The sequence below is a fragment of the Galeopterus variegatus genome, unplaced genomic scaffold (assembly GCF_000696425.1).
Source record: "Galeopterus variegatus unplaced genomic scaffold, G_variegatus-3.0.2 Scaffold137, whole genome shotgun sequence".
In the NCBI taxonomy this organism is placed as follows: Eukaryota; Metazoa; Chordata; class Mammalia; order Dermoptera; family Cynocephalidae; genus Galeopterus; species Galeopterus variegatus.
In genome coordinates, this window is record NW_007726248.1 from 786,102 (window position 1) to 854,173 (window position 68,072).

Consider the following 68,072-nt stretch of genomic DNA (forward strand, 5'->3'; position numbering starts at 1 on the left):
TATTGTCACAATTAAAGGCATCCAAGATCCTATCTTAATCAAATGTCCAAATCTTTCCTGACAACTTTTCTGATATTTTGCCTTTTCAAATCAGATCCTAAATATAAAAATAAAATAGAATAAAACTTGCAAGATATTTTCCATACCTAAAACTACCTTTGAGATTTTCCAGAGGACTTCTGGAAAATCACAAAGATTTGTTCTTTCACTGTATATATAGAGATGCTAGAAATAATTGGGTTTGGTTGAAGAGCTGGATGGGAAGAGTTGTCAAGTCCGAAGAGATGCTCTGACTTCTGTAGGTTAAATTTCCATAGGTAAAATGTTATTCTTATAAATATTTTTAAATTGTTTGCTTTATGGGAAGTCCCCGAGACAATGCCCTTGCGGTCCATTGTGTTTTTGACCTCAAGGAAAACATTCTTTTTTTTTTTTTTTTCCTTTTTTTGGTCTTTTTTCCGTGTCCGGCAACGGATCGCAACCCTCAGTGTCGCACCCGCACCAGACCGGGGACCGGCAACGGGATCGCAACCCTTGGTGTTGCGCCCGCACCTCGCTCAGCCAGTGAGCGGGAACCGGTCTGTATGTGGGATCCAAACCCTCGGCAGGAGTGCCGCCGCGCTGTCAAGCGGCGCACTGTAGCAGTGCGCCACCGGGCCGGCTCACAAGGAAAACATTCTTATGAGCTAGTTCTCTTATGATCTAGAACTCCTATGAAATAGTTCTGTCATGTTTTCCTACTTCTGTCAGAGTCCTGGCAATGCTTTGCCTGATGATATCTGCAACAACATTATAGTGTTATCAGCCATGCGTTCAGTTACTATTTAGAATGTTTACTTGCTGCAACCTTCCTTCTTTAATTTGGATCAAGCATTAAGGCCAGTGGGTCTTGGGTGGGGTGCACATCAGACCCATCGTGAAGGAACACTTGTAGACATCTGTGAGACATCTCCACACTTACTGAATCTTGGCACACACAAAAAATTGTCTCAGGATTATCATATGTTCTATCTCAAGATCTTTTCCTGTGTATAAATGATGTTCATCTATTTTTGTGAATCAGATGTAACATTTATCGACTTCTTTACAGAGAGATTTAATCATGATCTTTAGAGATACTTTGTCTAAATTCTATTCTTTTTGGAATGCTTTATTTTCTTTGTTTTGCATGCCACAGAAACAACCAAATTTCCTTTTCAGTTTCGTGATTTTTATTATGAACACTCATCAGATCTTTCGCATTTTAAAGTGATCAGTAATGAATTAACTACAACCATATTAAGTCTCTGTCAGCTACAGTGTCTCTGAGGCTCACTGCTACAAGCCACAGGCCAGAGTTGGTGTTTGCAAGGACAATCCCAGAGCTTCATGGAGAAGGCCTGTACCAGGTACTTCAAACTATTGACACTTCCAAGCTGAACTGACATCGCTTAGCTAGCTTTCAGACTGTACCAGTGGAATGAGTCAGGATTTCCAGGACTCTTTTAGGTTAGAAGCAGATGGTTTCATAAGACTCTAAGTCAGAAGCCAACAGAACAAGAATTAATTACATAGGACTGACTGAACTGATGAGGGAAATTTTATTATAGCTATTGTTTGGAATCCTGTTGATATTGTTTTAACGTTCTATTTTCTAAATTTATAAGAAAATCCTTTTTCTCACTTGGAGATTCGGCTCTTATAAACTGAAATAAACTATTTTAAAATTATATCTGATTCACACTGACCTTCTAGAATTCAGAAACTCTTATGAAGTCTTTTTACTTTTCATGGTAATATTATTTGCACAGGTTCAGTATGATTAAGTCTTCCTTCTTACCAGGGCAAATTAACTGTAGCCAATGCCTCACCTGGAGTGTCATACTTGAGAATGATGCTCATTAAATCAGGTGCGAAGTGACATTTTAAGGAATAAAATTTGTTTTTATAGAACTAAGGCCTACAAACTTCTCTAAGAAAACTGGTTTGGTAGTTGGCTTACAAGTGCTAAGAAAATTCACTTCCTGGCAGGCCAGGAAATTTAGGATATTTGGGGGATCTCTAAAAGAGAGGAATGCACTCAAATTTCTAGGTAGGACAGGTAAAAGAAATTCTGTAGAAAAATTTCTTGAGCTGGGTTTCTTAACCTTGGAATAACAAATAACAGAGCCTTTTAAAATTCCAATAGGAGATTCTTCATGAAAACTTTCAGACAAAAGTTAATTTTGTAATTATTTAAAACAATTTATCAGTGGGTGTCCTGACTAGCTCAAATGACAGACAGGGTTATTTTCTGCCTTTCATTGTCTTTGAGCTACTTTATAGCTTTGCAAATTATAGAAAACTGAAAGTAATACAAATGATTCTTGTCCATAGACATGCAGATTGTGTTCAGTAGAATGCAATTGATTGCTGCCTTGTGGATATTGAGCGACTTTGCCAGCTTTGTACCTGTTTGTAAGCTCATTTCATTGCTCCTTCTCTGACTATAATTGTGTGATATTTTGATTTTCTCTTTGAACTAGTCATAACATCTTACTGGTTCTCTCATCACACTTAATAGGTTCCATAAAATCTTTGATACAGGTCCATTTAATATCTGTATGCAAGTCATAATTTTATCTTTTTTGAAAATTACCCCTTGAAATAATATTTATATAAGATGCTTAGAACAATGCCTGGCACCCAGTATGGGCTCAATAAATATTAGCTTTCATAAGTAAAGGGTTAATATTCTTCCCTATTTTACAGATGAAGAGAATGAGGTGCAGAGAAGGTAATCAACCTTCAGACTTGCACAGCTTGTCAGAGATGGGGCAAGAAGTGGAAGTCAAGTCTGTTTGCCTTCAAAGCCCCTGTTTTCTTGTCCTCACCCCTCTCCTACCCTACAGTCCTCTCTGGCTGTGCTCTGCTAATTACCACTCACTCTTCTGGTTTCATAGATAAGAGTCTTTCTGGATTCTTCTAGGCTAGGTTAGAAGCCCCAACCCCAACCTTTGCATCTTCCCCTACCAAGTGCATATTGTAAATATGTTGCAACAATAAATTTCTTCATCTAAACCGTAAGCCCCACACACCCAGGGACTGAGGCTGTCTTGATCCCCATCCAGCACAGAGCTCAGCACGCGGTAAGTGCAAGTGCCGGTCGGGAGGGCTCATAAAGGCGTGGCATTTTCTCCCCTGGGATTGGGATCAGGGATGCTTTCTGGAACTGACTCGTAACCCTCTGCTTCTCCGTTCCTTGCTGGCCCAACACTGTCTGGGCTCTCAGAAGCTCTAGGGAGTACCACGCCTCCTAAAGAGGATGCCCGGAGCCACTAGCCTCTCATGACTTGAGTTTCTGTTTTGTCTTGTTTTTTTCCAAATCAAATTCCAGAAATCCAGGTTTAAAAATAACCAAGAAATGCAATCTTCTCCACCAAGCTGCTTGGCAAAAACAAACCCTCAACAAAGACCAGTGTGCAGTCTCACTTCACACCTACTCGTTTTCAGCTGCCAACTCGGCTCTGTTTTGGGTGGGGAGGTAAAGGGGAAGCAGGACTCCTTGGGGCTGAAGGACAAGGACACAGGAGCCAGGCACAAGCTGGGCTGGACGGTAGGGCCAACCTGGCTGTGCAGGCACACACCCTTGTGGAAAGACAGCTGCTGAGACTGCTGTGAAGTCCGGTTTTCCTTGGAGTCCTGGCTTGCTGGGCTCCAGCCCTGGATCGGGCAGGAGATCAAAGCAGCCTTGGAAAATGGTCTCCATTAGTAATCCAGAATTCATTCTTCATCCCTGGGGAGACATCAGCTTCTGCTCAAGCCTGCCTTTCCCCATCAGTACTTAGGGAACTGGCTGGTTGTAACAGGGAGCAGCACTTCTACCCTTGCTCAACAACGACCTCAAGCTCCCCCCTCTTTTCTACATGATCTATTTTTTAACCTGTCATCTTTTTTTTATGCCCATGTTGTGGGTGAGAAAAATGTGTGATGGAAGAGAGGAAATTCAGGACCAGGGAAAACCTGGAAAACTGTCAAATTTTATATTTCCTCCTCCTTTGAATCAGCATTTATGGCCCTCAATGGGGTTTTCCTGCATATGCTTGTATAACTCCCTTTTAAAACAATTTTTGCTGTTTTTTCCTTTCCCTGCCCCTGGGTAAGTTATTCCAACTGACTACTTTCCACCTCAAAAGAAAGTAGTGGACAGGAAAAAAGTGGTCGTGTGGTCTGTTGGCTACAGTTCCAAGTGGAGCCAGGAGATTTCGGTTCTATTCTGAGCCTTCTTTGAGAACAGGATGAGGGACACAAGCCCTGCCCTTTTACAGGAGTTCTATGACCCCATGCCAACAGGAGGAAGTTACTTACTCCAGATCACAAGGGGACCAGGAACTAGTGTTGATTAAACACCTGCAAAGTGCCAGGCCCTTTACCAACTAGCTCACTTAATCCCTGCAACTTTGTGAGATAAGTTTCGTGACTTCCATGTTTTAGACAAAGAACCCAAAGCTCAGAGAGACACAGTGAGTTGCCCCAGATAGCACAGCTTGTTGGTGGCAAAGCTGGGAACAGAGTCCAGTTCTGGTTCTTGGGTCTGACCTGTTTCACTACACATGCAACCCACCAACCATGCATTGTTCATTGACCTACTACTTTAATGAGTACCTATTATGTGCAACCTCCTGTTCTAGGTGTTAGAAGTATAGTAGTGAGCAAAAAAAAGATCCCTTTCTTTATGGAGCTTATATTTTAGTTAGAGCAGAGCAAGGGTGTTGGGAGGGCTGGAAACAGCAATTGCACATTTAAGTAGGGTGATCAGAGTAGGCCTCAGGGAGGAGGTGACATTTACATGAAGACTTCAAAGAGATGTGAGAGTAGGAATGCTGATGTTGGAGGGAAAATTATTACTGTCAAAAGGAACAGTCACATCAATACAAAGGCCCTAAGGGGGAGCTTGCCTAGCACATTTGAGGCCAACCACAAGAGGCCAGAAGGGCCACTCTGCCTGCTGTGCTAAGAATGAACTGCAGGGGGCAAGGGAGAGCAGAGAGGGGCTCTTGCAGTTCCCCAGTGATGCGCCACAGTGGCTCAGACCAGGTTGGGAGCAATGGAAGGGTGAGTGGTGGTCAGATTCCAGGTTTATTTTGAAAGCAGAGTCAATAGGATTTCCTGATGGATTAGAAAGGGGTATGAAAGGGAGAGGCATCAGCGTAACTCCAAGGTTTTTGCTGGGAGCTACCATCTGCTGAGCTAAGGAAGGCTTTGGGTGGGGCAGGTCTGGGGGGTCAGGGAAGACCAGGAGTTCAGTTTGGGGCATAGGGGATTTGAGATATGTAATTTCTCTCCATACAGGGCCAAATAAATAAAACCCAAAAGCATGACTGAAGAGGCTCATGATGAGGAGTCTCCAAACAAACCACCCAATCCCAGAGTTTCCTCTACCCCACATTCCTCTGAACCAGCTGTCCTTAACCCAGACATCTGTGAACACGGATAGAAAACAAATTACTCTTTCCACCCCTCCACCTTCATTAACCTCTCACTGAAATTTAGCATTTCCTTCAGCTATGAATGTAGACAACAAACCCCAGTAGACCTAGCAGGACCAGCTACTGTCGCTATTTTCATTTCACGAAACAGCTGCTGTAGATTATCCCCATGTGCCTTTTACCCCCATCAGTTCTTCGAATTTATGGTAGTCATTGGACCTGCCATTAGGTCTCATTATTTAATGCATTGCCGTGCACATATATTACTATATCATAAATTTGAATTTAAAGCATTTCACTATGTTGGGCTTCCCTTGTAATCCTGTGCATTTTATTGTTTGTATCTAAAATCATTATTCTGAGAAAGGCCTTATCAGCATTGGTAGAATGCTGAAGGGGTCCATGGCATAAGAGTGTTAAAACCCCTGATCTAAACTAAATATCTTTAACAAGATGCCAGCAAAAAAAAAAGTCACCAAAATTTCTCAATTCATGCCAGGAACTATTTTAATCCTTACAATGGCAAAGTGGATATCACTATTATCCCCATTTTACAACTGAGGAAATTGGGCTCAGAGGAGTGAAAGTCACCTAGCTAGTCAGTGGAAAATTGGGTGTTCTAAATCAGGGCTATCTATTTCTAAAATTTGTGTTTATTTCACCAAATCAAAGTGGATATGTTGTAGACTGATGCTACCAATCAGCTTTGCCCCTCTAAATCAGCACAGTTTCGTAGCCAGGTGGCAGGGTGGTATTAAAGAGCCCAGAGGCTGAAACTAGACTGACTGCCTGGGCTCAAATCCAACCTTGCTGTTTATTTGCATGTGAATTTGGGCAAATTACTTAATCTCTCTGTGCCTTTGTTTCCTTGTCCTTAACATAGGCATGATGGTGATAATAATATTGCCAGCATAGACTTGCTGTGGGGCAGCAAGTGTGTGATGCTTAGAACAGTGACTGGAGTATAGAAGGTGCTTGCTTTATAAGTATTTATTTTTTTCGAGACTTCTAGCTTTAGAGAGAAACAGATTGGGTTTGAATGTCAGTATAACTTCTTACTGTGTGACCTGGGGCAACTTGCTCAACCTCTCTGAGCTCCACTTTCCTAATCTGTAAGTGGGGACTCTAATACCTGCCTCATAGGGTACTTGTAAGGATCAAATGAAATAATGAATACAAGATATTTAGATATTGACTGACTAGTACAGTAGTCCCTAAAAAATACATGCTCAATATGTGAGCATTTATTATTATTACCTATTTCTATCTCTTTTCAACCCCATCATCTTCCCTAGTTCTTACCCTTCTCTCCGTTAAGCCTTCCCAACCCTATTCTCTTACTTTTGGGATTTTGTAGAATGTCTAATCAATTATTAAGGTAAAATGCAGACATTTATTACCCAAATATTTATTAGCTCTTACCACACGCCAGACACTGTTCTGGGCATCTGCATGCATCAATGAACAAGAGTCAAAAATCTCTGCCCACAGGCCGGCCTGGTGGCACACTGCTACAGTGTGCCACTTGGGAAGTGCAGCGGCGCTCCCGCCGAGGGTTCAGATCCCACATACAGACTGGCCACTCACTGGCTGAGCGAGGTGCAGGGGCAACACCGAGGGTTGCGATCCCGTTGCCGGTCCCGGTCCGGTATGGGCACGACACTGAGGGTTGCGATCCGTTGCCGGTCACAAAAAAAGAGACAAAAAGGGGAAAAAAAAAAAATCTCTGCCCACGAGAAGTTGATATTTTATTTTATTTTATTTTTTTCCTTTTTGTCTTTTTTCATGTCCGGCAATGGACCACAACCCTCAGTGTCGCGCCCGTACCGGACCGGGACCGGGAACGGGATCGCAACCCTCGGTGCTGCGCCCACCCCTCGCTCAGCCAGTGAGCGGGAACCGGTCTGCATGTGGGATCCGAACCCTCGGCAGGAGTGCCGCCGTGCCCCCAAGCGGCGCACTGTAGCAGTGCGCCACTGGGCCGGCCCGAGAAGTTGATATTTTAAATCTTAGATAGTCTGCCTCACATAAAGTTTCTTTGCTGATCTAGAGAGAAACAAATTAATATTTGACAACAATAACTTCATATCTGTATCAGTCCATTCCTGTTGCTTACAACAAAATACTTGAAACTGGATGATTTATAAAGAAAACAAAATTTATTGCTTACAGTTTCTGAGGCTGGGGAGTCCAAAGTCCATCTGATGGTGTTGAAAGTGACCCAGGGGTCTCACATTGCAAGATGGTGGAAGCAGAGACAGCAGAGAGAGAGACATACTCTCCGCTCTCTTCTTTTTAAAAGCCCTCAGAACCACACCCCTGACCACCATTTTTAATCCATTCACTGTTGCAAGGCATTAAATCTCAAAGCTGGCGAATCATGTACCTTGACTCCATGTTTGATGTCCAGTTCATGCTGGTGTTGGAGTTGGGTCCCCGTGTCCTTGGGCAGCTCCGTTCCTATGGCTTTCCTGTTCTCAGGTGATGCTTTAGCTCTCACAGGCTAGGGTTCTACTCTGGTAGCTCCACAATTCTGGCAGTCATTGTCTCATGGCTCCTCTAGGCATGGTGCTAATGGGGTTTCTCTGCTGCAACTCTGACCCCACATTTCCGCTCGGCATTGCTCTAGTGAAAGAGGTCTACGGTGACTCTGCCCCTGTGAGAGACCTCTTTCTGGGCCCTCAGCCTTTTCCATACATCCTCTGAAATTGGGGTGGAGGCTTCCAAGCCTCCACAGCTCTGGCATTCTGCCAGCCTGAAGACAATACCACATGGATGCCACCAAGGCTTCCAGCTTGTATTTTCCAAAGCTGAAGGTCCAGCCATACCTGGGACCAATTTAGCCATGGCTGGAGCAGCCAAAGCAGCTGGGGTGCTGGTGCGGGGAGCAACTCCTGGAGGTGGCCCTGGACAGTGAGCCTATGGAGGGTGCCTCAGGCCTGTTCCTCAAGACTATCCTGTCTCTCTAGGCCTGTGGGCCTTTAATGGAAGATGCAGCCTCCAAGATCTTTGAGATGCCTTCACAGTCTTTTTTCTCTTCTCTTGATAATCCCTTTCTTCTGTACTCATCTCCTTAGCAAAGGGTCCCTGGGATATACCCTTGTTTTTGTGGCCAGGCTGAAAGTTTTCCAATTTTTTGCCCTCTGCTTTCTTTTGAATTATAAATTCTGGCTTTACGTCATGCCTTTTCTGCCATAACTGAGCATAGTACGTTGCAAGTAGCCATGCAGCTTCCTGAATGCTTTGCTGCATAGAAATTTCTTCCACCAAGTACTCTGGTTCAGCATCTTTAAGTTCCGCATTCCATAAAATTTTGGGCCATGAACAGAATGCAGCCAAGTTTTTTGCCAGTTCATAGCAAGGGTGATCTTTGCCCCAGTTTCCAATGAGTTCCTTCTCATTTACATCTGAGATCTTTTCAGAATGGCCTTTACTGTCCATAGTTCTGTCAGCATTCTGCTCACCACCATTTAACCAATGTCTAAGAAGTTTCAAACCTTCCCTGGTTTTCTTGTCTTCTAAACTCTCACCAGCAGCTAGGCTTTTTCTAGCTTGCTCCTCCAAATTCTTCCACCCTCTCCTCAACACCCAGTTCCAAAGCTGCTTTCACATTTTCAAGTATTTGTTATAAGCAACACCCCACTCCTGGTACCACTTTTCTGTATTAGTCCATTTCTGTTGCTTATAATAAAATACTTGGAACTGGGTACTTTGTAAAAAAGCAAAATTTATTGCTTACACTTTCAGAGGCTGTGAAGTCCAGAGTCTAGGGAACATGTATGGTGAGGGTCTTCCTGGGTGATGGCTTTACAGCCATACAGGGGTCTCACATGGCAGAAAATAGCAGAGCAGAGAGAGAGAGAGAGAGAGAGAGAGAGAGAGAGAGAGTCTCATGAGCTCTCCTTTTAGAGCCCTCAGAACCATGCCTCTGACCACTATTATTAATCCATTCATTAAGGGATGGTCCTACAATCTAATCACCTCTTCAAGGCCCCACTTTTCAATCATCACAATAGAATTTCCCACTCTCTCAACACTGTCACAGTGTGGGCAAAGTTTCTAATACCTGGAACTTTGTGGGACACAATTTAACCTTCAATGAGTTTGGGAGGACATTCAATCCACAGCAACGTGTCCCTCCAAAATTCACATTGAAAATTAAACCCCAATGCAACAGTATTAAGAGGTGGGGCCTTTAGGAAGTGCTTAGGTCATCGAATGGTATTACTGCCCTTTAAAGGGCTTGAAGGAGACTTTTTGGCCCCTCCTCCCTTCTGCCATGTGAGGACACAGCATTTGTCCCTTCTGCCATGTGAGGACACAGCAAGAAGGCACCACCTTGGAAACAGAGAACAGCCCTCACCAGACACTGAATCTGCTGATGCCTTGATCTTGAACTACCCAGCCTCCAGAACTGTGAGAAATAAATGTCTATTATTTGTAAATTACCAAGTCTAAGGTATTCTGTTACAGAAGCCTGAAGAGATTGAGACACCATCTGATTCCAAAGTCTTTCAAACTCTCAAACACCTGGTATATTTTACCCATCACTTCATTTCTCTCATATCCCATTCCAGCTCACCATCAGTGAAAATTTTAACAATTGCACCACAATTGCATGCTAGAGGCTATTGGTACTCCATAAACGACCAGTGATAGGGTCTTCATTGCCAATCGAATAGCAGGTGATCCAGCTCCGAAATCCCATTTTAGTTTGCTTCCTGAGACCACATTCAATATCAACTGACATAGATTGGGTTCTGTGTAACTATGGTGTGAATGTTTGTGTCCCCACAAAAATTTATGTGTTGATACTTAATCCCCAGTATGGTGGTATTAAGAGGTGGGGCCTTTGGGAGGTGATTACGTATGAGGTTAGTGCCTTTATAAAAGATGTCCGAGGGAGCTTATTTGCTCCCTTCACCATGTACCACACAGCTAGAAGCTGCCATCTGTGGGGAGTGGGCCCTCACCAGACACTGAATCTGCTAGTGCCTTGATCTTGGACTCCCAACCTCCAGAACTAAGAGCAGTGGTTTTCTGCTGTAAATTGCCCAGTCTAAGGTATTTATTATAGCAGTCCAAATGGACTAACACATCTGTGATACAGATGCTGAATGTGAAATTTTCAGGTAAGAAGTTTATCGGGGAGGTGGTATTCCAGAGAACGATGCCTGTGAGTGAATGAAAGAAGCAGAATTGGGCAGAGGGAGAAGTTGAATTGTGATTGAAGTTGCTCTGAAGGCTTCAGACAGAATCATGGGGAGCTCTGGAACTGTTGTGCCTCGAGGTAAGGAAGCTAGGCATTTACCCTCCCTCCTGGACTGGTCGTTGGATACAGGAGGCCTTCAGTGAGGGTCTTGATCTTGGACAAGGCAGCATCCTGTGGCTGAGCTGGGGCAGAATGTGCTCAGTCCTCAAGCAGGGGATGGGAGAACACCACAGCATCCTCTATGCAGTCTGTATTTTTCATATCGATATGCAGGCATTCCCTGTATGTTTTAAATATTAGCGTCTTATCAGTTTTAGATATTGTGAATATTTTCTTTCAATCTGTCAACTGTCTATTAACTTTATCTCCATGTCATTTATTGCGCCAAATTCCTTTTTTTTTTTTTTTTTGCAGCTGGCCAGTGTGGGGATTCAAACTCTTGAAATTCCTTAATTTTGATGCTAACCAAATTAATAAATTTCCTTCCTTTAGGATTTGTGCTTTGAGAGTTTTGTTTGAGAGATCCATCCCTAGGTCACAAGATATCCTCCTACACTATGTTCTTTCATTGGATATATTTCACCTCTCACATTTAGATCATTAATCCTCTGGAGCCCACTTTGAATGTGGGTATTATGTGGGTGTCCGGTTTTCTTCCCTTTTCTTCTGTGTAATGAGCCAGTTTTCTCTATGGGTCTTGAACTCTCTGGTTTCGGCTTTCACGACTGTCTTGAAATGCTGCATTTGCAGAGAATCATTGACCTCCTAGGATTCTTTCTCCATGACTTTGAAAAAAATTCTCATTCTTCTTGCCCCCCCTGCAGCCTTGAGCACTTTTTGATCACCTCTGCTTGAAACTCTGTGTGCGTGCCCTCTCTGAACTTATTATCCTGTCTGCCTTTTCTTCCTTTGTCTCTCCCTCTTCTTTCGTCCCTAGAGCTTTGCTGACTTAACTCTCTCTTGTGTCTCCTAACAATTGGTGTAACTTAAGACTCCATGCTTGTATTTCTTATCCCTCATAATTCCATCTTCTTTGAGAAATTCTCAATATCTCAGTAGCTCTAGCTCGGTGACCTCCCTGTTAGCAAATCCAGCCCCGACCTCTTTGGTAAATGCCAGTGATCAATTTTTTTTAAAAAGTGATTTTTTTTAGAGCAGTTTTAGGTTCACAGAAAAACTGAGAGGAAGGTACAGAGATATCCCATATACCCCTGACTCCACACATGCACAGCCTCCCCCATTATCAATACCCCTCACCAGAGTGGTACATTTGCTACACCTGATGAACCTACACGGACACGTCATATCACCCAAAGTCCATAGTTTACATTACAGTTCACTCTTGGTGTTGTACATGCCATGGGTTTGGACAAACGTATAATGACATGTATCCACCATTGTAGTATCATACAGAGTATTTTCACTGCCTAAAAATCCTCTGTGCCCCACCGACTCATCCCTCCCTCCCCTGACCCCTGCAACCACCGATCTTTTCACTGTCTCCTTTGTTTTGTCTTTTCCAGAATGTCGTATAGTTGCAATAATACACTATGCCACCTTTTTCAGATTGGCTTCTTTCATTTAATAATATGCACTTAAGGTTCCTGCATTCAGCCTCAATCTGAAGACAGAAGTGTCTGAGCTCTCAGGACAAGCAGTCCCTGTCATGCGCATCCTGCACAGCCAAAGGGAAAGTCAGACTGAATGTCTCACTAATCCACACAGCATTCCTTTGCATCTGTAAAATAGGTTGAGGGAACCATAATTGTCTTCTCTTTACACGTTAGGAATTCGAATTACCGAGCACCATCCCAAGAACGTCAAATGAACACTTCCTATAAATTTACAGTTTATGAAGGCTCAGATCGCAGACTGTCATGAAGCAGGCTTACTCTTAACTTTTGAGAGGGACAGTGGAGGAGATAACGTCAGGCTGTCCATCCACCACAATTTCTTTAAATAATCTAGGCAGCATATTCAAGCCGGTGCAGGGATAAGATTTAAAGTCACCACAAGCATCCCCAGTTTGTCGCTGGAATACTTGCAGACTACCTCCCTGCTTTTCCACCCTGCTACTCTTTGTTCGCATATTTCCTGGTTCTCAGCTCTCTTTGCTTTGGCTGCATCCTGTGGTTTCTGTCTTCCACCACCTCTTTGCTGATGGTCTGCTGGGCTTGACTCCTTCTTCTGGCTCTATGCCATTGCGTTTGGTCTTTGTCCTCCAATCCCCCACATTGCTCCCAACGGGAAGGAGCAGCACTTCTGTGTGATCCCCGCACGTGTCCTACCTCATCAGGACCACGAGGGACATTGCAGTGGTCTGACAGTCTCAAAATGGCAGAAAAAAGGCATTTCTGCCTCCATCTTTAAAAGTCATCCCAAAATAAGCCATACAAGAAATGCAAACAAAAGTATTATTTGGGAAACCAGAAGACAACAGCAGCCCCTCCTCACACTAGTTGAGGTGGAGAGAACAAGGACAAAGAACCCAGGTGGTTCTGATAATGGTGGGTGTTAGGGGACTCTCTAGAGACACCAGGCTAGGCCTTGAAGTCACAGAGTTCATCCTGTGTGTTTCTTTATCCCCAGAGCTTAGCACAGAACCTGGGCAAATCAAGTCCTCATGAAACTCTTGTTGAACAAGGGCTGGCCGGTTAGCTCAGTTGGTTAGGGCATGGTATTGGTAACACCAAGGTCAAGGGTTTGGATCCCTGTACTGGCCAGCTGCCAAAAAAAACCTCTTGTTGAAACAATTACATCATTTCATATCATTTAACAAGTATCAGCATATAAAGACATTTTACTATGAGGAGAACTGCTAGAAACATTTACTACATTGCTAAGTGGAGCTTCCACCCTTTCCACTGGAGAGAAGGCCCTTCTAAACCCAGAGGCTGAGGAAGAGAACACTAAGCAGTACTTCTGCCCTGATGTTTAGCATTTCATTGCTTCGATTTTTTTTTTTTTAATTGCTACATTGCTAAATGGAGCTTCCACCCTTTCCACTGGAGAGAAGGCCCTTCTAAACCCAGAGGCTGAGGAAGAGAACGCTAAGCAGTACTTCTGCCCTGATGTTTAGCATTTCATTGCTTCGATTTTTTTTTTTTTAATTCACAAAATCTGCTCTTTTGTTAGCTCACTTTTAGGCTTTCACTATTTTACTGTGAACTTGGTTCCTGTGGAGGTCAGGCCTTGATAATTACATTCAGCCCTTTGCAATTATTGGTAAGGAACCAGGTAACAGCACTGACATTTAATATTTAATTGTTTTTGATCAGCATTAATTAGTCACAGATGCACACCAGATTCCCATTTAATTAAATACTCTTGGGAACATATTGTGGGCTCAGGGATTCTAACCACATCAAAAAGTAAGTGTTCAACTTTAAAAGTTGGGCCCTGGGGACCCAGGCATCCATGGAGAGGAAATTCCAGATGTCTAGCATTCCCCCTTTCCTTGGAAATAAACCTCCTACTTCTAGCCGCTCCGGAATAGAAAATCTTAGTGTTTCTGCTGGGAACTCTAGGCGGCCGTCATCTCCTCTCTCTCTTGCATCATTGGCTTTACCCTGTCTACTGAATCATTCCTGTCCACATACAAACATGGGACATTTCTCCCATCCTAGAACACCCACTGTCAACCCCAGTCCTTCTCAAGCTTCTGCCCCTTATCTTTGTCCCTCTTTGGAGTTAATCTCCTGGAAAAGCTGTGTACCCTGGCCGTCTTCAATCCCTTTTCCTCTGAGTTTCTCTCAAACCCACTGTCTTCAGGCTTTGGCTCTGACTACTCCACAGAAACTGTCCTTTTCAATGTCACCAAAATTACTTCCTTGATGCCAAAGCCAATGGTCAATTCTCCATGCTCATTTATTTGATACCAGTTAATCACGTTCTCTTTCTCAAAACACTTTCTTCATTTGGCTTCCAGGAAACCATGCTTTCTTGGTTTTCCTCCCACCCGTGGTCATTCTCCTTTGCTTATTCAGCCTTATCTCCCCAGCCTGTCAATGTCAGAGTGCCACAAGGCCCAGGCCTTGGTCTTCCTTTCTTCCAATACTGTACTTGGTATAGAGTGAAGAATGTCTATACTCATTCCTCAGGTGGTCTTAGCGAAGCATACATGTGCTTTTAACTCCCGATTTTTATCTTCCATGTTGACCTCTCCCCTGCTACTCTGCATTTCTACTTGAATGTTGACTTAGCATGGGTTCCTTAGAAACCAGAGCCCGAGGCAAAGCTTACACACTCCTGCTGTATTGGAGAAGAGGGAGGGAAAAAGGAAATGAGGCAGGGAGTGTGGAGAACAAACACAAGGTGGTGAGATGTTGACCTAGCCACAAACTCACGAGGAAGCAAAGCTGGTTGCTTAGTCACACGGGAGCATCTCCAGAGAGGCTTTCAATGATAAAAGTTGACATCTGCACTATTGAGTTGTGTTCTCTGGCCTCTTTGGGCTGCACTGGGGATCCCAGCTCCGTCGGCTCTGGTTAAGAATTTAATCTGGGCTCAGAAGTGGTGGGAGGAACCACAGTCTCCACGGGCCAGTCATTTGGGCCCGGCCTCTGGTGCTTTAGCAGCTCCTGTTGCAGCAGGCATGCTGGGGCAAGCTGGAGCCTGGCCCTCACCCTGGGAGAGACTGAGGCAGCAGCGACCTCAGCAGAGGAGGCAATTGGTTATGACGGCCAAGGCTCTTTTTTGAGTAAGCAGTCAAGGGGCATGAGGGGTGGGGAAGGAGAGAGAGTTAAGGAAATATGGGCAGCACACAAACTGGGTCTAGAAGGCATCTCCAGACTTAGCCTACCCCAGATTGAACTCCTGATTTCTCCCATCTAAACCTCTTTCTCCTAGTTTTTCCCATCTCAGTGTCAACTCCGTTTTCCCCTTTCACACACCCAAAATCTTAAAATCGTTCTTAACTTCTTTCTTTTATCCTCAAACCCACATGCAATCTATCAGCAAATCCTAACAGCTCTGCCTTCAATGTCTAGAATTCGACCTCTTCTCAACTCCTCCTTTTCCATCATTCTTGGATGATTGTGATAATCTCCTACCTGGCTCTTGGCTTCTCCCCAACATTCTATTCTCAATGCAATGATCAGAGTGGTCCTTGTAAAACAAAAGTTAGATGGTGTCATCCCTCCCCTCAAAATCCTGCAATGTCGTCCCATCCCACTCAGAGTAAAACCAAAGTCTTTGCCACGGCCTGTGCTTCCACCACCCCTCTGATGGTGCACTCTTTTCCAGCCACACTGTGCTTCTAAAGGGCCAAACAGGCTCTCAATCCAAAGTCTTTGCACCTGCTTCTCTCTGTGCCTGCAACGCTCTCCCTTCAATTATCTGTATTAATTGCTTCCTCAGCTCTTCTGAGCCCTTAACCTCTAGGCTCTCGTCTTTCTTATCTGCTAAAGAAAGCTGCATGGAGAACAAAGGAACTGTAGGATGGGAAAGCCAATGAAAATAGGGAGAAAGGAGTGACCTCTTTAAGAGCTTGTTGGAAACCCCAAAGCAATTGCCAGAATAGTTTGGCCATGAAGGAGATCTTATGTGTGGGGGAGTAACAAGAGATGAAGGGAGGGTGAAACAATTCTCCAAACTTAAGGAGCTAGGTGTTCATTCTATAGGCAAGGGTATCCAACTGAGAATCAAAGTTAGTTCATTCATGTTTCTATTGAACAATGTCTTCCAACCAGGACCTCTGAATCAATGTTTGTGTTGGTGGTCTAAACATGTCTATGAAGGAAGCAAGAGAAATCAGCATTTACAAAGGAACAACAAAGCTTGGAAAGATATGTCCCTGAGAAGAATCTTCCAGGCTCTTTCAGGAAGTCAGTGGGAGGAGGTGGTCTTCCCCAGAGCCACTGCTTGAGAGCTTAGGCATCCCATGATATGGCAACTGGGGGCTGGAAATGGGATCTCAAAACTAAACTAATAGGAAGAGCAGGGGAAGGTCAGTGTTGCCTTTTGGTGCCCGTAGGTCAGGCCTACCAGGTTCAACCTCCTTGTGTTCTTGGTAATCAATATTGTAAGGTCAAGGAGGTCAGTGAATGTGGGTGCCACTGCCCTCTGCTGGAAGGACTGGCATCCTCCCCAAGATGTGTATTTGGCTCCTGGTCAATGGGTCTTAACCTTCTTTGGTTCCTTGGTCCCTTTGAGAATCTGAAGAAAGCCACGGGCTCAAATTAAAAAAGATATGCACTCATACATTAAGATTTGCATACAGTTTTAGGGATTCATGGACAGACCCTCTGAAACCCATCCATCAACCTCCAGGTAAAGGCGCGATTTTAGAAGCAGACAGACCTAAGTGCCAGTGTAGGGCTGAGATACCCACCCCTCTGGCTGTGAGACACAAAAGAAACTTAGAAGAGTCTACACAACCCATTTCCTGCCAAAAATGCCTTTTTACCCCTTGGGTGAAAATATTTAGAAATATTTTCTCTACCAAACAGATTGCATTGACTAAGAAATCATTTATGCATTCCCTAATTTTTTATTAACCAAACAAAACAGGCAAGTGATAGCCAGTTACCCCAGCACGGTTGAGTTCATATAATACAGGTAAAAATCAGAGCTAACTTGACATTAAGTCAGCCTTGAGAGCTCTGCTGTGGACAAATGCATGATTTTGGTTGGCCTTTGCAGTATTAATACTCAAGCTATAATGTTTAAATTTTCACTGACTCTCACTCTAAAGCTTACATTCTTAAATCCAGACTAATTCAATGACTCTATTTGTCTCTAACTCATGCCCTCTCACAAAATCTATTTACTTGCAACTTGAGTATACCTTTAAATGCAGGTAAACGCAGACATTCCACCTGCAAACACACCTTTCCAAACATTCCCTCACACTCAAAATCTCTCACAGGTCGGGGCCAGCCCGGTGGCGCACTCAGGAGTGTGGCGGCGCTCCCGCCAAGGGTTTGGATCCCATATAGAGACCGGTCTGCTCACTGGTTGAGCGCGGTGCGGGCGCGACACCGAGGGTTGCGATCCTGTTACTGGTCACGAAAAAAGACAAAAAGGAAAAAAAAAAAAATCTCTCACAGGTCAATTCAAACTCATACTGACCACAAAGCTACACTTAAACCCACTCTGGTTCTTACTCTTGAGATTGTGTCCCACACCGGGATCCTCTGGCCTCAGGCAGGGCTGTATGAGAACATAGGACACCAATTGAGCACCACTGAGTACCTGGCATGGCTAGTGCTAGAGATGTAAAAATGAAAAAGATATCATTCCTTCTCCTCATTTATTCATGAAAGAAATATTGTCTACCTGTGCTAGACACTGTGCAAGGCACTAGCACTGGATGTGATGATAACAGGACAGGTGAAGTCCCTGCCTTCATTGAGCTTACTTCGGTAGAAGAAACGGGGTGAGGGAGGATAAACAAACAGAGAAGATAATTGTAAATTGTGATACACAATATAGAGGAAGCAAAGGTGGAGGAAGCTAGGGAGGGAATGCGGGGGCAAGGACCTCATAGGTTTAGCAGTCAGGAGACATGTGGAAACAGGTGGCATGCTCAAACTGGGAAATGGAGGTGAGTTTAATCAAGGGGCTATTTACAAAGCAATGAGGAATGGTGCAGGACCCTGGTAGTGGTGACAGGGGGAGCCCTTCTCAGACTTAAGCCAGAAAGTACAAGGGGAGAAAGCAAGTACCAGGATCTGAAGAGAGAGTTGATGGGGAGGCCCACCTGCCAGCACAGGAGCTGCCACATGTTCATAACCCCCATTAGTGGCAAAGTAGAGGCTGGATCCAGCTCTCGTGATAGCCAGTCCAGGGCATGCCCTGCTGTACGAGCTTCCTGTCTGTCATGACAAAGTCCCACAAACTGCATGGCTTAAAATAACAGAAATTTAGTCTCCCTCTCAGTTCTGAAGGCTGGAAGTCCAAAATCAAAGTGTCAGTAGGACTGGTTCCTTTTGGTGGGCTCAGAGGGAGCACCTGTTCCATGCCTTTCTACCAACTTCTGGTGATCACTGGCAATCCTTGGCATTCCTTGGCTCATAGCCGCATAAGCCAAATCTTTCTGCCTCGGTTGTCTGTCTGTCTGTCTCTTCTCTTTTTATAAGGACACAGTCATTTTGGTTTAGTGCTAACCTTACTCTAACACTATTCTACCCAGTATACCTGCTTCAAGTTAGCAAAGCATTAAGGTAGCAGAGTGTCTCCATCTTGATTCAGTTCCCCACTCCTGCTGTATTACATATTTGCAGCACTGATCTGGTAGCTTAATCACATGAAAGACCAAGTGCTACCCTAGTGAGATACCACCGCCCACCTACCAGATAGGCAACAATATTAAAGTGTAATTAAAAATCAACTGTTGGCGAGCATATGGAGTAACAGGAATGGTCATACACCACTGGCTGAAGATGTAAACTGGAACAATCACTTTGGGATAAAGTTTGGCAGTGTCAATTTGTATTAGTCGGTTTCTGTTGCTCATAACATAAATACCTGAAACTGGGTGTTTTATAAAGAAAACTAAATTTATTCTTTATAATTTTGGAGGCTAGGAAGTCCAAGGTCCAGGGAACGTATTTGGTGAAGGTCTTGGTGGTGGTGACAGTGACCGAGGGGTCTCACATGGCAGAAAATGGCAGAACAGAAAGAGTCTCATTGCTTTCCTTTTGAAGCCCTCAGAACCACACCCATGACCACCACTATTAATCCATTCACTAGGCAAGGTCCTCAGAATCTAATTACTTCTTCAAGGCCCCACCTTTCAATTACCATAACAGGATTTCCCACCCTCTTAACAGTCACAGTGGGGATCAAGCTACTAATATGTAAAAATTAGGGGACACAGTCCATATCATTCTGCCCCTGACCCCTAAAATTTATGTCCTTCTCACAGATAAATACATTCATTCCATCCCCAAAGTCTTACCTTGTTTCAACTCAAAAGTCCAAAGTCTTGAAGTCCCATCTGTGAAATCAAAACACATTATCTACTTCCAAGATACAATGGTGGGACAAGCATAGGGTACATATTCCCATTCAAAAAGGGAGAAATAGGCCAAAAGAAAGAGGTAACAGGTCCTAAGCAAGTCCAAAACCTAGTAGGGCAGGCAGTAAATCTCAAAGCTGGTGAATCATGTACCTTGACTCCGTGTTCGACATCCTCTGCACGCTGGTGTGGAGGTTGGGTCCCCAAGTCCTCAGGCAGCTCTGCTTCTATGGCTTTCCTGGCATCAGGTGATGCTTTAGCTCTTTCAGGCTGGTGTTGCATGCTGGTAGCTCCACAGGTCTGGCGTCTCCAGGGAGGTCCTGCCCTCATGGCTTCACTAGGCATGGCACTAATGGGGTTTCTCTGATGCAACTCCGGTCCTATTTTCTGCTGGGCATTGCTCTAATGAAGGCTGTCTGTGGTGAGTTTGCCGCTGTGACAGATCTCTTCCTGGATGCCCAGACTTTTCCATACATCCTTTGAAATTGGGGTGGAGGCTCCCAAGCCTACACAGCTCTGGCATTCTGCAAGCCTGCAGACCTAACACCACTTGAATGCAGCCCAGGCTTCCAGCTTGTATTTTCCACAGTTGCAGGTCCATTACCACTTGAGGCCAATTTAGCCATGGTTGGAGCAGCTGAAGTAGCTGGGGTCCTGGTGCGGGGACCAGCATCCCGAGGTGGCCCTGGGCAGTGAGTTCATTGAGGGTGTCTTGGGCCTGTTCCCCCAAACCATTCTGTCTCCCTAGGCCTCTGGGCCTGTAATGGAAGACACAGCCTCTAATATCTCTGAAATGCCTTTAAGGTCTTTTTTCCCTTCTCTCGATAATCTCTTTCTTCTGCACTCATCTCCTTAGCAAATGGCTGCTGGGCTGCGCCATTGCGTTTTTCTCCTGACAATGCTCTCTGCTTCTCTACCACATGGCCAGGCTTCAAATTTTCTCAATCTTTATTCTCTGCTTACATTTTAAATTCTGGCTTTATGCCATGCCTTTTCCGCCAGAACTCAGTGCAGGCTGTTGCAAGTAGCTGTGCAGCTTCCTGAATGCTTTGGTGCTTAAAAATTTCTTTTGCTAAATACTCTGGGTCAGCACCCTGAAGTTCCACATTCCATAAAGCTTTTAGGCATGTAACAGAATGCAGCCAAGTTTCTTGCCAGTTCATAGCAAGGGTGATCTTTGCTCCAGTTTCCAATAAACTCCTTATTTCTATCTGAGACCTCCTTAGAATGGTCTGTATAGTACTTATTTCCATAAACACTCTGCTCACCACCATTTAACCGCTCTCTAAAACATTTTAAACCTTCCCTGGTTTTCTTGTCTTCTGAACTCCCACCAGCATCTAGGCTTTTTCTAGACTGTTCCTCCAAATTTCTCCAGCCTCTCCTTAACACCCAGTTCTAAAGCCATCTCCATATTTTCATGTGTCTGTTATAAGCAACACTCCACTTCTCTGGTACCAACTTTCTGTATTAGTTTCTGTTGCTTATAACAAAATTCCTGGAACTAGGTAATTTGCAAAGAAAATGAAATTTATTGCTTACAGTTTCAGAGGCTGGGAAGTCCAAGGTCCAGGGAACATATTTGGTAAAGGCCTTGGTGGTGGCAAAAGTGACCCAGGGGTCTCACAAGGCAGAAAATGGCAGAGCAGAGGGAGAGTCTCACTGCTCTCCTTTTAAAGCCCCCAGAACCACACCCATAACTACCATTATGAATCCATTCACGAGGCAAAGTCCTCAGAATCTAATCATCTCTTCAAGGCCCCACCTTTCAACTACTATAATAGGATTTCCCACTCTCTTAACAGTCAAAGTGGGGATCAAACTACTAATACATAAAACTTGCTGGGCACAGTCCATATCACAAGTGAAACTGAAGATATGCATACCCTATTGCCCTCTTTAGTTATATAGCCTATAAAAATGTATGCCAGTGTGCATCAGGACACATGTAAAAGAATGAGAAGCCTTGTTGGCAATAGTCCCAAATTGGAAACAACTCAAATATCCTTGCACAGTAGCATAAATAAATTATAGACAGAATATAATGGAATACTACATACCTGCGAAACAGAATGTAGTTACACACGACAACGTGGAAGAATCTTTAAAGCATAATAATGAACAAAAGAAGCCAAATATCATAGAAGCCAGACTGGATGATTCCAATTTCATAAAGTTCAACACCAGGCAAAATTAAACCACATTGTTTAAGGATGTTTAGCCAGGTAGGAACACTTAAAGAAAATCAAGGAAATGACTGACATAAAAGTTAAGAGAGTGGTTGCGCTGGCAGGGAGGGAGCAGGTATGATCTGGTGGAAGACACATAGGGGAGGGGGCTCGTAAGGGCTACTAATGTTCATTTTACAACAATTTCTTAGGCTGTATTTAGGTTTTTAGCACTTGTCTGTGTGCTTGTTATATTTCGCACATACACACATATAAAAAAGGGGGGAGGGGGCCCCTGGGTTTTGGAACTAAATAAAGCAGCCACATAGTAGCCATTTGACTCTGGACACATTCCTAAAGGGGCAAAATGGTATCCGACCCCTCTTGGAGACGGAAGATAAGAAAAAATCCTGAATCTCCCTGTAAGAAAAGAATGAGTTTTTAACTAAAGGGAAACTGAAGAAAATCACTGGCATCTGAAAGACTTTTATTTATGCAGGTGCTGTGCTATAAAACATTCTAATTTGTGTTGTTAATGAAGCTGAATTTACAACCTAGTAAACTAAACAAAGCGCTTATGTTTAGTTGATTAGCCAGTTGAGGCTAAAACCTAGTCTACTTAGTGACAGTTTTCACTTTTTCATTTTTCTTCAATCCAGTCTAAAAAGAATGTGGCTCTCTTACTATTCCAAGAGCCCGTCTTTATCCTGAAATGCAAAGTTCTATCTTTACGAAACTTGTTCCAGACAATTGAGAGAAATGCTAACGATAGCAGTAATGACTTAAGCAGAGTGCCGTTTAGGAGCCCAGGAACATTTTTGGCAGCTTGTAGTTATTAAAACATTTTGACATGTCACTGTCATCCTTTGAGGATTTCTTTACTTTGTGACATAAGAAGATATTCCAGGTTCATCTTGTATTTTCCCTGCTCCAGCCCTGGATTCTCAGTCATTTTTCTGAAGAGCTCTGGTCCTTTTTGTAGAGTAAATTTAGAAGTCGAGATCTAGGCTTGGGTAATGCTACTGGTGTATTATTGCTTTTAGGTTCTCAGCAGACAGGATCAGGACATTGATACACACACACACATACAGAAACATGCATGTGCATCTATATCTATTTTTGTATCTATCTCTATTATTATATTAAATACCATGAAGTCATACTGACACAATTCCTACCGCATGGAGCTCTTTCAAGCTTTCCCCCTTTCCATGTTTGTAACTCCAGCGCTGAGAAACCTATTTTTAATCATCCTGAATGTAACTAAGTTTATGAGTATATTGCTGTTTAAAAAAAATTTTTTGGGCCGGCCGGGTGGCGCACTGCTATAGTGCGCTGCTTGGGAAGCGCGGTGGCGCTCCCGCCGAGGGTTCGGATCCCACATACAGACCGGTTCCCGCTCACTGGCTGAGCGAGGCGTGGGAGCAGCGCCGAGGGTTGCGATCCCGTTGCCGGTCCCGGTCCGGTACGGGGGCGGCACTGAGGGTTGCGATCCGTTGCCGGACACGGAAAAAGACAAAAAAAAAAAAAATTTTTTTTCCAGGAGGGGGAGAGGGGATAGGGAGTAATTGGGTAAGGAACATAAAAAGTAATGATTTGTAATAATGAACATGCTCATAATATTGATTTGATCATCACATACTGTACACAAATACTGATAGTCAACTCTGTACCTCAGAAGTATGTATAAATAAAAATAATAAAAGAAAACCAAAAAACTGAAAAAGAAATATTTCTCACTTGCTTTGATTTTTGTGTTCCAAGAACTATAAAAATTCTGGAGGTTTCATTTTATTCATTCAACTAACAAATATTTATCAAGCAAACACTGTGTGATGTGACAGATAATGTTCTAGGCCTGGGGATACAGCAGTGAACAAAACATTCTATTGGGGAAGGAATGGTGGAAAGGGAGAATAATAGATACGAAGCTAGGAAATGGCAAAGCTGGGATCTGAACCCAGACAGCCTGGCTCCAGAATTCATGCTATATACCATCTGCCTCTGATTGGTTTGTAATTTGCTCTCTACCTTCTACAAAAGTTTACAACTTTCTTGAATCCAATAAAAATGCCTTTGTCAGTTTCTTAATCTACACAAGGCAGAGCTTTGTGCATCTTCCATATTATTTAACTTCTCTGAGATTCAATTCCCAAATCTGTGAAAATGAGATACTAATCTCCACCTGCTGTGAGGAGAAGTGAAATTATGCGAGGTGCTTGGTGCTATGTGTGACACATCATGCGTATTTAGTGAAGTTAATTTTTTTTTCTTTTTCAACATAAATGGCACAGCAGTTTTCCCGGAACAGGGCCTTTTTTCTCTTTCTGATGAATTAAATCATTCATTAATATATTCATTCATTTTTATATCCATTCAATAAGCACTTATTGAGAATTCAGTGTATACTGGGCTCTTTGCTAAACATTGGGGACAATCCCCATTCTCAGTTTGCTCACAGTCAAATCCAAGAGACACACAAGTAATGACAATACAATCTGAAAACTAGCTCAGATGAAAACTTGGATAAGGGTGGCCAGAGAAGAAGCCTTCTTGACGAAAGAGACACTCTTAGCAGGATCTGGTACAGCACAGTTCTGGTGTTAAAGTTGCCAGGAATAAATAAATTGGTGAATGAGTTCAATTCAGTTCAACACATATTTCATAGATTCTACCACTCAATGCACTGTGCTCTGAACTGGAAGTGTGCAGAAGAAGGGGCAGCTCAGGACCTTAAGGAACTTCTAGTTCTACCGCAGATAACATATAATCAAGTGTTTCAGTACTACATAGAAAATTCTACGGGGACAATGAGAAGAAGGTGTGGGGGCTCTAAGCTCTATTAGGGTTAGCTTCCTAGAGTAAGTGCAGCATTGAAACTTGGGTATATCTAATAGATGAATGGGAGTCACTGACAGCTTCTAATCAGAGGAATAACATGGCCAAATTTATGTTTTTCGGTAGGATGGAGGATGGAAACCAGGAAGGACTAAAATCAATGACACTAAGAAAGAAGCTGAATACGTATGTAACAGTCAGGCCTCTATATCCATGGGTTCTGCATCCGCAGATTTAACTAACCAGGATAGAAAGTATATTCAGAAAAAAATAAATAAATAAAAAATAGCAATACAACAATAGAAAATAACACAAATAAAAATACAGCGTAACAACTAGCATTTCCATTGTATTAGATATTGTAAGTACATCTAGAGATGACAAGTGTACAGGAGAATGTGCTTAGGTTATACGTAAATACACCATTTTACTTAAGGACTTGAGCATCTACAGATTTTGGTATCCCCCGCGGATACTGAGGGACAAGTGTATGTATATACATATTGGTATATGAATAGAAAGCTTGGGGTGGACATTTGAACCGGAAGATATAATTTGGCAGCGGTTGCAACTACTCAGGGAGAATATGTAGAGTGAAAACAGAATTGATGGATCTTTGCAACCAAAACAGCCGGCAGAGAAAAAGCAGCCCTGGAGGAAACCAAAAGAGTCAGAGAAGGAGAACTAGGAAAGAGTGATATCATGGGAGTCAAGTGAATAGAGAAGTAAGAGACGAGGAGGATCAGGAGGGAGGGACAATTGTGCCCAGTGCTGATAGAGGTCAAAAAGCGTTCCTTTGATTTGGCAGCAGGTGGCCTTTGACAGAGCAGTTTCTGTATTAGTGGTGCGGTCGCGAATTCCAATAAACGGGTGAATGAGTGGGTGAGTAGAAAAAGTGCAGGTGAGAAAGTGAATGAATGAATGAATCAAGTGAATGACTGAATAAATCAAGGGCCAGTGTCGGGAGTCGGTGCGGAGGCAAGGCCTTCTCGACAGGGCTCTGGAAGCCGCCTCAGAAACTGTCAGGCTCGCAACTCTTAGGCTCAGCTCCAAGGTCAGGGTCACCTCGGGCCTCCAGGAGACCCGTCACCATGACGAACAATTGAAAAAACTGGCAGAGACGGAAGCGATCGGATCATCTCGCGATATCTGCAGTGCCGGCGCCGGCCTTCCGGGCCTGGGAACCGCGGCCGGCTCTCGCGAGATTTGCCAGGAGTCGGGGCGCCTGGGCCGGCCGAAAGGAAAGCTGGCGCTGCGGTGGGGAACATGTCGGAGTCCGAGCTCGGCAGGAAGTGGGACCGGTGCTTGGCGGATGCGGTCGTGAAGATAGGTAAGGGGCTTCTCGTCCCTGGCAGGCCCGGCCCGGAGCCGAGCAGCCAGCTCCAGGCTCCGCTGGCCAGGAGGGCGGAAGGGAAGCCCCGCGGGAGGTCAGGCCGCCGGGCCTGTTCCGGCCCCTCAGGTCGGGGCGAGCCGCCCGAGCCCCGGCTGGAGGTCGCTGGGGCGGCTGGGGACGCGTGCCGGAGGAGCCTGGGTGGCCGCCCGGAGTAGAAAGGGGGGAGTTGCAGCCCCGAGGAGGTGGTCGTAGGGTTGGCAGGTGGTAGGGGACTTGCAGAGCTCTTGGAAAGGAAAACATTTGCAGGGCACACCCTCGTGCCAGAGCCTCTGAATTCTCCTCCCTGGTGCCACATCTCCCGTCGTGGGTCGTGGGACCTCGTCAGGAGGCCACGTTACTCCCCAGCTGAAACAAAGTGCTTTCTGGAGAAGGTCGTCGGGAGCATGTTATAGACACTGTCAGGCCCTGATGTCAATTGCTGTCATTCCCGACTTGCCACTTGATTTATCTGAATCAGTAGACGGGGGCTTGAAATTGGAGACACAGTGATGATGATCTGGAGTGAGAATTGCCCTGCAAAGTAAGCAGATGGTCACTTTTCAGTCCTTAATGTAATTCCGCGTGCTCTTTTAACATGTGTTCCATAACGACACAAATTATGAAGTCACTGAATTGGTGGGGGCGGGAGGAGGGGGGAAAGAGAAGAGAGAGGGAAAGGTTGATTGAGCGTATGTCGTGTCTGCATTGTGTTAGGTGCGCAACTTATCTCCCATATAATCTTTTTATAGGTTATGAAGTGGAGAGTCAGGTAAAGGGATTTGCCCAGAGTCACACTGCTAACAAATGGCAAAGTTGGGAATTTAACCCAGGTTTTCTGGCTTCAAGTCCTATGCTGTTTCTTTGTTACTAATTTTTATTATCCAAATATGATATTTTTGTATGGAAGTCTTAGGGTATTTAAAAGGATTTAGCATTGTGTCCTTGGGTGAAAATACTGCGAAAGAAATAAGATGGTCTGCACCGTGACAGCAGGGATGTTTTCTAGTTTATTCGCTGCCGTATCCCCAGCCCCTAGAAGAGTGCTTAATAAAAATTGAGAATGAGTCATTAAATGAAGTAATTCATCACAGTTACCATTTCTCCCTCAAATTCAGCACTTATCAGCTGCGTGACTTGGGGCAAGTTATTTAATCTCTTTCTTCCTGTTTCCTCATTTGTAAATTGGCAGTAATAATTGTTACTATCTTGTAGAGTTGTTGGAAACATTAAAAGAGTTAGTTTATATACAAGTTTGAGTGTGGATCACTTATTAGGAATGGATTATTCTGGGAGTGACCAAAAAACTGCAGTTTTTGTTATTAACAGCTCACATTTAGCAGAGAAGATTTATTTATTTATTTATTTTTGGTGGCTGATTGGTACAGGGATGAACCCTGGGCCTTGGTGTTATCAGCACCAGCTCTAACCAACTGAGCTAACCCGCCATCTCTAGCAGAGAAAATTTAACACCTAGATATGGAATGACCAAAGTAAGTACTAAACAGAATGAGCTTTGGAGGTAGAGCTGAATTTGAATCACTCCCTCTCACTCTACACCCCCGTCATCACTGGTTTTTTTTTTTTTTTTGGCTTTGAGAAATGAGGAGAAAGAGATTTACCTGAAAAGGATTAAGAAAGCTAAAGGAAAGAAAAATACATAACTTATTAGTTACTAGTTAGAAGATATTTAACACAGTGTCTGGCACTTATTATGTATTCAGTAAATGGTGGTAGTAATAATTGTTGATATTAATATTGTGCCACCTGAAGCAGTGAGTATTGTCATTCATGGGTAGGACATTGGTGGGGTGGGGCATACACATGGACTAATTAAATGAGGCAAGGTAATGGAGTATTACAGATGAAAGTTAAAATGAGTGATTCAGACTCTTTTTGCTGTAAAGCTATTGTAAATCAAGTAAGTGGAGGGATGGGCAGAGGTCATCCAATAAGTTTGCAAGGGAAATGGGCCTTCAGCTGACCTTGTGGAATGGCGTGGACTTGAAGTCAGGGAGGATGGGAGAACTTGAGCAGAATCCAAGTTGAGCTTTTATAGAGGAGGTTAAGTAGCTAGAAGTGGAGGAACTGGGGTTAGAACCCAGGCATTCTAATTGCAGTGCCCCTACTCCCTAAAGAAAAGAGGGCTGGTTTGGGTGGAGTCAGAATTGTGAAATGTCTTAGAGAGATTCCACTTTATCTTGAAGGCGTTTGAGCTGCCTTTAACTTTTTTTTTTTTTTTTTAAAGATGACCAGTAAGGGGATCTTAACCCCTGACTTGATGTTGTCAGCACCATGCTCTCCCAAGTGAGCTAACTGGCCATCCCTATATAGGGATCTAAACCCCTGGCCTTGGTGTTATCAGCACCACACTCTCCAAGTGAGCCATGGGCCGGCCCCTTGCCTTTAACATTTTCACATGCATGTGTATATTCAATACCTCTGTCTTAAAATCTGTTGCTTCCAGGGCTCTCTGTACTTATGTTGGTGGAGAGTCCTGGGATGGTTGTTAGCAACAAATATTTATTGAGGCAGTCAATGTCACTGTGCATGTGAAATGATAAAAGTTTGAACGGATAGACTGGAAAGGAATGGGTATATTTGAGAAATTTCAAGTATACCATTCAAACTATCCCCATTTACACAATGGAGATAGTAATACCTCCTAGACCAGCACAGTGCCGGGTATATAGTAGGAACTCAATAAATGCTGTTTTCTTTATCTTCTCTCCAGCTAGTTAACTTTGCTTCATCTTCATTTCTTATAAAGATGGTTCCGGGGTTAGAACCTGTGTAAGTGCTAAATCATTGGTCAGAATTTGGAAGTAAGACAGAAGAGGTGCGTGTGAACCTCATTCACACTAAATAACATGTGACTTAGTAACTGATTATGTCAGGTGGCGGGAGAGAGTGAGACTACAGTGAGAAAAAAGTCATGGTTTTGGTCTCTTCTTACATAGCTGAGTTTGAGAATGATAATGGAGAAGTTGAGAAGGGAGTTTCAGTTTTTGAGGGAGAAGATGAGTCAAGAATTCGAGGGTGTTATCTCTTGAGTAATGGACTTAGACCAAGGGTGTAAGAGACGAGGCAAGGGAGGCTTTAGTCTGAATGGTCTTTGAGTGTTTCTTCCTAGTCCTGTAGGTAGCAAGGTTGCTTGCTTTTCTGGCACGTCAAAATGGAGATGGAGACTTTGAACAGCAGGCAGTCCTAAAATATATAAGAGGTTTGGTGGAAGATGTAGGCAGGGAAGAAAGGGCCAACGTAGGCTTTCGGCTTCATCTTTATAATTTCATACTCTGGCTCGGCAGAGACTGAAGGGAGGCCACGGTAAATGGACAGCAACTTTTGTGAGCTCTTCTCTGTTTGCTTGTGTTATACTAAAGTGTTTTCCTTATTTTCACACCAGTTTGCTGAAAGATGACTATTTTAATTGCTATGTTTATACAGCCGAGTTAAATAGCTCACTTAAGTGAGTACTTTAGGCAGTGGTTTTGTTAAAAAAAAAAAAAAAAGTATTCTTCGAGGATCTTACTCTGAGCCTTGAGTAATATCTTAATAGAAACTTCTCATATGATTTTGTCCTGTAGGAAGAGATAATTGTTTTTTATGAATACCCTTTCCTCCTTTACTATTTTAAGAAAAGTGGTTCTAGTTAACTGTTAATTCTGGTTTTAAAATATCTATTTATCTTGTGTCAAATAGTGTGGTAATTTCTAATATGATTTGACCTGATAAATTAAGCCCATGGACCCAAAAACAAACAAACAAAACAAAACAAATATGCCTGCTTGATTTTGGGAAGGGGCCACTGAGTGGTAGACACAATAGACCCTTGTTTGCTACGCATCCCTGTCTCTCCTGTCCTCTCTTCTTCCAGCCCTTGTTCCTTTCTTTTCTTTTCTCTGCCTAACATTTTTACCCTTCTCTTTGGCCTCTATTCTTATTCCTGCCACCCAAATGCATTGCCTCCTTCCTTTATGAAGTCTGAGATTAATGTATCTTTTTTGTTTCCCAGTAACCCTGTCATCATTTAAGAAGTTCCTAGGTGTCCTATTTGTCATTTTTCTCAGTAGCACAGATCACCATCTGAAATTTGCAGTTTTTTTCTTTACTTGATTATTCCTCCTCACTAGAATGTGAACTTCATCAGAACCAGAGACTGTTTTTTATTTGTTCTTATTTATTGAAACATGATAGATTGTACATATCTGTGGAGTACATACAGTGTTGACTATCAATACCTATGTGCAATATGTGATGCTCAAATCAGGGTAATCAGTATATTCAACATTATACACTGTAATCTGTTTTCGTGGCCCTTTACCAATTTCTTGTTAACCTCCCCTCTCCCTCCCCCTTTCCCACTGGTGGCCTCAGTTCTGTTCTCTCCTTTTGAAAGTTCAACCAATGATTGTGATTGTATCTTTTTTTCTTTTTCATTTTTTTAACTCCCACTTATGAGCAAGGACATGTGGTATTTCTCTTTCTATGCCTGGTTTATTTCACTTAACATAATTTTCTCTAAATTCATCCATGTTGCTGCAACAGAGACTGTTTTGTTCATTGTTGATCCCCTAGCCCCTGATGTAGAAGAGGTATACAATAATTATTGTTAGGTGAATGATATATATTGTTGAGAATTTTGTAGACTGTGCTCTCTTCCTATATTTGCTATTCAGAGTATATTTATTAACCAAGTGAATTAGCATTTAAATGAAAAAGTCCAAGTAAGGTTGATTTCATATGAATTTCTGCCAGTTCACATGTTTGATCATCTGTCCTTGTACATTTGGGACTTTTACCAACTTTTTATTTCATCTGGAGATGTAAATTATCATCAGTAGATCTTAATAATAAAGTAGTATTAGAAATGTTTGGGAGTATTCAACCGAGAAACATAAACCAGAGAGCATTTTTGTGTTTAAACAAGTAGAGGGTGATGTTGGTTTAAGTGGTAGTGCCAAAGCCTTATTGCAGGAAATTAAAAAGGAGTGAGAATATTACATTTTATGAATGGCATGTTCCGTTAGTTTTATGCGAATGCGTCATTAATGGTTTTTGCTAATTTTATGGATTTATTTTTAAGTTTTATCAGATTTATTGAATGCTTTGGTTTTCTTTCTCCACTCAGTTCAAGGGCTGTGCCATTTATTTTCCTTGTATGTACTGAGTAATTTGTCTTGCATGTACCCATGAGCATGAATAAGTCATACATTGTTTGTTAATGAGACTAGAAGGCATAATGCTATGTCTTACCAATGTAGTAGGCTTAATAGTTCTGGTCTCCACAGAGCTGATTCTTTCAGCCTGGGCTTATCTCTCTGGATTGGAAGGGAGGTTATGTCTGTTTTCTACTTCCCAGAGAAAATAAGATTTTAGGAGATGAGAAAATCACAGTTACAAGATTTCCAGAGGGTTCCCTGAGGTTTGAGAATTTCTGAGCCTTGCGGGTGTGGGTCATGGAAGCTCTGTCATTGCCCTTAGAGAGAGTCCTGTTACAACTCCCTCTTGAATGCTGAAGTCTTATGCTTGGCAGGCTGTGGACCTCATGATCAAGTTGATGTTGTCTGTGTGACAGTGAGCAGGCCTGAGTGCAGATTTGCAGGAGGATGCTTTGAGGAAAATCTAATCCCAGTGCTTCCTAGATTTATATGGTGGTCCTGAAATTCCCTAATGTGACTTGGAAAGCTTTAAAATTGGCTGTGTCCCTGTTCCTTCCCATTTTGCTGCTGCTGTGAGACCAGAGTAAAGAATATCTGGTTTTACTAATCTATGTATTGGCCAGGAATTCTAGTATATTCTTTTCTTTTTTCTTGCAGCTTGCAAATAAGTATTCTAGTTTATTCTAAAAGAGGGAAAGGAGATGTCATGGTTGGGGAAAGGGTTGCCCAAGGCTGTAATACTTTCATGAAAAAAGCTATCCTTGCAAGCCAGGTCTATCAATCACAACAGTATTTTTCATTATCTTAGTAACAAGGAAAAATGCAAGTCGTGAACATTTGTAAGCAGCCCTAGAATGTATTCAGTTCAATGGACTATGGCAGCATACACAGGCTTTTTGTTTTTTTCCCCAGTGTTTTCCATCAGAAATCAAAAGTCATTTGCCACATAAGATGTTTCAATCAACAGCAGACTGTATATACAATGGTGGTCCCTTAGGATTATAATACCATATTTTTACTGTACCTTTTCTATGTTTAGATGTGTATACAAACACAAATACCATTGTGTTACAATTGCCTACAGTATTCAGTATAGTAACATGCTATACAGATTTGTCACTTAAGAGCAATAGGCTATCTATATACCGTATAGCCTCAGTGCATAGTAGTCTATACTGTCCAGGTTTGTGTAATTACACTCTGTGATGTTCACACAATGACAAAATTACCTAATGATGAATTTCTCAGAATGTATTTCTGTTGTTAAGTGACGCATGACTGTATGCCAATAAGTACCTCTCTGTGCCTCTGTTTCCTCCTCTATGAAATGATAGTAATTGCCTCAAAGGGTTGTTTCTAGTAAGGATAAAATGAGATAATCTCTGTAGAGGAGTTAGGACATTGCCTGTACTTAATAAATATTTAACTGCAGACATGTAAACAAAGTGTAGAGATCATGAGTTTAAATAATGAACACATTTACTCTGATCTTGGTTATTGTGGATGGTATAGAAGCCTGACAGTATTCCAGTTTATGTATGTAATAGTAACGTTAATGCATATTTCTCAAAACAATTTAATACCTGGCATTATAACAAGCCTTGGCAAGGGGTGGCGCACGGATAAATAGGCACTAGTTCTGCACTTGAGGGGCTTACTTCCTTGAGGAATGTGAAAAGGAGGAAGTGACATTTGAGCTCTATCTTGGAGAATATGTAGACAATTTAATAGGTGGACCAGGTGGAGGACAGCATTTAAGGCCCCCAAATCTGTCCAGTGTCCTAGAGGAGAGACTTTGGTTCCTTCAGGGAATGATGAGAATGATTACCATTTACTGAGCACTTCACTATGTGCCAGGCACTGTGGGAAGCATGTTATGTTTTACATGCATTATCTCTTTAATCCTCGTAGCCTTGTGGGATATTTCCCCCACTTTTTACAGTGAGAAAATGGAAGCTCACGGTGCTGAGTTGCTTCTCTAATATCATAGACACAGCTACAAAGGCGCAGGGGGCAGGGCGGAGCTGACCACTGTTCCATCTGCCTTCCCGAGCCCACGCGCTCATAGGTACTGCATGTTAATGCAGGGGGTTTTATCCTTGGGGGGTCAAAGGGCTTATGTGGGGAGGGGCAAAAGATGAGGCAGGAAAGGAAGAAAGGGTGGAGGGAGTTAACTGAGGGCTTACTACATGCTAAGAAGTTTGGATTTCATCGTAAAGGCAATGGTGAAGCCATCGGTTTTTTAGTTTTTTAAAATATATCTGTAGAGATTGTTATATCATGATGTTTTCAAGTGAACTTGGACATAGAAATAGATTCTGTTATGCAATATAGAACTAACTTCCGGAAACCAATATAAACATACTGGTCTTTTTCTCAAACTGCTTTATTGAGACATCAACATACTGTAAATTCTTCTATATAAGTGTACAATTTTGGTATATTCACAGAATTGTGCAACTATCAACACGTCTGATTTTAGAATATTTTAAATTTCCCTCTAAAGAAACCCCAATACAGTTGTTCCCATTCCCCATTCCCAATCCCTCACCCTAACCCCAAGCAACCACTAATCTACTTTCTGTTTGTGGAATTTCCTATTCTGGACATTTCACATAAATGGAATTATACAATATGTAGTCTTTTGCGTCTGGCTTCTTTCACTTAGTGTAATGTTTTCAAGGTTCATCCATGTTGTGGCATGTATCAGTACTTCATTCTTTTTTTTTTTCTTCCCCTGAAAGATGACCAGTAAGGGGATCTTAACCCTTGACTTGGTGTTGTCAGCACCACGCTCTCCCAAGTGAGCTAACCGGCCATCCCTATATAGGGATCTGAACCCATGCCCTTGGTTTTATCAGCACCGCACTCTCCCGAGTGAGCCACGGGCCGGCCCTGTACTTCATTCTTTTTTGTTACCAAGTAATATTCTGTGGTATGGCTGTACCACATTTTGTTTATCCATTTATCAGTTGATGGCCATTTAGCTTGTTAATACACTTTTGGCTGTTATGAATAATGCTGCTGTAACCAAGGACACAACAAATTTTTATGTGGACACATGTTTTCATTTCTCTTGGGTATGTACCTAGGAGTGGAATTGCTGGGTTGTGTGGCAACTCTATGTTTAGCATTTGAGGAAACTCTTTGAATGTTAAGTTGAAGAGTGACATGGTTGAATTTCTGATTTTGAAGAGATCAGTGAAGTAGATGAGAATGAACTGGACAGGACCAGAATGAAGGCAAGGAGATGGGTTAATATATTATTGCAAAATTATGCCGAAGATGAGATGAGCCGATGAAAGGAGGCCCAAGATGGAAGCAGGAGTGGAAAGGAGACAGGTATAATGGTGTCAGTACAGAGGTAGTATTTACAGAACTTGAAATGCAGGCTCAGGAGTGGGTCCTCCTGAGGACCACTCAGGGGGGTGCCAAATGGGAATGGTTTTGCCATTGACAAATAGGGGCAGGAGCAGAGCCCAAGCAACATCTTGCAGTTTATTACTTTCTAGTGTATGTTGAGATAGGTCACTGGTTATATGCTGTTCAGTCAGCAGAGATGAAAGTTATTGATTTGCCATGCATTGATCTTCATGAAAAGAAAGAATTTGGCCTTGTTCCTTCGCTGTTAAGAAAGTAGGACAGTAAGTGACTTAGCTGACCTGCCTTAGAATTAACCAGCAGATTTTGTGTATTCATCTGATAATCAATTAAGTATAGTTAACTTATTTAAAGCCATTTTAATGTTAAAAAATACTTTAACATTAAAAAGAGAATTGAATAAAGAGGCCATTGAATAAAGTCATGGAAAAAGAAAGCAAATTATTGTTTTTCTTTAAGTATCAGTTCATCTGATAAATGTGGGTTACCACAAAGCATTGGTGGCTCACCAAAAATTGCCTTTTGGTAGCCTATGTTTGCAAACTGATACCTTTCCATTTCATGGAGTTACATCAATTAGGCTAAACTAAAATACTTCAAAGGTTTTGGGTTGTTTATTGGTTTGAGTTTCAAATTGGTACATGTTAATTGTTGAATTGGTAGCCCTATTTTGTTCATTTTATGTATTCTAAACGATGTGAACAAAAATACTTTTTTAATTTGTGGCAGCAATATGAATAATGGAACATCGTGATCTTGCTAGAGGAGAATTTTCTGTTAGTATTACAGAATAATGTAATTAGGCACTATATGGAACTTGAAAACATATTTAAATTTTTTTCTGGCTGTGGTTTTATGCTTTCCTAAAATGTGGCCTCAAACAGTTTATTAGTAAATATGCTGAATTGCTTTCTTTGGCAAGTGCATTTCAGTACTGAATCCAAGTAAAAATACAAATATTTACTTATAAAAGTCATTTGGTGTGGTAATATTTTTATATGGCCATTGACCCACTGGTGAAATGTTAAGGCATTGCTAGATTGGATCCTGTTTATTTAAAGGAAAAGAGAGAAAGCTAACATTAATTGAATGCCTGTTAATATGCTGCCATATTTGGTACACTAATATTTTATCCCTTTTTTACTTCCCAGCAACTCAGTGAGGAAGTTTATAACATCTCTATTTTTCAAGCAAGAAAAATAATGCTCAAAGAAGTTTATAGAAATTGAGAAGCTGATTTTAAAATCTATATGAAAATGTAAACAATCCAAAATAGGGCCGGCCAGTTAGCTCAGTTGGTTAGAGTGCGGTGCTGATAACACCAAGGTCCAGGGTTCAATCTCTGTATTGGCCAGCCACCAAAAAAAATTAAAATAAAAAAATAAAAAATAAATAAAAATCCAGAGACCAAAATAGCCAAAGCAATTTTTAAAAAGAACAAAGTTGGAGGACTTATATTACTTGACTTCAAGACTTATTGTAAAGCTTACAAGACAGTGTGATATTTTGAAAAAGGGATAAACATAAATCAGTAGAATAGGATAGAGTCCAGAAATAGACCCATAAATATAAGGTCAATTCATTTTCAACAGAGGCAATTTAATGGGGAAAGGAAGGTCTTTTCAACAAATTTTGCTAGAGCAACTGGGTATTCATATATAGAAAAAAAATGAACCTCACTTGAGAGGATCATAATAGACCTAAATGTAAAAACTAAAACTATAAAACTTCTAGAAGAAAACATAGGGGAAAAACTTTGACCTTGGCATGGGAAAAGTTTTCTTAGGTTACAAAAAGCAAAAATTACAAAGAAAAAAAGTGATGTACTAGATTTGATAAAACTTAAAAATTTTTGCTCTTAGAATGACACCTTTAAGAGAACAAAAAGGCAAGCCATGGAATATGAGAAAAGACTTGTAATATATATATCTGATAAAGGACTTGCTTCCAGAATATATAAAGAACTCTTAAATTTAATCATGAGAAGACAGACAACCCATGGATAAAACGTTTGAAAAGACTTAAGAAGTTATACTAACGGTAAATAAGTACATGAAAACATGCTTAACAGCAATGGTCTTTAGGGAAATGCAAATTGAAATCAGGAGATACCCCTACACACTTATTAAAATAGCTAAAATTAAAAAGAACTAGAATACTTAGCGTTGACTAAGATGTGGAGCAACTGGAACTCTTGTATACTGTTGATGGGAATGTAAAATGGTAGAACTGCTTTGGCAGTTTCTTATAAAGTTACACATATTATCTAGTCATTCTTCTCCTAGATATTTACCCAAGAGAGAGGAAAACTTGTCACAAAGACTTGTATATGAATGTTCATAGCAGCTTTATTCATAATACCCTGAAATTGGAAACAGCCCAGGTGTCCATCAACTGATGAATGGATAAACAAAATGTGTACTATTCTTAGAGCGGAATATTCATAATAAAAAGGAACTAACTACTGATATATACAGCCACATGGATACATTTCAGCATCATTTTGTTGAATGAAAGAAGTTAGATACAAAAGAGTACATACTATATGATTCCATTTATATATAAAATTCTTCTAGAAAGTACAAACCAATCTATAGCTTCAGAAAGGTAAGTGCTGCTGGGGGCAAAGGATGGAGAGAGGAATGGACTGCAAAGGAGCACGAGGAAACTTCGGGGGTGACAGCAATGTTCTGTTTCTTGATTTTGGTGGTAGTTTCAAAAGTATATGTATCTGTCAAAACTCATTGAATTATATACTTTAAATGGGTACATTAAGAAAATACACAAATGAAGACAGTTTCTGTTCAAAAAAACTATTTACTGAGTTTAGCCAATTCCTGTAGTTGAGGATTATGAAACATCTTTAAATAAATAAGTCTAGTTTCGTTTAGTAAAGTGAACGTGTTTCTTTAAACTTTTCACCAGCTGTGAAATACTTTGGCATCCATTAATGAAGTTTCTCGTAGGTTGACAGGTTAATGGGATTTGCTCTTGGTGGGTATGATGTTCATTGTTGTTTTCTTGGATGGCCCTAGTTGAAATAACCTCTGTGGATTCATAGACTCATAGAATGGTAGAACTCTAGAACTAAATGGAACCTTAGGGATTCATTTGCTCCAGTGGTTTTTAACTGTCTTTGAAAGTACCTCGGGTTGCACTGGTGGGAGTAGGTACCTGAGAGGAAAGTGAGGCGAGGCTGAACAAGTGGATTTCTGGGTTTCTAGTCGGGCCTCCTGTGCCCCCTGCCCCACTAAAGCACCTCCACTTTGAGCTGGTTTTTGTGAGCACATTTATTTTCTATGTAAAATTTTATTTGGTAAATAAAATTGCATTGCTTTGGGAGACAAAAAAAGAGCTGATAACCACTAGTTTATTTCACCCCTCTGGTTTCACAGAAAGTTGATCCCTAGGGAAGTTGAGACTTGTTCCCTAGGGTCATTCATGTAGAGTGATTTGTTTGGAACCCATTTCTTGCTGTGTCCTGGATATTGTACTGGTCTTCTGATCCCAGCTGTATCTTCTCCTGGATTTTTCCAACCATCAGAGTCCCACACACTTGGTGCACACACACATACACCTCCCTGTTTCTACCCTCTACCACTGACCTATGTAACTTAGTTTGGAGCGTGGTTTAAGGTACTATTGCTACTGAAAGTGGCTGGTTCCTCTTTCAGTCCTTAAGATTATAGCAGAGACCATCCCTAACAGATGTCTGTTTAGAACCTTGAGTCTTGTAACAAATAGGGAGTTCATTAATCACCAGTTTTCAAAATGTGCTGTATAGAGTTCTAGAGTTTGTGAGGCCCCTCTGAGATAAGGATGGGGTTCAGAAGGTAGGACCTAGATGCTACTTGGATTCCTCAAATAGCAGCTTAGTTTTTATTTATTGAATGTTTCTCTGGACAAAAGAGAGGTCTTCTCTGCTTCGGAGGAAAGAAAGGAAAAGAAGGGAAAAAGGAAGGAAATTGTGAAAACTACTGATGTAGCTCAGACTCTCACTGTAAGAATGAGGAAGTTGGGGGCCTTCGATGTTAATCTCCCTTAGCTGGAGAAGCAGTGTGGAATAGTGAAAGGAAGAATGGCCTAGAGCCAAGTGAGTTTGGGATGCCAGTCCCTACATAGTTTTGACAAGGCCCAGGATGAGATAATGAATGTGAAAGCATTTTGTAAATTGTAAACTCCTAGACCAGTGGTTCTCAATGGGGGATGGTGATTCCCTCCCCCACCCTGGGGACATTTGGCAATGTCTGGAAATATATTTGATTGTCATAGTGGGGGGAGGGGTCATGGGAGTGCTCCTGACATCTAGTGGGTAGAGGCCAGGGATGCTGCTAAACATCCTGTGGTGCACAGGACAGTCCCCACCACAAAGAATTATTCAGCCCCAAATGTCAATAGTATTGAGATTGAGAAACCCTGTCCTAGACAAGTGGAACTACCCCAAGATTCTGACTTTCGAGACACAGCCTTTTCAGACTAATACACAGCACAGGGTCATATATTTATACATCTATATGCACATATGCTTTCAGCAATGGGAAACAAGATGGGAAATGAAGTGAAGAGAAAAAAAGAGGGAAAAAAACCAATAATTAAAATGACTTTAAAGAATGCATAGTCCGTAATTCTTAGTTTTTTTTTTTTTGTTTGTTTAACCAAATGCATGCTTGTAAAACAAAAGGGACAAAAGAACTGTGTTCGTAAAGTGAAAGTCTGTTGGAATCTAGATGGTAACTGTTAACAGTTAATAATTTAACTTATTGGGTTGTCAGGTTAGCTCAGTTTGAGTGCAGTGTCATAACATCAAGGTCAAGAGTTTGAATCGCTGTACTGGCCTCCAAAAAAAAAAAAAAATGCTCTTAAGACAGCATGAAAGGAACAGGAAATAAAGAATAAACTTGAGTACAAATTAGAAAAAATATTGGAAGAGTCTCTTGGTTAAGTGAGTCTCTAGGTAGGTGAGAAGGTGGTAATAGGAGGCAATGGGTCAATATCGATGGGTAACAGGGAAATGAGTAGATTGCTGGGACCAGGAGAGAGGACACGTGGGCTGGCAGATCGCAGTGTGCCCCAGGTGCTTGTTTACAATTATGTAGACTTTCCAAGTCACTTTAGTTATGTACCTTCAGGTAGAATGTTAAAACTATTTGAGTAATAGTTGACAGTGTATTTGGGAGGAATTAAAATCCAGGGCTCTTACTTCAGTTTTCTTTATCCAACCTAAACCATTAGAATGCTTAGGATAATTTATAATTATTGTAGTGATCTGACATAATTGTTGACAGATTTGTAGACTTACCTTACTTTGACAAATGTTTACAAGTTTGAACAAATGTTTCTGATTGTTTGTTGGAACCCGCACATATAAAACACTCAAAATTCCTGTTTGATAGATTTTAAATGATTAACTGAAGCATATGATTTAAGCAGCATAATTCACTTTTTAACTAGGAAGATAGTCCTAAGAAAGCTGCCAGTTTCTTGGCATCATTTCAGATGACTAAATTGAAATCCATTAGTTGTAGGAATTTTTTTTTAACCATTTCAGCATAGTTCTGTATATGACAAGCCCTGAACTTGTAAGCTCATAAATATCCCATTCTGATTAGAAGCAAAAATGTATTACTGTCCCAATCATGTATTTTGTCTTGACACTAGAATAAGTGCTACTAATCTTATGTATTCACAGAAAAGATTGTTGGTGACCATTGAAAAGTCATAATTTATTTTTCTCCTTATTCCAGCTGCAACTTGAAATTTATTTTATTTCAGCTCATAACTTCTACTTTAGAAGACTTTTTTCTTTACTCATTTCACCAGAAGTAAATTCTTGGTTTCTTAATGTGTGTAAGTCCAGTTATTTGGAGAGGTTTATTATGGAGCTTGCTAGAGCAGTGGAGCTTTTAAGAAAGACTGTAGAATGTGACTGGAATATAAAGTCAGCAGCATGCTGTTTCCCAGTCATATAGTCTTTGGTGCCTTATTAGAGCCTGATTTGAAGAGCAAAGAAGTTGCTTACTCACAGAAGGCCCTGACATTCAGGCAAGTCCCTCCAACACCTTTGTAAATGCTGATTTGGAATATTCATCATTTGTACCAACAGTATCTTAAATATAAAACCATTGGTATACCTTAAAAATATTTGACCTCTTGTCTATGTCCATTTATCTTTGTCCACTATACCCTTATCTATGGATCCCTTACCTACCAGTCATCGTTAGGTGTGGTCACTTCTACTCCTCAGACGTTCCCAGTCCTGGTCAAAGACTTGCTTCAACCTGTATGGCCTACCTTTAATACCATCTCTTTCATTTCTGCCTAGCATGGAATACAGGAAAGGTAGAGGGAAGGCTGTTGAGAGAGTATGTAAGGTAACATTTTTAGTCCTATGAGCATAGAAGAGAGAATCTGAAGTCTGGGCCTTGTTAGCAATGGCTTCTTGCTAAGGGGCGTCTTCATCTTTGATGGAGCCTTCTTCAGATTCATCCTCATTGCTGCTGGAAGTGAACTGTGTAAAGTATGCATCTGATACATTGCCTCTATACTTAATTCCTTTTCTTGCTTCTCTATTGCTTATAGGATAGAGGCCATGATCCTTTATATGGCATAAAAGCCTGTCTTGGTTTATCTCCTACCTCACACTTAATAATTTGGCAACAAGGAGCTCCTTGTAGCCCATTTCTCTTGCTACCATCCCTCCCCCTTCTTTCTCTAACCCTCCAGGATGGTTTGGGGATTCTCTCAGTGCTTCTAGTAATTGTGTTTCAGTCATTATACCTTGTACTCTGTGTTTCTAATTAGCAGTTGGCTCCAACACTAGACAGTGAACTTAGTAGTATTATTACTTATTATTCCCCAGGGCCTGGCATAGGGCCTGAAACACAGTAGGTACTCCATTTGTATAATCTAGGAAATGCTCACGTGTAGTGTTGGCCAGAATGAATTTTGGAAAGTGTTTAGTTTCCTTCGGTGAGTGCAAAACTAATTACTACAGTAGCTTCACCTATCTACGAAGAGGACACACTGGAAACACTATAACATCGTGATGAAGGGCCGGGCGTCTGGAGTCAGGCTGCCTGGCATCCATTGTCAGATTTGTGATTCAAGGCAAGTTGCTTAGCGTTTCCATGCCTCATTTTCTTCATCTATAAAAGGGGGCTCATGAAAGAAGTTTATTGTGAGGATTAGATAAGAATTTTATTTGGTTTGTTTTTTGCAGCTGGTGGGTAGGGGGATCTGAACCTGTGACCTTAGTGTTATAAGGCTGTGCTCTAACCAACTGAGCTAAAGGGCCAGTTTAGATAGGAAAATTTAATCCTGGAGCATAAGTGCTTAGTGAATGCCTTACCTTTATTTACTATTGTATGGTATTCCTGAAAACAACATAGAAATTTTTATAAATCAAGTTCTGTTTTCGACTGATTAAGGGAATTTGGTATTAAAAGGTTATTTGATGTCTTATAAATAGCATCACCATTTTTATTGTTATTCAGGTAGAAGTTTTCAGTATTTTCTTTAACAGCCTTCCCCCACTGCACCCTCCCCCCAAAACCCCAGATACACATATACATACACACTTAATCAATTGTTAAGTCCTATAAATTATGGCAGCAAAATGTCTCTTCCTTTCCGAGCAATCCTACACACCTTAGTCAGATGAATCCTCCTAAAGCATAGCTTCAGTGATGTTATTCCTCTTTAAACACTGTTCAGGGAAGCCCACTGCTTACTGAGTGAAATGCTGTGTAGACTCCTTGGCCCAGCTTCTAATGCCTTCTGCAGAATGGCCCAAGATTGCTCTCTAGCCTTATCTCCTGCTGTTCTCCTGGACGTGCCTCAAGCTTCAGCCAGACTGGGCCACTCCTCATTTCCCTGCACAGCCCTGCTTTGCTGCCACTGGGGGGAGTGTGCTCCCATCCCCCCAAACTCTGGCTTATAGACGAAGCATAACCACGGTGCAACACTTCCCATTTTTCAAAGAATAAACACTATATACTTGACTGATGTTCCCCAAGGATAAAGAAATTTTTCCCCAGTGCCTTCTACAGAATAAATGCTTATAAATGGTGATCAAGTCAATGTGTGCAAGGGAAAGAAATTATTCTTGTTTTTCCATTGAATTTTTCATTTGAGTCACAGGAATAGGCAATAATACAATAGCCATAAGGATGTATACCTCATTCTTATGTTTAGTTTCACAAGGATGAAAATCCAGTTACGGATAGAGATGAGGAGAAGCTAGAAATATTGGAGATGTTAGGAAAGAAGGAACTTGCTGGAAAATACCCTTTTGAGCAGTTTATAGGCCTCAGCCCATTTGGATTCATTTTATCTCCAGCAAATGCACAGAGGAAAGTGTTTCCTCGCTTGATTTGCTGACTATTTCTCATTGATTCTAAGTAATGTTGTGTTTCTGTTACCACTCCTGATAAATCAAACCTCTGTAGTTTCTGTTGTCTCTTTGAGGGACTGAAGAATAACATAGTCATAAGTTACCCATGCATAGTGTTACAATCCAGAAAAACACTTTGTTGTCATACGTAACAATAGACTAGTCACCCTGCTGCTGTGCTGACTGCCATGAGGTTTAACCCTTTGTGTAGGAAAGAGCCATGACTTTGGACTCAAGTAGCCTGGGTTGAATTCCATTTTTTTAGTTGCGTGTACTTGGATAAGTCACTTAATCACTCTAAATTGTTTCCTTTTCTGTAAGATGGGATCATAATAAACCTCATAATGTGGTACAGTGCTTGACACTCTATAACTGTTAGTATATCCAAAGTGCTCCCCAAATGTTATACGAGTCTTTTATTGTGTTTATCTATGCTTAGTAATAATTCCACATCTTTTTTTCCCAGTTTCCTTTTAGTAATTAATCTTCAGAGTTTCTTCTCATTTTCCTGTGTACTATGCCCACATATAAATTAACTAATTGTATTTCAGTAAGATGTCTACAACTGTTTTTCTTGTTTTAGGCATTCTTGAAAGTTGTATGGTAGTCAGAGTTCTGAAAGTTGAATCATGTGCTATCCACGCTCATTTAAAAGGACCCTTTTGTGAGTTTGGCTTTTCTTGAAGCAGAGCACACCAGTAATGACTTCCACATTTACCTTCCATATCTTTACTTCTTTCTGCTGACTGGTTTGCTTGTTCTGATCGGAATCCTGGTAATTGATGTCCACCCAAGGAATTCCTACAGATGTTTTAGCCTCTGTCTAGTCTGGATAGCTACAGGAAGGTTAAGGTCTTAAAAAATAGCCACCTTCTTAGTCTGTTTCTTATATGCCCTGCAGCAATATTGACTTTTGAGAAGCTGATTAACATAGACTACATTTACCATCTCTGGGTCTTTGGTCTGGCACACTCTTTTGGTTATTTCACATGACTTGGCATTTACACATGGACACCTGGGACAATCTGTCTTTGCCTCAAAGGATTAAGTAACATGGTTTGAGCTGACTTAAAACTATTTTTTTCCTCATAAATTGGGCCCTGAGCATCTTTCATAAATCAGGAATGTTTCTTGGAAATGTAATTCTCACTAAACTCAGTCCCAAGGGTCCTTTTCTATAAAAGTACATTCTTGTTTGTTCTGTCATAATAAGTGCATTTGATGATTGTAGCACTGTTGTTAGAAACATGATTGAACAGGAAAGCAAGCCTGTTATAAATAGGTCAATTTGATATTAATCCATGTTTGAAGCATAAATATAGCTTTATTAAACACAAGACAACTCTAGGAGAATCTTTTTTACATTTTAAAGCAAAATGGTCTAGTTCGGCAATGTCTGAAGGAATCCTGTATTTTAAAAAATTTATATCAAAACCTGATGTTTTCGTATAAACAATTGCTAATGCCAATGAAGTATAGTCAACTACACAAAGAGCAGGAAAAAACCGGTTCTGATTTTCAGCTGTGGCTCACCCATAGCCAGTGAGGTGTATTTTAATAGAGGATTAACGATTACATTCCACTTTGACATCTTTTGAGTTTTATCACGGAGATGACAGAATTTACTTCCACTTATTGAGCTCTATGTCAGACACTGCTAGAGACTTTCCATTTTCCTAATACAGCAACCCTGTAAGGTTGTTTTCACTCTACAGCTGAGCAGATTGAAGCTGGGTGAGGTTAAGTAATTGACCTGAGGTCAGAGCTATATGGTAAGGGCTGGAGCAGCGGTTTGAACCAGGCCTGTCTTGCTGCAAACATCAGTGCTCCTTCCAATCCACTCAGCAGGAGAGTACATCCCTCATATTTTGTAAGCTGTATCTTTTCTTTTAGACATTTAAGAATGAAGAGTTTGTTTGGCACAATGCTTCTAGGATCTTAAGGACTTGCTGGTAGTTCGAGTAGTTTCTCATATTCACGAACTGCCAATTGAATATGGTATTTAAGTTTTTGCTCATACATCTTGATATAAATTATACAAAACATGGGCTGGCCCAGTGGCGCACTCGTTTGAGTGCGGCGCTTGGGAGCGTGGCGGCGCTCCCGCCGAGGGTTCGGATCCCATATAGAGACCGGTCCGCTCACTGGCTGAGCGCGGTGCAGGCGCAACACCGAGGGTTGCGATCCTGTTACTGGTCATGAAAAAAGACAAAAAGGGAAAAAAAAAAAAAAATTATACAAAATAAAATGGAGTTGCTTTGCAATTTTAATTTGTAGATATATAGATTAAAGTTTAGCACTAACTATACCTTAGGCTTATGAAAATAGGAGACTTGTTTAAAATGTTAAATGTAAGCTGGAGTGAGGTCTTAATTACCATATAATAAGTTATTGATAATTGAAATGGATATATCATCTTTTTTTCCCCCTGTGATCGTTTATAGAAATGTTTCAAAGTGAATTTCTGCAAGGTTTTTTTTTTTTTCCCCCTCTGTTCCTCTCCAAACAATGAGTTGTTCTTCCTTAATTGAAAGTCCATTGGCAACTGCAACTTTTGCTAAGTTGATTCTGCAGGAGCGTGTATTGCTCCAACTTGTTCTTTTTAGGGGCTAACATCCAAAATACATTTCTACCCCAAGATTGCAATCAGATTATATAGCCTACTTGTTAATTCCTGCTGATTATGTTTGCTTCTGATTATTTGCAGTGAAGTAAAACTTTATGATCTGTGGCATGCTGAGAGCAAAGATTTTTCTAAATGTAAAATAAAGTTGCATTGAGTAACTAGAAATTGTCCATAACTGTAATGGCCATCAACATATATTTCCCCCTACTTCAGAAACCAAAAGCTTTTAGAAAGGTATATACTAGTGTACCTTCCTTGCTTGTTATCCTTTTAAATTTGTAATAAAATCCATTTAGGCATAAGATAAGGCAATATTGTTTATATAGGTAGTGGGAGCAGAGTTCTGTATTCTGTTATTAAAATAGTATCTATCAGATGAACTGTTAAGGAATTGCTCCTTCCTAAAAATGTGTGTTTATCTACTAGCCAGTTCTATGATGTACTTTTGGGCACTAAGCATGCATTACATCGTGTAGTTAGATTGATTTGGCATAATTTCTTTTTGAAAGAATATGTGCCAATTCTTTTTCCTCTCCAAATGAAATGGTTTCAGAGCATGGGCTCTATGCCTAATGTCAATTCCATAAGCCTCCTCTGTTGTGTTTTTTTTTCCTTGCCACCCCGCCTCCTCACCCTGTAACTGGACTTTGCCATGAATGAGGAAGATGTGTACCTATAATCAGGTATTTCTTTACTTTAGGGTTATTAGTCATTTCAGAAAGCATGGACTTTTGAGAACAGGCTTGAATTGTGGGGAGGAAAAGTTATATAAATGTATTCATAGTTAAATATTTGCTTCCAGGGAAGGTGAAAAATGCTTTGTTCTTTTTCCTTTGGCTTTTTTCCCCCAAAAGAACTTGTCATGCAACACCACCAGCAAAAAAAATGTTGCCAAAGGCAGAGAAAACTCTTCTCTTTTCCATGTTGGTTTGTTTTTATTGTAAGACAAACCTTTCATGTTTTATTGTTACGAAGTTTAAACCTGGCCTAGAGGTGCCAGTCTTTAGTGGAAACAGCTGCAGTTTTGGTGTCCCCTGATCAGGTGGGACTTTCTTTGAAGCAACATGTTGCCTTTTAAAAGAGAGCTGAGCATGTGAGAACTTGAATCTGTAAAACTCATCAGCAGTTCCACCATTGTTTATCTCTTAAGTAACTGAGATAGCTAACTTTAAGTAAAACATTGCAATTAAGTCATTTTCTAAATAATTTTTTTTGGAGAGAATTGTTACTTTGTGTCTTAAAAATATAGAAACGGAGAAAAATCACAATTAAGAACTGAAGATACAGCAGTTCACTTTAACGAACATCACAGAGCATGTTCCTTGATAACTCCTCCTTTTGGTTAGTCTGATCGTGATTTTGATTTCATAGTTATACATGCAGATGAATGCCTCTAACAGGAGCAAAACTGAGTGGTTGGGCATATGTCTAAATTCTAGAGATTAAAGATTTTCTATTAACTGATGTTGAAACATTTTTCATCTTTTTGATTGAATGATACTGGTAGCAGTGTACTTTAGCATCATTCTTGGTCTGCTACTAGGAAAAGTTGAGCATCAGAGAGCTTTCTTTCCTTGGGGGAAAATAGAAGAGACAGGAATGGAGTCAGAGGGACAAGAAAAATGCTGAAATAGTTTCCTTTTGGGCTTTTGATTTCTTTGCCAAAAAATTGCCTCCAGATGGAGAAGAGCAAAAGCTCTGATTGTAAGCCATTATGTTTTTACTGGCCTACCTCCTCATCCCGTTGCCTGGTTTGGAATCTGTAAGCCAGTCCAAGTCCTTTACCTCATTTTCTAGTACCAATTTACTGTCTTACTCATCTTCCAGCTGCAAGGGGTGAGGCCATTCGCCTTGAAATTGAACCTGTGCAGTTTTATAAACCAAGCAACAGCAGATTCTTGCCAAGAAGTGTCAATATCGATGGCTCCTATTTCTCTGAAGTTCTTGAATCATGCCTACTGGTAGACTTGTGTCTGTGACATGTGTGGCAGGATTAGTCTGAGAATGAATCTGAACAAGCTCCTTTGACTTTGTGTAGACTTGTTACTACCATCGTTGTCTAGTATTCTGCGCTGTTGCATGGGAAGCACAGTTCGTTTTTTTGACTATACCTTACTTCACTGGCAGTAGAAATCTTGACACTGTAATTTTCCTTGGGAGGTAGTGATTGTTTAGGGGTTGAAATTGTAGGGGAAACCGATGTCTGGACATAGTGGGTACAGTGGCATTGGAGCCTGGCAGACTTGAGACCAGTTTACTGTTTTCCAACTAACTAAAGAGTATCCTTGGGTACGTTATTTTCTGCATGTGGAAAATGCAACATAATATCGTAGTAGGTTGTTGTTTGGTTTAAAAGAGAATGTTGGGGGGTGAGGGGAGAGAATGTTGGGTACTCATGGGAAATACTCAGATGTTAATTCCTTTCTCTTTTTTTTTTTGTCTTTTTTCGTGTCCGGCAACGGATTGCAACCCTCAGTGTCGCGCCCGTACCGGTTTTACTTAATCTTCATATGTGTGTAAATAGACTCTTCTTTAAAACCAAATTGAATAGAAGTTACACCAACACATGTGAATGTGTTCCAGGAAGAAGGAACGGCAAGTGCATAAGCCTTGAAATAGGGATGAACCAAGCAGATTCAAGGATAAGAAGGCCAGATTTCTGGTCTTATTTCCATAGTCCATTGCCATGCCACACTATATAACAAGTGGTGGTAAAGATGCAGAACTTCTAGATATCTTATACATTGCTGGTGGAAATGCAAAATAGCATTGCCACTTTGGAAAACAAGTTAGCCATGCACTGACTCTATAACTCAGCAATATCACTCCTAGGTGTTTACCCAAGAGAAAAGAAAACTTATGTTTGTTCACACAAAAAGCTGCCCATTAATGTTAATAGTGGCTTGATTCATAATGGCCTCAAACTGGAAAAAAATTCAAATATCCTTCAACTGATGAAGGAATAAACAAAATGTGGTACATGTATGTAATAGAAGACTACACAGCAATAAAAAGGAACAAACCACTGACACATGTAGCAACATGCTTGAATCTCAAATGTATTACGCTAGTTGAAAAAAGCCAGACTCAAAATCTATCCAGTGAGCGGGAGCCGGTCTGTATGTGGGATCTGAACCCTCGGGCGGGGCGCGCCGCCGCGCTTCCCAAGCGGCGCACTACCCAGTGCGCCACCGGGCCGGCCCCCCTTTCTCTTTTCTTTATGTCAATTTTGATTGGGGTCTGTAAACTGACTAGTTTTCTACTATTTTATTAAATTATATGAAAATTAGGATGATGTATTTTCAGATATTACATTTTAAAGTTGGACACCCAAACAGAACCTAACACAAGGTCTATTGGACAGGGCAAAGTAATATATATATATATATACACACACATACACACACACGCATATACACACACATATATATATTTGGTCTTTTAAAAAAACAAAAAACCAGAACGTTCCTTTTCTAAGCTTGGATTCCGTGAAGTTTGGTTTAAAATTAGGTATTTAAAAATTTTTTTTGTACAGACCACTAAAATAGGTTGTGTTTGTCTTTTATTTCAAAAGCTGGTTATTAAAAGTGCTCTATGAGTGAAATGAGAGGATTAATCTCCACATTTGGGGCTCTTGAGGGATGTGCTTTCCCTCTGTCTGGATGTTCTGACTTGTGAGATAGCACAACCCTTAGTAATTGTTCTGGATCACTCCTTTCTGTCTTCCTCAAAAAGTAGCCAACACGCAAAATGCTGAGGTGACAAGGAGAACTTCCTGTTGGCACTGTTTATCTGATGTTTTGGCTGTGGCCCTACACAAGCTCGGTAGGAGAACCCAGGATGCTGGAGGCTACTTGCAAGCAGTGCAGAGAAGTTCTACTCGAGAACAGTCACTTGGCTTGACCCGCCACCTGTCCCCACTACAACTTGTCTAATAAGAATGGGGAATAAAGTTTTTATTTCCTATTGTGGGCAGGAGACCAAAGGTATCTATTAGGGGGCCGGCCCGGTGGCGCACTGCTACAGTGCGCCGCTTGGGAGCGCAGCGGTGCTCCTGCCGAGGGTTCGGATCCCACATACAGACCGGCCGCTCACTGGCTGAGCAAGGTGCGGGCAAACCACCGAGGGTTGCGATCCCGTTGCCGGTCCCGGTCCGGTACGGGCGCGACACTGAGGGTTGCGATCCGTTGCTGGTCACAAAAAAAGACAAAAAGGAAAAAAAAAAAAAGGTATCTATTAGGTTGGAGATGAGAAAATTTACTGTCTATGAAATCATGAAAAAACTGTTTTATGATGTTCACATTTGAGAAATGTTAATCTTTGTCAAGTTACTATTATGAGATTTGACGTGTTTTTTCTCCCTCTTTGTAGGTACTGGTTTTGGACTAGGAGTTGTTTTCTCACTTACCTTCTTTAAAAGTAAGTGTGACTCTTGTAACCTTTCAGCACAATGTCATAGTGTATACATATGCATAGCAGGGATACTTCCTGAAGACACATCTAGAAGCTGCCAACCCATCCATTTATGGGGTCAGGTAGGCCATTGTAAAATGAGTTAGACAAAGAACGTTGACTCGAAAGAGGTCAAAATGGGTTGGGCATCTCCAGCATTCCCCTTGGGCATTGAGTCAGGGTGCCTGATATCTTAAATATGATATCATTTCGAAAGCCTGTACTTTATGCCAGTGAGTCATTTGGCCAAATCTAAATCCTCAGATATTTGTAATTAATTATAATTTTTTCTAAAGGAACTTGAAAATGAGAGTCCTGCTGGTAATAAAAACAAGTGGACCAGAAATACACATGCTTCTTGGCCAAAAATTCTCCTAAGCAAAGGGTAGGCAATATCTCTTTCATTTTGTGGAAGAACTTCTGGAGGTTTAGATACTGAATTGAAGCCAAAGAGGTCACTTTGACCTCTTCCCATGAAGAACTGGCAAGAGATACATAACTAGAGAATCATAATTATCACAGTGCTGATGTGAAATGATCATTTACAGGTTGGGTTAAGTAAACCCCATAACTTGCTATAATCAGAAGTATGTAAATGTTGGTGAAATTCCTGCATATTTTAAAAAATTCATGCACTTTACTGAAACATATTATTACTTCTAATAAGGTAGAGAAATTAGTTAAACTGAGCAAGTGATTAGAACTGATACAGAAAAGGTAGAAGACTCAACTGTGTCTACTGTTTTCTTATTGTACCACTTATTTTCCTTGAACCTAGCAGCATAAGTACTTAATAAATATTTGCTAAATTAATAATTTTACTAATTAAACACACCCCGCCTCACTTTTCCTGGCCGCTGATGAAATATTGACAAAAATGTATGGTATGTTGTAATCATTAGTCTGGTACATGTTGAATATTCATTGAACCCTAAGCAAAAGTATTTAAGGGGTGAGGGGTTTTATCTTCTTCTGATGGCTCCCTATTGGGATTTTCCTTTTTCTGCTCACTAGGAAGAATGTGGCCATTAGCCTTTGGTTCTGGCATGGGACTGGGAATGGCCTGTTCCAACTGTCAGCATGATTTCCAGGCTCCATATCTTCTTCACGGAAAATATGTCAAAGTATGTACAGAATTGATATTTCTCTTTCTTTCAGAAGAAAAAGAGGTTTCTCCTGAGCGCCTGAAGAATTCTTTAGAGTGTATAAAATGAATAAATAAACTGTGTGTCATTGTGGCATCACTGAGATCCCAATTGCTCTTTGGCCTTTAGTGATGTTGACGTTGTTTTGGTGCTGGCAGTCTCCCTGCCTTCAGTTGCATATGTACATTCATGTTTATACTCATTATTAGCTAACTGGAATTGACAAACCTGCCTGAAAGTTTATCATCAGTGGTAGATTTGTGTTAACTATTGGAAGCAATTTCCATTTAAGATCTGAGAGTGCCCTATGAACATCTCACACATACTCAAGCTGAACCTGGACACTCCTGGGACTCAGCCATTAGTCCACTTTTTTATTGAAGAAGACAGTCTTGACTGTAAGTCCCACATGATCCTACCAAAGTCCTCCTCTTCAGGTGCATTTTTTTTTTCTTTTCTTTATTTGGGCATCCCTGGTGGATTTTTAATGATGCAAACAGGCTGGAAAATTATTACTCATGCCTCAAAAGGGAAGAGGGTAGCCTGCTTTCTAAAGTTTTTCTGTGTAGCAGCCTTTCCCTTTGTCTACTTTAAATGATTGGTTACCATGGGGTTTAAGTGACAAGATCATGGGAGGCTGGGTGCTCAAGGATAGAGGTGGTATTTATTTTTGTATCTCCAAGACCTGAAAGGAAGTAGGCACTCAAATAAATGTAAAATGAATGAATGAAGTAAATTATATATTCTATTAGGTTTAAGTGTTAATGGCCTAAGGTTTGCTAAGGCATAACCTTCGTAGCAACACAACCTTCAACAAAGAACTTCACATTCCCTGAATGCATAGAATCCTTGCTTTCCAGGTTACCCTTGAGCTAGAATCACTGTGGTCTGGGCAGCAAGCGGGGGCTAGTGGAAAGAGCATAGAAGCTAGAAGACCTGGGTGCAAGCCACGCGCTTCCTTTGTAATCAAGAGTTGTTTCATTTCTGAGCTTCTGATTTCCATGCATAAAATGAGGATGATAATTTCTACTATAGGGTTGTTGTGAAAATTAAATGTGAAAATGATTTTTTTTTTTTCGTGTCCGGCAACGGATCGCAACCCTCAGAGTCGCGCCCGTATCGGACCGGGACCGGCAACGGGATTGCAACCCTCGGTGTTGCTCCCACACCTCGCTCAGCCAGTGAGCGGCCGGTCTGTATGTGGGATCCGACCTCTCGGCGGGAGCGCCACCGCGCTCCCAAGTGGCACACTGTAGCAGTGTGCCACCGGGCCGGCCCTGAAAATGATTTTTTTTTTTTCGTGTCCGGCAACGGATCGCAACCCTCAGAGTCGCGCCCGTATCGGACCGGGACCGGCAACGGGATTGCAACCCTCGGTGTTGCTCCCACACCTCGCTCAGCCAGTGAGCGGGGACTGGTCTGTATGTGGGATCCGAACTCTCGGCGGGAGCGCCACCGCGCTCCCAAGTGGCACACTGTAGCAGTGTGCCACCGGGCCGGCCCTGAAAATGATTTTTTTAAGCTGAGAGGTGCTTTGAAAATAGAAACACTGGTTGTTATAGTTGAGGCCAACTGAGAAAGGGTGATTGTTGTCCATTGTTCCACCATAATAACAAGTAGAGTGGAAAATGTGGTACAAATCCATGTCCTAATTCTGGTCAAGAGCTGTAGCCACAAGGTCACCAAATCTCAAATAACGGTATCCCATCGCCACTCAGCGGCCTCCACGATAGAGCCTGCTTACACTCTGTCAGCTGCCTTCCAACCAACCCATGTGTGCTAGACAGAGAATGGGAGCAGGGAGAGCTTATGTTAATGAACCATTTCTGTACCAGAGCAAGGGTGAGGTCATCAGAGGGACAGTGCATGAAGAGGCACAGCTGCATGGCACCAAAGCTGACGACAGGCCGTTTCCACTGTTCCCGCCTCTTCACTTTCCTGGCACCAGCAAAGTTGAGTTTGTGGGAGAACAGAAAGAAGCAGGGAGAGGAGCTTGAGGTCTTTCAATAGTTTAAAATGTTTCCATTGTTCCAGACTGAGTTGTCATGGATGATGGCTCAGGGGTGGTTATATGCATATTATCTACTTAATGACTGGGAGTTACTGTGGAAAATATTGTTACATTTTTTTTACAGCCTTGTGTGTGCTGCTCCAAAGTGGCCTTGTAACTTTATATGAACTTGAGTCTGTGCCTCCATGTTGTCATCCTTCATTCTGTTTAGTCGTATTATGACAACTGCTTGTTGAGTGCCTGCTATGCTCTGTGGACTATCCTAGGTGCTTTATATTTTTTTCTCTCTAGACCTCCACATGGATTTGTGAGAGAAGTGCTAATATCCTCATTCAGCAGATGAGAAGACAGAATCTTACTGGGGTTAAGAAACTTGCCAGAGATCAGATAATTAGTAGGCTGTTTGATTCAGGTCATGCTCTTTCCACTCACCTGTGATCCTTTAGATAGGTTTTAGGAATACAGTTATCCAGATATACTGATTGTTTAGCCCTATTCTGCTCCTTTCCCATTCTTCTCCCTCTAAGATTGGGGGAGCCAGCCCTTTTGTGACACAGTTTTAAAGCAAACAGTGTGGTAAGGTTTGGGCCCCGTTGGTGCCTTGGGTATGACCTGAAGTGGCAATTAGAGAAGCTTGTCAAAATGCTGTCAGCAGAGTTCTAACCTGAGTGTCGTTGCTTTACAGGAGCAGGAGCAGTGACTTACACCTGAGAACATCCCAGTGGGAAGAAAAGAGAAATTATGTTTATTCCTCAGGAATACTGAAGTGCCCTGGAGTAAGCTGATACTCTTCTGTAACAATGTTATCAGTAATGCTTTAAACTCCAGCACACTGTTTATGTATTTGAAACCAAGTCTGTTTCTTGTTTTGTATTTTCTCTCTGGCAGTTGTAAGGAGGTGGTCTTAAAAGAAATAAATTAAACAAAAATAAGAGACCCAGTGCATGGCCTTTGTTTCTTTGCCTTGGTCTCTCCTGAGCATGAGGAGGGCTATGTTTGAACTGCCAGCAGCTGTCACTGCCTGGTCACGACCTCTCCGAGAGCCCCTCGTGAAACCCCAGCCGTGTGCATTTCTCCCCATTGTCCCTGGATGTGTAGTTTTCACAACTGCTCCCACCTCATTGGAGGAGGTTGGAGATTGCTGCCACGCAGTCTGATGAAGATGACCAATGTCTTGAGGAGCTTTTCCTTGCTGTAGCAGCTCTTTACAATCTGTGTGTCGTTCTCACCAGCGGACCTGGCAGGGCATGTCTCAGCTGTGCCTTCTGCACTGAGGTCAAACAGCTGCCGTGTTAACAGGGTATGAATGCTCACTCCATTGATGTGAAGTCCTGCAGCTTCATGGAGCTTGACACAGCCCAGTCTTCAGTACTGGATGGCCACGTTTGGGGTAGGTTTTATTTTCATATAGCAGCTGAGTTTGAGAACAAAAGGACCACTTCTAATGCCCCTCCGTGAGTTTGTTCCTATGGTTTCATTTGAACTAGGTAGTCTGGACACAAGAATAATATTTTAGCAATTTCTTCTGAAAATTTGCAGAACTCCAGAGCTCAGGCTTTCGTATCTTATTTCTCTCATTGTAAGATTAAGATGGGCAGGGCCGGCCCGGTGGCGCACTGGAGAGTGCGCCGCTTGGGAGCGCGGCGGCGCTCCCGCCGAGGGTTCGGATCCCATGTGAAGACCGGTTCCCGCTCACTGGCTGAGTGCAGTGCGGGCGCAGCGCCGAGGGTTGCGATCCCGTTGCCGGTCCCCAGTACGGGCGCGACACCAAGGGTTGCGATCCCGTTACCGGTCAGTAAAAAAGAGACAAAAAGGAAAAAAAAAAAAGAAAGATTAAGATGGGCAGAGCTTGATCCCTCTTGCCACTTTATCCTGTAAACGTTGATTGAGCATATACTATGAATTAGGTACTGTTGTGGGCAGCAGAGATAAATGGGTAGAAAGACAGACCCCTGCTTTCAGGGAGCTTAGAGTCTGATGGAAATAGACATACAAATGCTTGTGACTCTGAAAAAGAATTGTTCTAACAGGGAGGTGGGGCGTAGACAAGGTACAGTGAGAACAGAGGAAAAGGAGAAGCTAGTCTCCTTGGGAGGCCTCTCAGAGGACGGAATACATGGACTGAGACTTGAAGTTGACCGGGGCATTTCAGACAGACAAGGAAGAGAAGGGAAGTAGCTCTGTGAAGGCTCAGAAACATGGAAGTGCATATTGTAGCTGGGAAACTTGAAGTAATTCAATATAAGCAGAGTGTGCAGGGGCAAGGGAGAGGTGTGGAGGGATGAGCTGGGCTCCAAGGTAGAGCTTATGTCTGACCCCAGTTCTGGAACATTGATTAGACTTTAGTTCTTACAAGTGCTTTAAGGAGTAGGTTCAGGCTAGCAGATACCCCCCTCCCTCATCCTTCGCCTCACTCCCCTTTCCAGAAAGGTGTGCCAGGCTCTGGACCTGAACAGGCAGTAGTGGCATTCTGCCCTGAAAACTATTCAGGCTCCTCTGCTCTCTGGACTTGTTTGTGTCTTTGGGTCACCTAAAGCCCAAAGATGGACTGAGCCTAGGACTGTAAGTCATGGGTACAGCTTGCCATAGCCACTCAGCTGTCTTTCACTTGGCCCTCTTCATTCCATGATCAAGGCGACCCATGCAATTAAAAGGAAAACAGCCATGCAACCATTTTCATCCCTTCCACTTGTCTCCTCCGTGTTTGCTTTAAAAGTTAGTATTTTCCACCATTTTCCGATCTTCATTCAGGCAGAAAGAAAAATAACAGGTACCCTTCCAAAGAAGACGAAGAGAAAACACAGTGTGCCCACTAATTCTCTTGATACGTCAGAAAAATATGTAGTTGAGAGGAACATTGGAACCAAGCTTCTTTATCCCATTAGTTGTTAGGTTTAGGCATTTATTTGGGTGGATCCCTTTGCCCAGTACCTTTAAAGCACCGCTTAAGTGCTTTGAGAAATTGGTCAGCTCTGTGAGGGATTAGTTCTGGGCAAAGGCCAGCCAAAGGAAGCATTGACTATTTGCTTTAGTTCCAGAGTACTTTGTATTCCTGCCTTGAAACTCTTAACAGAGACTGGCCCAAAGCACAATGCCTGATCTCGTCCCCACTCCCCGCCCCCATCTCAGATCAACCTTCAGACAGTTCCAGCTTGTTGGCAAAGGCATACATTCTGTTCTCCTTTAAGTTTCATTAGAAATTCAAGTCCTCTGGGGCCCTGTTCCCTTGTGGGGTTGTGAAACTGACTTTGCTTCTTGTCTGCCCTTCTGGAACCAAATACAACGAAATTCATGGGTTTGAAGAGAGAGTGATGGGAACCCAGCTGGGCACAGGATACTAGGATAAAGCTGTGGCGCCCCAAAAGTGGCCTATTCTGCCAACATATATAAATACATACAGTCTGAACTTGACACTGTATAATTTGGCTCAGAACAATATGTATTTTGAACTCATTTAGGTGGATGCCTCTGGCATTCCAAGTACCCACTGCGGGAGCCTTTATCGGGCTGCATTTGCTTTATGCAGAAGTATGCCTTTGTTCTGAGAAATGGCCTCAACACACTGTTGAGCTGTCTCCTTTAGTGAGTGTCATCTTCTCATCCATTTCAGAAGATCCAAGGATGCAGTCTTGAAAATCTGCTTGTCGGAAATGCAGGGATTGGGAATGGAGATGACTATGTAGGTTTGCTTTTAGTTTTCCCAAACCTCAATGTTTACTTTTTTTTTTTTAATGTAACCAAGCCATAATTGCATTTTTCTTGTCGTGGTTCAGTCTGACTGTATTGTTGAAGGACTATTTTTGAACCTGTCCAAATAAACTCTGCAGAATATTTCCACAAGGATGTTACTCCATGGGTCTGGGACAGCCTTCATCCTGAATGGTACCAAGACACAAATGGTTTCCTGTTGCATGTTTTCTAATTACATTACATAAATGCAAAGAGGGTGGAAGGGAGAAAGTGGAAATTCTAAGTACCAAAAGGAGATGTTAAGTTTAGAATAAAAAGCTCATATGGAAGCTATCACCATTTTTTTCTTTGTGTGCTGTAAGCTCCACTTCCCCTTGGACATCATAGGATGGTGTTGGGGTAAACAAAACCTGGACAGGAGCAGGGGGGAAGTCCCATATTCAGTGCGTGACCTCTGCATGTAACAAGCGTGAGAGTCGGTGATAACTGTTGTAGCAGTAGAGGGTGGACAGGGAACGAGGGAGAGGCAGGGCTGTAAAAGCAGGAAGACCATAGGTTTGGGAGTTAGAGGACCTGGATCCAGGTCCTTATTCCACTTCTTACATGCCATGTGATCACGAGGAATATCATTAACTTCTTCAAACTTCAGTATTCTCATCTGTAAGGGGGAAGATAATTCCTGTCCTGTAGGCTTTGAAGGTCAAATATATGTGCTAACAAAAGTGTTTAGAGTACATGGTATTAATGGTATGTAGTCAGGGGTCTGTTCTAGGACAGAAAGAAGGCATAATCCTTGAGTTCAAGGAGTTGGCATTTAGGATTGAAATTAGCAAGATCTGAGGGAGAGAGTGAGTGTCTCAAATGAGTTCCTGGTAATAAAAATCCTAAAAAGTGTTGGAAAACACTGTGCATCTTCGTGTTAGTGTCACTTATTCTTGCTCTACTCCATTGAGATACGTATGAGTAAAGCCACTGTGGCTTCTCTCCTGAACTCCATCCTCACTTTTTTATTTTTTATTTTATTTTATTTTATTTTTTCCTTTTTGTCTTTTTCCGTGTCCGGCAACGGATCGCAACCCTCAGTGTCGCGCCTGTACCGGACCGGGACCGGCAACGTGATCGCAACCCTCGGTGTTGCACCCGCACCTCGCTCAGCCAGTGAGCGGCCGGTCTGTATGTGGGATCCGAACCCTCGGCGGGAGCGCCGCCGCACTCCCAAGTGGCACACTGTAGCAGTGTGCCACCGGGCCGGCCCCCATCCTCACTTTTTTAAAAGTCAGAGTTCTTTAGTGAGCACAGGGTCTCAGTGCTAGCTTAGGAGGGAATGGAGGGAAAAAGATGCTGAAGAAATAGAATGGGAACCTGAGAACTTCTCAAGGAGCTTCTGGCCTGGTAGGAAACATGACTGTTGCTGAGCACTTGCATTCAGGATAATTGGCCTCAATTGCTTGATCCTCACTTAAGGAGTTGAGAGCCAGAAGGTGTACAAGGGGGAAGGAGAGGTCAAGAATTCTTGGAGGAGGTGTGGGCAGGTGATGAATCTTTAATAGGGAAGAACGTAGGGCTAGAAAAAAGAGCTCATTATCAACTGTCAATCAAGTCATCTTTCTTTATTCCTGGTCTGGCCAGTTTGAGCCAGATGGATCTTATTTTGATCACCTCAAATGCATACATAATAATAGATAATATTTATTGGGTAAATGCTGTGTGCCAGTTACTGTTCTAAGGCTTTACATATATCATAACACTTAATTTTTACAACTGTCCTATGAGAGAAGCACTATTATCCTTATTTTATAGATGAAGAAACAGATTTTGGAAGGATGAATTTTACCCAAGGTAATAGGTGATGCATGTGGGATTTGAACCTGATTCCAGAGCCGCGATTCTTACCTATTCTCTATGCTGGCCAAAAGCTGTTTAAACTGGGATGGGTCATATCAAACTGGTTTGATCCAGTTTAAACCTGATTCGACATACTTGAATTAGTTGAAATTGATCAGAGCCAGTTTCATTAAATTTAAATTGATAAATTGATCTAATTTGAAATCAGCTGTATTTAAGAAAATTATTTCTGTTTATTAATCAGAAACATAATTGTCAATCAGAGCTTCAGGTCCGTGTTACTGATGAGTTTTGCTAAATCCTTGCAAATATAATAAAGCATCGTGACGTTTTATTGGCCTATGCATGTTAAAAACTATATGCTTTTTAATTAGATTTTTTTTTCCTTTTTGTCTTTTTTACTGACCGGTAATGGGATTGCAACCCTCGGTGTCGCGCCCGTACCGGGGACCAGCAACAGGATTGCAACCCTCGGTGTTGCTCCCGCACCGCGCTCAGCCAGTGAGCGGGAACCGGTCTCCATATGGGATCCAAACCCTCAGCGGGAGTGCTGCCGCGCTCCCAAGCGGCGCACTCTCCAGTGCGCCACCGGGCCGGCCCTAAATTAGATTTTTTTGAGACAGTTTATAAACAGTAAAGTGTACCCATCACTAGGTAGAAAAAGAAAATCCATTTATAGTACATACTGGTAATATTTACTACCTTTATGTTTTACTTTTAAGGGGTTATAGTTTTGTAACTTTTAATTTTGGTATAATTTTACACTTACAGAAAAGTGAAAACAATACAAAGAACTCCTTTGTACCTTTTACCACGTTTACCAGTTGTTCACATTTTCCCCCATTTTCTTTATCATTCTGTGTGTGTGCACATGCACAGTATTTCTGAGCCATTTGAGAGTGAATTGGAGATATTGTACCCATATAAATTCCAATGTATATTGTCTGAGAATAAGGACATTATCTTAAATAACCATACTCCCATGATCAAAATCAGGAAATTAACACTGATACAATAATATATCTAATCCACAGTGCATATTCAAATTTTATGAAATTTTATTCAAATTGTTGAAGTGATGTATTGTGTAGTTATTTCCCTCCAGTTCAGGATTGTGCATTTATTTTATTTAGTTGTCGAGTCTCTTTCTTTAATCCTGAACAGTTCATCAGCCTTTCTTTTTCTTGACCTTGACATTTTTGAAGCGTACAAACCAGTGATTCTGTAGAACGTTTCCCAGGTTCTGTTTGGGTTTGTCTGATATTTCCTCATGAATAGATTCAAACTTTGCAATTTTGGCAGAAGTAATGATGGGTTCTTTTCAGTGCATAACATCAGGAGGCACCTGATGTCCATTTGTCCCAATATTAGTGATGTTAACTTCGTTCACTTGGTTAAGGTGGTGTTTGCCTGATTTCCCCAGTGTAAATTTATTATTTTTCTCTTTGTAATTAATAAGTAAATTGTGGGGAGATAGTTTTGAGACTGTAAAGCATCCATTGATGATTTTCTAAGTTCACTTTTCCTTCTTACTTGGCATTCTGTGAGGAAGAACCTCCCCTTCTCTCCCATTTATTTATATCAGTGTGGACTCATGGATTCTCACTTTATTCAGTTCAGTATAATCCATTACTATTAATATTTATTGCTCAAATTATCCAGATTTGTCCCGGAGGAGCTCTTTCAAGCGGGTTCCTGTATCCTTTTGGCAGACATATCCACACTCCATCCTTTGAGCACAAGATATTTCAAACTCTTCTTGTATTTGCCTTACCCCAGCCTTGGAATCAGCTTTTCCTCAAAGGAGCCCTGCTTCCTTTTAGTGAAGAATGGTAGTTAGAAATCAAGATCTCTAGGTGTGCTTGTTGCTATTGTGTTGATGGTTAGACACACCAATAGCTTTGTCAGCCTCTCAGAGGACAAAGCCAGGAAGTGCGTGTGTGACAATGAGTTCATATTGCTGTCTCGAAGTCCAAAATCTAGGGTTTAGTCTAGCCATCCCACCTTCTATGTTTGTAACTCACTTATCTAACAGTGAGACATCTTGCTATGAATGTGATTTTTAAAGAGCAGGATTTATGCATTAGGTCTGCCTGGCTCCCGGTGTATGTATGAGAGTGTAAATGTGCTGTGATTCTATGAGAGCTGGTCAGTGTGTGGGTGTTCTCTGGTCTCTCGTAGTCTTTGTCTACACATATCTTCCAGTTTCTGTCATTTCTTGCCTTCTATCTTCTCTGCTGTCTTACAATTATAGAATAGTTTCATCCTTACTACTTTTCACTTAGGTGATTGAGTTTAATGGTTTCTGTATTTTTAAGCCCCCTAAATTAACTTGCTTTTTCAGTGGGTGGCCCTGACTGATCATTTCCATGGGTCAGTGACTTTCAATCAGAAGAAAGGCTTCCCAAAATTCTTACCATAGAGCATACTCTGTTCTCATCTGGGCTTCCCTGGGTCACTATGTAATCATGAGAAAGTCACTTGATCTTTCTGGGCCTCATTGTAAGATGATTGTAATGATCTCTGTCCCTTCCTGCCATACAATACAGATGTGAGGACAGGCACTCTGTTATTAAGGAGAAAAGTGAAATAGCCAGCTAAAGAATATTGTTTCACAGTATCAATTTTATAATAAATTATGATGAGAAGAATCGTCCCCCATCTAAACTGGAGGTATATCAATTGTGATATCATGTGATAGAATCTTTATGCCACAGAAGTAAAAGTCCCACCACTGTTCCAGACCTTACTTCCACTTCTTCCTGTGGTGGACTTGGTGAATAAAACCCAAGTCCTCCGGGTTTACCAGGAGAAGTTCTCCTATCCAGGAATATAAAGATGATTATAGATCTTTCCTTAATCCATTTAGATATCATTTGAAGACTAGGAGATAGAATCACAGAACATAAAGCATAGATATGTCAGTCAGCAGCCACATCTATTAAGGTTTCCTGACACCTCTCCCTGGGCCCCCAAATCAGCCATAAAATTCCTTTTTGGCCTGGATCTGTTATCTCTAGAGTCTCAGTTCAGTCAAGGATAGGGAGCCTTGAGGAATTTCTTTCACCTGGCCAGAATCTCTGCAAGTCTTCCAAATGGCCTCCCAGCCTCCTTCAGCCTCTCCTGCTCCTAACAGTCTGGCTTTTTTTTTTTTTTGGTGGCTGGCCAGTAGCAGGATTCGAACCTATGACCTTCGTGTACTCTAACCAACTGAGCTAACTGGCCATCCCTCCTCCTACCAGTCTGAACACTGTTTTATGCATGCTGGTTTCTGTTCAGTAGCCCCCTAATATGCACAGAATATATAGTCCAGATTTCTTAGCTGGGTATTCAAGGCCCTCCGCCATCTAGCTCCTGTCTCCACCTCCTACCATATGGAGTAGGACAGGGGCTCTGGAGCCAGATTTGTGGGGCTGGAATTCCAGTCCTGTCACTTACTAGCTATAGGGCTTTGGAAGTTATTTATTCTGTCCATGCCTCAGTTTTCTAATCTGTAAATGGGAATGATGATAATAATACCTACCTCAAAAGGTTATTATGAAAAATAATGAATATATGAAAAGCCCCTTGAACAGTGCATGTCATGTAGTAATGTTTAGACTGTCCCCCTTCTCCCTGTCTGTCTCCTCCCATTAAAATGTAAGCTCCCTGAGGACAGAGGTTTTTATTGGTTTTGTTTACTGCTGTATTCTTAGCACCTGAACGGAGCCTTGCACATAGTAGGCACTCAATGAATATTTGCAGAGTAACTGAATATTAGCATATTAACTCTATTTCAAGCAAACTAGGTATTTATTTACAAAACACACTTTCCTAGGGGCAACAAATGCATTCAAACAAATTTAATCTCACAAGCCAAAGTATCCACTTGGTGGTGACTGCCTAGGGGAGCTGTGTTAAGAAGGATTCTGAAGCTGTTTATGGGACAGTCAAGAAAGTGTTATGTTAATGGTGTCTACTATGGTGGTATAGAGGTCTGAGGGCCACATATTTGTCAAATGCAAATCCCCTTTTCAGATCCTCTTCTTTCTTAGCATGGACTGCTTTCTAGACTTGTGGCAGTCCTACTTGGATCTCAGGCCCCAGCTCAAATCCTGCATCCTCCAGCAGAGCCTTCTCTAGCCATGTCAGCCCTCTGGGATTCTTCCCTTCTCTGAACTCCTGTGGCCCTCATGTCCACACAGCTTCCTTGGCAATAAGTCTTTCTTTGCTCCACTACTTCCCATTATTTGTGTGCCTGTCCTTTTCCCTTAGAGGGCAGCTCTTAGGCCTTACCCTATCTCTAGTGTCTTGAACTGTGGCAGACACTTAGTAGTCCAAAAACCATGTTGTTTTAGTTAAGACTTTTTAGGAGGCAAGAAACAAACTCCTTCAAATCAGCTTGAGATTGTAAGATACTGGAGAAGCTCACAGAACCCAAGGAAAAGGTGCACATCAAGTACCCACAGGCGAGAACCAAGCTCTCGTCAGCTTCTTCAGCAGCCAGAGTTCTCTAGAAGTCTGCCCTTAATGGGATCGGTTCCCCGCCATGGCGCTATGCCTCTCAGTTCAAATTCCTCGGAGAGAGAATTTGATAGGCCCAGCCTGGGTCAGGTGTCTGCTCTGGTCTTATCCCTGTGACCAGGAGGCCAGGTTCACGGAGAACAGACATGGCATGCTACGTGTGTTTGTGCACATGGTTGGAGGCTGGTTCTCTAGTAGAAGGGGTGGACAGACATACAGATGATATTCTTTCGTGCCTGCCTTTTTCTTCAACTTCCATATTCCTAAAAAGGGAATTTTTCAATGAGTTCATCTGAAACACAAAAACCTTAAGAAATAAAGGCTCTTCTGTGGGATATTAAATATGCTCAGAAGGACCAACGCTTGAGGAGGGAGAAAAATTCTTCTCACTGTGGATATGTGTAGGCCACGGGGAGCCAAGAAGCAGAACGAAGTAAGAAAAAAACTGGAGAAGTGACATTGTAAAAGAATTGATTTGCCTAGTTTCTAGCCTGAATGATTAAGAGATCTGAATGCCTCTCCTCCCTGCCGCCTGCCTGCCTGCCAGCCTGCCAGCCCGCCAGGACAACCTTGCTTTTGGTGTTTACCTGGGGCAATAGGGTGTTGACAGTTGGCTTCATGGAGGAATTCCACGCACCAGGCCCTTTCCTAGGAGCCCAGCTCTGGTGATGTGGCTCGTACTGTGGGGTCAGACAACCCCAGCCGTAGAAATCAGCACCATGGGTTGTGGGGCATAATGGGGAAAAAAGAGGAAAACAAGAGGGGCAAAGTGATTGGCCGGGACAGGCTTTCTCCCTTTCAGCCCTGGGTGTCCGCCCCATCCCTGGCATTTAGGCCACATCAGTATGTTCATTTTTGCAGATAAAGCAGTAGCCATAACTACCATGCTGTACTGCCTCTTGGAAATGGAAAAAGGACAGTCACTAGAGTCAGACAGACTCGGATTTAAATTCCCACTCCAGAATTCCTGGAATTTAGTTTTCATCTTGGACCCTCTTCTGTCCCCTCACCTCACCCATTCTTAGCACTCAACCCCTCTTCTTGATTCTTGGTCTACCATCCTACCTACAAAGAGCATTTACAATTTTTCCATGGTGCCAAGGACCCTCCCCTTGGATCCTCATTCCTGCTCTCCAGTCCGGGCCTAGGCCTCACTTCCCACACCCTCAGCAGCCCTTGGAGGACAGACCCCATAGTGTATTGCCACCTCCTCCTGCTTCCTCTGAGCCCACCAGCGACAGGAGGAAGAGGCAAGAGGACACATTCCAGGGGGATGGGCTGAAAGTCTGAACATCAGGTTCTGGTCCTGGATATGCCACTAATTTGTGGAGTGAACTCATGGGAATCCTTTTCCACTATGGGAAAAGCTAATACAGGAACAATAATGGTAGCTACCACTTCCTGGGAGCCGAGCATGTGCCAGGGCCTGTGCTTCATGGACGTGTCTCCGTGAATTCTCACAGCAGTCCTGGGGATGGGTACTATTAAAGTTCTTATTTTCCAGATGAGGAAACTGAGGCTCAGAAAGTGCATCACTTGAGTAAGATGAGGAAGCTTTGTGCTAAAGCCTGGATTTGACCCAGGGAATCTGAGTCCAGCACCTTTACTGTACTATAAATGTGAACCTCCCTAAAATAGCTTTCATTTTATGGAGCATGTGCTATTTTCCAGGAACAGTGCCCAGCACTTTGCATCCATTTATCTCCTTCATTAGGAGATATGATGAGAATGCTGGCTCCTTCTCATGGTAACCTCACCGTAAATGTCACCTCTTTAAGATGTCTTCCGTGGCTTCTCAATAACGTCATCGCTCCCCCACCACATCAGCCCCTCTGGCTTCCTTCCTTCATAACACTTTGATTATGCACAATCCACTCGATACACTCTCTGCCTCCCTGTTGCAGAGCATAACCTTCTTGAAAGGCTGGGACCTCATTTGGTCCAGTCCACTGTTGTATCCCCAGCACCTCTGTGCCTGCCTGGCACATAGTAGGCACAACAAATATTTGTAGAGTAAATGAATCCTGGCAACAACTCTGTAGCACATACCATTACTAACTGCATTTTACAGATAAAGAAACCAAGGCCCAGTTGTGAAATGACTTGCAGAGTCCAATAGTCAGTAGATGATGGAGAAGGATCGAACCCAGGCAGGGAGACTGTAGACCCTCCCAGCTCTAAACCTGGTAGTGTGGACGCTGTCAGTCTTTATCTTGAAGAGGAGGGAGAAACTGTGTACGAATCCTCTGATCCAGTGGGCCGGATTGGAAAGGAAGGCCTTTTGCTTGCTTTCATGCTCTTTCTCCAGCGAGAGTGCAGAGGCTCGGACCCCCTGTCGAGGCCAGACTGACAGGATTAGAGGAAACAGCTGGCCCGAGCTTGTGCCCTGCGGGAGGGAGCTCACATTCCCGGGACTCAGGGAGGGAGCAGCTCCCCACAGCCCAGTCACATTCCAGGTCGGTCATTTTTCTGAGCCCAGATGTTTGCTAATGAGCTGGGGAGAGGGGCTTTCAGCTCTCAGCCCCAGCTCTGGGCCCCACATTACCTCGGCCCCAAGAGGCTGGCCCAGGGCCAGCAGGCTCTGGCCTCAGGCCCATGCCCTGTGCCAGCCAGGCCTGTTGGGACAGCTGGAACACCGCTGCCAACCAGGTGCATCTCCTCGAGCTTGGAGACTCTGACGTGACAGGTTCTGCCTTTCACTACCCTTGGTCCCATTGGTGCAGCATCCCTACTGCAGCCTGATGGGGAGGGGCACTGAGGTGGCCAAGAGGGTGTGGTGGGCACAGGAGTATGGGCTTTGGAGTTGACAGGTCTGGGTTCAAGTCCAGACTTTGTCAGTTACCAGCAATGTGTCTTGGACAGGTAATGACACTTTTTGGTGCCTCAATTTTTCTCACCTGTAAAATGGGAACTATGATGGGAATGTGGTAAGGATTAGATGAGACAAAGCAGACGTAGGACTTAGCATAATGCCTGACAGAAAATGGTATCTGTTGGTAGAGACTATTTTAACAAGTCACCTGCAGGCCCCATGCCTGCATTGTAGCCCTCCTGAGACTTCACCAGACAGATGTGACTCAACTCCAAACCCCATGTCCTTGATTAGTGGTTGAGATTGTTCTAGAACCTCCCTGTGTTTGAGGGTGGTAGTCTGCACTGTCGAACAGGAGTCATGTCTTCTAACTCCTGACTCCTTGTGATCTGTCAAGCTCACTGGGCTACACAATTAGCTTCCTGCAGTGTGGGAGTGGGTTCTTAAAAAATGCAGATGTCCACTCCCCACCCTGCCCAGAATCCACCCTGAGAGTGGTGGCAGGAAGCTTTGGTTGCAAAACAGTAAATATTTCCTGAGTGCCTACTGTGTACAACGTAGCAAGGCTGGTTTCTGTGGTACATGGTCATCCAACAGACATTGCTTCTTACTGTGTGACTTCAGGCGAGTTACTTAACCATTCTCTTGGTTTTTGCACTTATAAAATGGGGATAACAATACTATTTATTTCATAGATTTATTATGAGAGTGGAAAGTGCCTAGAATGGGACCAGGAACATAGTAAGGTGCTCAATACATGTGAGTTATTATAATTATTACAGTTACCATTATGGAAAGACTTACCTGTGCTATATCAATAGGGGATAATAATTATTTCATTCAACCAAATATATTGTGTATCTCCTCTGGACCTACCTTATAAGCACTGGGGACACTGAAATAAACATGTGATTCCCCAACCTCAAGGAACTTGTGGTCTAATGGAGGAAAGAGATGTACACAGCTCTTCTAGAGGGAAATTAGCATCAACAGAGGTACAGTGTGTATGCCATTCTCCGGGATCACACCTGAAAGAGAGGGGAGCCTGTGCTGCTACCTGAGGGTCGTGGGAAGTCTTTCCAATCTGGTGCTTGAAAAATGCGTTCACCAGGGGATGAAAGGAGGGGAAGGGAACTCCAGGCAGAGGGAACAGCAAAAGCTACAGCTAGAGGCACGAAGATACATGTGGTTTGGAGACTGCTGGTAGGCTGGAGTACACCACGGAGCTACCAGCAGGTCACTAGGAGCCACTAGGATGCTTGGCAACCTCAGGACATCAGATGAGCAAGGCTGTGTCCACGTGGGAGCTTCCAATCACCCTGGGTAACATACATAGACACAGATAACTAAGATATAAAGCAAAATCACCAAGTCCCACCATTGCATCCCACATGGTGTCCCTGGGCTACCCGTTTCAAGGAGCAAAGCTATTTTCTCACTCCGCTGGGCACACAGAACAGAGAGAGCACTACCGCAATCCACCCAGATGCCCACTGATGAGATAGGTTCCCCGCCCCCCCCGCCAGGTGAGGCTGGACGCTGGGCCAGGTGGTCCACGCTTCTTAGGAGCCAGAGAAGTGAGTCCATTTTCTGGCGTTCTAGTTCCAAACAGTCAGTCCTTCCTGGGGCTCTTAAGTCCTCAGGATGCCTAAGCCAGGATCCTGGAGCCGATCGGGCGGAGGTCGAGTGATACGAGACACGAGGGACAAACAGCGCGGACCTGAACCCAGGAGCGGATAGGGTCGGCGCACCGCAGAACCGCGGAGCGAGGACGGACCCCTGGTGCCGGGACTCGGTGGCTGGAGCGCCCCACTCCCGGAGCAAGACTGCAATGCCCGGTGCCCACAAAAAGGACGTCTCCATCTTTGTCCCCCCGAGGCTGGCACGGCCTGACAGTCCCGTCTCGGGAACAGTCAGGCGGAGAGAAGTGGAAGCGCAGAGACGCCCGGCGAGAGCGCGTTGGGACGAGCTGCTGCGTCCCGCGTCCCTGCCGCGCCGCTGCGCCGTCGGAGCGCGCCGGAGCCCGGCCCGGGGCTCGCGGGCGGGGACAGGGCGGA

General features: G+C 42.4%; 1 protein-coding gene across 1 annotated transcript; it reads left to right on the forward strand.

The window, feature by feature from the left end:
- The first annotated feature begins 25,836 nt into the window (after positions 1-25,836).
- MINOS1 (mitochondrial inner membrane organizing system 1) lies at positions 25,837-54,105 on the forward strand. The gene is made up of 4 exons (XM_008589606.1): positions 25,837-25,957; positions 49,929-49,976; positions 51,024-51,133; positions 53,851-54,105. Exons 1-4 carry the CDS (start codon positions 25,894-25,896, stop codon positions 53,863-53,865), a joined length of 237 nt encoding a protein of 78 aa, XP_008587828.1. The 5' UTR covers positions 25,837-25,893; the 3' UTR covers positions 53,866-54,105.
- Positions 54,106-68,072: the final 13,967 nt, after the last annotated feature.

What these genes read in the sequence shown, in the direction of transcription:
- MINOS1 (XM_008589606.1), top strand. Translation starts at nt 25,894, where the DNA reads ATGTCGGAGTCCGAGCTCGGCAGGAAGTGGGACCGGTGCTTGGCGGAT. An exon ending in GGATGCGGTCGTGAAGATAG is followed by an intron (nt 25,958 to 49,928) that starts GTAAGGGGCTTC and finishes CCCTCTTTGTAG; the next exon opens with GTACTGGTTTTGGACTAGGA. An exon ending in CTCACTTACCTTCTTTAAAA is followed by an intron (nt 49,977 to 51,023) that starts GTAAGTGTGACT and finishes TCTGCTCACTAG; the next exon opens with GAAGAATGTGGCCATTAGCC.